The 72,089-nt window shown below is 45.8% G+C and overlaps 1 protein-coding gene across 2 annotated transcripts; it reads right to left on the bottom strand.

Moving 5' to 3' along the window:
• Positions 1 to 40,391: 40,391 nt before the first annotated feature.
• On the bottom strand, positions 40,392 to 68,955 carry PMP22 (peripheral myelin protein 22). 2 transcript variants are annotated; one of them, XM_007174101.2, is made up of 5 exons: positions 68,791 to 68,955; positions 64,574 to 64,685; positions 63,252 to 63,351; positions 49,080 to 49,220; positions 40,392 to 41,700 (listed from the first exon to the last, which is right to left on the bottom strand). In XM_007174101.2, exons 2-5 carry the CDS (start codon positions 64,649 to 64,651, stop codon positions 41,537 to 41,539), a joined length of 483 nt encoding a protein of 160 aa, XP_007174163.1. In that variant the 5' UTR covers positions 64,652 to 64,685; positions 68,791 to 68,955; the 3' UTR covers positions 40,392 to 41,536. The 2 variants fall into 2 exon arrangements, with proteins under 2 accessions (XP_007174163.1, XP_007174162.1); XM_007174100.2 differs by lacking the exon at positions 68,791 to 68,955 and adding an exon at positions 66,221 to 66,393.
• Positions 68,956 to 72,089: the final 3,134 nt, after the last annotated feature.

Raw genomic sequence — 72,089 nt, 5'->3', positions numbered from 1 at the left:
CATCCTCTACGTCTGCGTCTTTATTCCTGGGTGTGACTCCATCAAAAAAAAAACAAAAAAACAGGCCATTGTAAAATCAAACAAGCATCCACTCGTGCCCTTCATTACATAAAGTGTTATATATACATATAAACTTTGAACATTACACTCGCACACAAATGAGGAGTTGTCTATCTTTTCTACCGTCTGGAATCATTCAGATTAATATACGCATTATCGGTTCCGCTATATTGATCTCGGCTGCAAGATCGTTTGAACGGCGTTTCTTTTCAATGGTAGCTCTGTAATCACCATTTCTGTCTATTCTGTGATTGTTCCAGTTTTCTAATGCTTCTTGGGTCCATTTCAGAACTTTATATTTTAAGAGGAGACTTTCTGTGTTCTCAAGATTTTATAATAAATTGCCATTGTTGTACATAATCATTTCTAATATTTTTAAACTCTTCCATCTTTGTATCTGTTTTCTTGTTACTAATGTGGTATAATGTGGCCTTCTTTCTTCTCTTTTAATCAGAATCAGCAGGGAAATATCTATTCTATCAGTCTTTTCAGATACCAACGTTTGGTTTCATTTATCTTTTCAACTCTTTCTCTGTTTTCTAGTGAATCCACATAAGCTTTTATCTTAATACCCACCTCCTGCTTTCATTTGGTTTACTTTGTTTTTCTTTTTCTCATGTCTGAGGTATATAATTTGTTCATTTGGTTTTGGTCTTTTCTCAAAATTAAAGATAACATCATATACAGCTATACAATTTTCTAGAAACGTAAGTTGGATCCGGTAAGTTTTGGGAATGAAATATTTTCTTTGTTATTACATTTGAGAAAATTTGTGTTTTTTTTAGTTATGATTTCTTATTTGGTTAAGGGGTTACTTATAAGTGTTCCTGAATTTATTAAAAAAATCATTTTGGGTCCACTTTTCATTGTTGATTCTTAGTTTTATTGGATTATGATGAAAGAATGTGGTCTGTTAACTTTCTACTTTTGGTAAATTACTAAACTTTCTTTTGGTCAAGTGTATCACTATAAGTTTTCCACAGATATAAAAAAAAATCACATTTTCTCCTCAAAGACAGTCATGTTCTCCTATCAATCTGTGTGTGTGTGTGTGTGTGTGTGTGTGTGTGTGTGTACACATGCACGGGTGTGTGTGTGTGTACCAAATAGCCAAATTTTGATTGTACGTTAATTTATAGATTGTGTTATTCAAATACCATGGATACCTGCTTATAGCTTGCTATTTGATTTGCCAAATTTTAAAATTTCCCACTATAATTGCATTTTTTATAAATCTCTCCTTGTATCTTCAATTGTTCAGACATTATAATGTTTAATAAGTGGTGCTAACATGATCTGATCTCCACCTAGACAAAAACAAAGCCAGACTCATTCCAAATGTAGTCATTCACTGCACAAAAATTAAACATTTAAATGTAAAAATTAAAAACCACTAGAAGAAAAGTCAGGAGAATATATAGCTCTAGAGAATATAACTTTCCAAAGAAGGCTAAGAAGTCCAGAACCCATAAAGACATTTTTGGCTACATAAAATGTCTAAACCTTTACATTAAAAACAAAACAAAACAACAACAAAAAACACTATACACAAAGGGAAAAGGCAGATGAAGACTAATGTAATGGCAAAGGTTCCCAGGAAACTCCCCTTGGGGCCTGGGCCCATCCTGCAGAGCTCACACCACAGTGTGGCTTTCCCTCTTTGGTTACTGAATTGTCTCAAATTAGTTGAAGCCTATAGGCCTTAACTATAGAACAGCCTTGTGCATCTTAATTAGCAAGAGCTTAAATTTATGTATCCACACCGTGTTTGAAATTAAAGCAGGGGTTGACCTATACCAGAGTCATTTCAAGGAACTGGTGGGTTACCTGTGCCTGGGTGGTCCAGCCCCTGAACACCTAGTGGTCTCAACATAATCACATACCACTTACCCCACAGAGGTGAGGGTCCTGGGGCCCATTGTCAAGAACAGGCATAGACAATCCCATACACACTGAGTTCCCACTTATGACTTTTGTACCAGCTGAGAACTGCTGACAGAACCGATGAGGGAAAAAAACCCATTGCTTGGGATATGCAAAAATCCGAGTCCTTCTCCTCTGTTGGCATGGTGAGAAGTCGGAAACTTTACTCCTGTTGAGTTAGGGATCTTCCGCTTTCTGCCCCAGTGGGATGGGAAGAAATAAGACATCATTGAAACCTGCTACTTTTGCGCTCATACTTCTGAGTCTAGTTTCTCTGTGTAAGAGTCACTCACAGGAAAAATAGGATCTGCCTTTAGACATTGGAACTAGACAGCGCATCTCCAATCAAACTAACAAACTAGTAAAACATGTTGACAACTCAAATGACAGACCAAGTGTTAATATCCCCAAGATCAAAAGAGCACCTATAAATCGAAAAGGAGGAGATAATCAAGTATATAGAAAGATGTGCAAAGACCATGACAAGCAAGCCAGAGGGGAGGAAATACAAATGGCCAGGAAGTATATAAAAGATGCTCAACTATTATCTATAGAATGGGTAAACAACAAGTTCCTGCTGTACAGCACAGAAAACTATATTCAATATCTAGTAATAAATCATAATGAAAAAGAATATATATATGTGTATATATGTATGTATGTATGTATAACTGAATCACTTTTCTGTACAGCAGAAATTAACACAACATTATAAATCAACAATACTTCAATAAAATAAATTAAAAAAATAAAAGATACTCAAGGTCACTCATTATCAAGGAAATATAAATAAAACAATGACCTGATACCATTTTTCCCCTCAAAATTGACAAAAACTAAATAAGCCATAGTATCCAGAGCTGGAGAAAATGTGAATAAATGGTGCTCTCATACACTGGTATGAGTGTAAGTGACTAGAATAGCTTTGCAAAATATTCTGGCAATACCTATGGAAAGTTAGGATATGTAGACGTTTGTCTCCACGAGATCACCTCAGGAAATGTAATCTATAAAAATAAAAGCACCAGTGAGCTGAGAGGTACAATGTCATTCGTTGTAGCAGCATCTTCTATGAACATTCTGGAAACAACCTGTGTCATTAATTAGGGGAATGCTTAATTCAAACTTGATTCCGTTGTATTGAGGAATATTATTCAGACATTGGAAAGAGGGAACCAGATCCGTATCCCACATGGTTTTCCAAGAATAGTTATTTAATAATACTAATTAAGGAAAAAAAGAAACTACTCAAATACAAAAGAGAAAGAAAAAACAAATCTATAACATTAAGGAAAAGAATATAAATATTGTTATATATTGCATATAACAATATACAAGAAGAAGAAATTTATGAGAATAGTATATACACATATGCGTACACATACATACAGTAGTATATATACATACATACTCTTTGAAAAGCTGATTTCTACAAAAGCATAAATCGCACAGATTCACTCTTTTCAGTGGAGGAAAACCTGAATAGACCATTATATATGCAAGTATCTTTTACGAAGTTATTTGATACTATCCCCAAAGTGTGCTGGGTCAGATGGAATAGAGGCAGAATTTTCACAAACTTTGAAAAACAGACTATACCTCTGCTATGTAAATTGTCGTGGAGCAGAGGGGAGAAATCTCATTTGGGGAAGCTAGCATGACTGATACAAAAATCTGGCAAAAACACAAAATATGAAAACTAGGTAACCTGCCTAGATGCCAATAAGGCAAAATTATAAAAGCCTCGCGGCTACAAAATTTGGTTAAGTGACATAAAATCAAAACATGCATAAATCCTAACTTTGTGTATGAAGGTAATCCTGTAAATATTTTAATTCATAAATAACTGCATAAAGTTAATGTAATGCCAGTTAAAAAAAATCCAAGAATGTGGGGGGGGGGTTGTTTGTTTATTTGGTTGTGGTTGATGTGTGATTGGTTTTTTCATAGGGAAGGGGGAGAGAGGGAGGGATCGTCACTAAAATTCTGAAGTTCATCAGAAGAATAAACATATAGAAGAGATACACATGAAAAAAAAACCTTAAAGAATAGTAGTGAAGGAGAATTACTTCACCAGAAAGCAAACTATATTTAAAATTATTGAGACCAATGTGGTATTGGTACAAAAATAGACAGACAGATAAAGAAGAAAATCCAGAATAGCACAAGATAAACAAATTAAATGACACATGTAAGTTTTCCATGCAGAATAGAAAAAAATAAATTTTTCAAAAATGCGATTTAAAAACTTGGTTAACGATTTGGAAAAAGATTTTGTTCAACCCAGACCTCGAAGTTAATTCACTGGTAACCAAAGAGATGCAAAGAAAAACAAGGTATTATACTTTCTTTGCCAATCAGATGAGGAAGGATACAGATATTGTGGTCAAAAGGATTCTCCCTCTGTTGGTGGGATTAGAAATGGGCAAAATTTTCTGCTGTGCCTCTTCATCATACGTTTCAACGTTTAAGAACTGACACAGTAATCCCTCTTTGATGAACTTATTAAGGAATAGATAAGTGTGTGCAACCTGTAACATCGTGTAAAAACTAGAGAAAATAGATTTTCCCACTGAAATAAAAACTTATGAAATGAACCCAAGAAGACTGAGAAAACCAGAACAGACCCTGTACCAGAGAGCAAATTGGACCAGCCACCACCACCGGAGTTACTACTGTAAGAAAGGAACTGGTTTCCGATAATTTACAGCTCAGTTTAATATATCCTTAAGGAACAGATAATGCCTGTGAATATTTGAACCATTCCAGACTAAAGAAAAGAGAGAAAGTCCCTCCATGAATCGTGTGGATGTTACCAAACTCAGGTTCCTGTGCCCAACGCACAGTGAGGCCAAACAAACCAAGACATCTGAGTTTGGAGCAGAGGAAGGTTTATTGCAGGGGCCGCAAGGAGCACAGGTGGCTTCTGTTCAAAAACGCCGAACTCCCCAAAGGGTTTCAGCAAAGCATTTAATTAATTAATTTATTTATTATTGTGCCGCACGGCTTGTGGGATCTTAGTTCCCTGACCAGGGATTGAACCCGGGCCCCCGGCAGTGAAAGCCCAGAACCCTAACCACTGGACTGCCAGGGAATTCCTATCAGCAAAGCGTTTTTAAAGGCCAGGTGAGGGAAGAGCATCCCAATGTATGTGATCAGCTCGTGCACAATTCTCTGACTGACTGATGGTGATCAATCCTTAGGCACCAGAAGGTCTGGGGGCTACGTGCTCATGATTATCAAGTAGTCAATTTCTTACAGTTGGTGGAGGTTGTAGCATCTGAAAAACTCAGGAAATATGCATCAGATACTATGATCTGGGTACTTCAGAGAGGCCCTAAAGCAAAGGATATGAGGAGGGGTCTGGCCTGGGAAAGTCCAGAGGGTCCTGCTTGGTTACATGGAGATGGGCAAGAGGAGAATTCCCACAATGCAGCCAACATGGATCTCTCTCTCCACCCCGGAGAGGGAAGTTCCCTCTACCACTCAATGCCTCCACCCACCCCAGGGCACGGGGCTTTGGGAACCCTTTGTTGCCTGAGATTAATAAGGCTTCAAAGGAACTTCCACGCTCTTGGAGTGAAGTAGAGGCCACAGACCAAGAATGAAATGCAAATTATCTCGCCTTATTATCCTGCCATATTAGGTATGCATAAATTTCTAAAGAATTTTTCAACAAATATTTTCAGAAGTAATCGCTAGTTTCTTGTGTTTTTGTTTTGTTTTGTTTTGTTACTAATTGTACTTTCTTCCTTATAGTGTTCCATATCGTTTGAAGCTCTGAACAATAAACATGTTCTTTTATAATTAAAAAAAGAGCTCTTTTCATGTCAAAAAATTATGGGAATTTATAGATAGGTCAATTGAGGGGGCAATTGACATCTTTACGGTATTAAGTCTTCCTGCGTAGGATGATGGGTAGGAATTAACTCTGTCTATTTGAAGCTCTGCTTAGGGTATTTCAGGTAAGTTTTGTAGTTTTTTCGTGTACTGATAGGTATTTCATATATTTTGTTGATTTGGGACTTTTTTGTTGTTGTTGTTCTTTGTACATTGCAGCATGTGAGATCTTAAGTTACCTGACCAGGGATTGAACCTATGCTCCCTGCATTGGAAGCATAGAGTCTTAACCACTGGACCATCAGGGAAGTCCCTGATTTTGTTAATTAGGTCTTTTTTTTTTCTATTTTAACTTCAAAGTAACTGTTGCCGGTATACAGGAAGGGATTCAGTTCAATGTATTTCTATGAACTGGCTGTCAGAAGGAAAGTTGACATCCTGGTTTTGTAATCAACATTGGTGCAAATGCCTTTGGTGTCTTGCCCTGAAGGGGCGTTTGTGGTTTATTTCAGAAAGCTGTTCTTTTTATTGGTTAGGAAGTATCCCGTAGTTGCCTTTTTACAGAGTTTTTTTTTTCAGGAATCTTTCAAAAATATTTTAGTATATATAAGGATTTTCTTATGGTGGTTCCTCCCAAACTACTAATACAATCATTATTATTAATCTATTTCTAAAACTGAATCATCCCTGGGTTTTGGGGTTGGAACAAAATAACCCAACCCTTCAAGGAACAGTATTCTTTTACCATAATAATTCTATTGCTAATATTTTTCTTTGCTTTCATATATATTTATAAATGACACGTGTGTAGCTCTCTGTTTTTATATGCTACATTTCTCAGGCTTTCTTAGCTACACTCTGCTAACTTCATAGAATGAACTGGAAAGTTTTCCACTGTTTTCCATGCTTTTAAGTGCTTAAGTGGTATAGAAGCTGTTTCTAAAAGAGCTGATAGGGGTTAGGGATGAACAAGATTGGCCACGAGTTGGTAATTGTTGAAGCCAGATACTACTCTGTCTACTTTTGTATATGTTTGAATTCCTCATAACAAACAGTTAAAATAATTTTTTAAAAAAAGAGCTGATAGGCCTTGTGTCTCAATATTGCCCAAACATTTTACAATGAACATTGTAGATTATTTTTATAATCTAATAGAATGAATACTTTATTATACAAAATATGTTGAAGAATACCTAGACAAGATGAAATGTAACGATAAATTAAATAAAAACTGGGTTGTAGAAATCGTCTGTGTGGAATAATCCCAAATCACTATAAACAGGCACTGAAATAAGCTGGAAAGAAATATCACAAGGTTAACAGAGGTTATTTCTGGATGACAGAATGACCAGTGATATTTATTTTCTCCTTTGAGTTGTCCTGCATTTTGCCGCTCTTTCCACCATTCACATGTAACATGTCTGCAATTAGGAATAAACCGATGAGTGATTTGTTAAAGACGCTGTCCCCTTGAAAGTAAGAGCTGAGGACACGATCGTGCTCATTGTCTCAGAAACCAGCATCTACTGCAGGATGATCAAGTTCTGTCCAGAAAGACTCAACCATGTCTTTTCTCTCTGTCCATTAACAGTGTCCCACAGGAAACTGAAAAGTGGAGAGGAGCAAGGGGTGAAGGTATCACGGGCATTCTGGGCAGTCCTGGGAGGAGAAGGGTCAGCCCAGTTCCCCTGAGGATGGTCACCAGCCAGGGAAGGGTTCCAGCATCTATGATGAACTCATTTTGCAGACATTTCTAAGAAAAAGTCAACAATTTAAAAGATGGTGTCTCATTATTATACGACAGCCATACCATGATGCGCATTGTATGGTGGCGGTCCCTAGATGCAGAAGTGAAATATGATTTTTCGAAGAGGCATTGAGAGCAGATTTCCTCAGGTCGGGACTTATTCTGGTCCAGCTACCCTCACACACATCAGTTTCATGTCCAGTCCAGCCAAGAAGTCCCTCTGCCTTCTCTCTGCACAGAATCACGGGGCGTCACAGCTCAGCTCCATGATGGGAGGGGTGCTTCCCATCCCTCCTACCCCAGCCGCCCCAGCAGAGACAGCAGCCCTGGGCTCCTGAGATAACGCAGAGGAGAGGAACTGCCCATCCATCTCTTTCAGGTTGTTTCTCCCTGATCTCCAAACATCATTAACCCGGTGAAAAATTCCATAAAACCAGCTGCGTGGCTTCATGTCAACACAAAAGTAAACTCATCGTCCTGAGAGCAGAGATGCCCTGGAGTGTTTGTCCATTACACACACCCTCCCGCTGGGCCCACCTCTGCTTTCATGTAAATGGAACCATCTGGACCATGTGATGCCCAGGCGCTGAGCAATCTTAACGCAGGAACATGCAGATTAGACACACGGGTCTTCCCACAGCTGTCCGGCCACGGCAGCCTGCTGTGAGAGGAACAAATGTTCCTTTCCCATCATCTTTCTTTCTTTCTTTTTCTTTCTTTCTTTGTGGCAGTAGAGGTGTCTGACAAACTCCTAAACTCAGTTCAGGAGTCATTTCCTTTCCAAGGCTGCCCCTGATTCTGTCCCAGGTGTCCTACCCTTCTGTACCTATCTCCCTGCTAGCAGTTTGTACCAACAGCCAATCATCAGTTTACCTCCCCAAATGATAGTAAGCTCTTGAAAGATTAATAATTACAACAAAGGGTAGCATTTATTGCACTAATCGCTGCACTAAGCACTTAATATTTATCACATTTATTACAATAGTTATATGAGTTATAACACATCATTTATATCATCATATACCTTGGACTTAATATATCATCATACATACATTATACTTAAAATATGTATATCATTTCTCGAAATAATCTGCAGGTCGATTCTATCACTGTTCCCATTATACAGATGCATAAACTGAGGTTTAAAGACATGAATTAACTTGCCCACGGTCCCTAGCTACTGGGAGGTGAGCTGTAGACTGCACAGCCCAAGCACTGTCTATGGCTGGATGCTGACAGTAGCTGATACACAGTTACTCACCTCTACAGCCCCAGGACCTCGCAGCCTGCCTAAGAGAAGATAACCACCAGGATACAGTCATTGACCGCATACCTGACACATTTAACAGCAGAGTCAGACAAAGACCACCTGGATGAGGGAACAGAAAAGCTTCAGGAAACTTCAGGGTCAATGTTACCGCCTGGTTACTTCTCTGACCACCCTCTTTTTTTTTTTATTTGAAGTATAGTTGATTTACAATGTTGTGTTAATTTCTACTGTACAGCAAAGAGATTAGGTTATACATATATAAACATTCTTTTTTTTGAATTTTTGAATTTTATTTTATTTATTTTCTATACAGCAGGTTCTTATTAGTTATCCATTTTATACATATTAATGTATATATGTCAATCCCAATCTCCCAATTCATCCCACCACCACCACCCACCCCCTGCCACTTTCCCCCCTTCGTGTCCATACGTTTGTTCTCTACATCTGTGTCTCTATTTCTGCCCTGCAAACCAGTTCATCTGTACCATTTTTCTAGGTTCCACATATATGCGTTAATATACAATATTTGTTCTTCTCTTTCTGACTTACTTCACTCTGTATGAGTCTCTAGATCCATCCACGTCTCTACAAATGACCCGATTTCATTCCTTTTTATGGCTGAGTAATATTCCATTGTATATATGTACCACAACTTCTTTATCCATTCATCTGTCGATGGGCATTTAGGTTGCTTCCATGACCTGGCTATTGTAAAAACTGCTGCGATGAACATTGGGGTGCATGTGTCTTTTTGAATTATGATTTTCTCTGGGTATATGCCCAGTAGTGGGATTGCTGGGTCATATGGTAATTCTATTTTTAGTTTTTTAAGGAACCTCCATACTGTTCTCCATAGTGGCTGTATCAATTTACATTCCCACCAACAATGCAAAAGGGTTCCCTTTTCTCCACACCCTCTCCAGCATTTGTTGTTTGTAGATTTTCTGATGATGCCCATTCTAACTGGTGTGAGGTGCTACCTCATTGTAGTTTTGATTTGCATTTCTCTAATGATTAGTGATATTGAGCATCTTTTCATGTGCTTCTTGGCCATCTGTATGTCTTCTTTGGAGAAATGTCTATTTAGGTCTTCTGCCCATTTTTGGACTGGGTTGTTTGTTTTTTTAATATTGAGCTGCATGAGCTGTTTATATATTTTGGAGATTAATCCTTTGTCTGTTGATTCGTTTGCAAATACTTTCTCCCATTCTGAGGGTTGTCTTTTCATCTTGTTTGTAGTTTCCTTTGCTTTGCAAAAGCTTTTAAGTTGCATTAGGTCCCATTTGTTTATTTTTGTTTTTATTTCCATTACTCTGGGAGGTGGATCAAAAAAAATCTTGCTGTGATTTATGTCAAAGAGTGTTCTTCCTATGTTTTCCTCTAAGAGTTTTATAGTGCCTGGTCTTACATTTAGGTCTCTAATCCACTTTGAGTTTATTTTTGTGTGTGGTGTTAGGGAGTGTTCTAATTTCATTCTTTTACATGTAGCTCTCCAGTTTTCCCAGCACCACTTATTGAAGAGACTGTCTTTTCTCCATTGTATATCCTTACCTCCTTTGTCATAGATTAGTTGACCAAAGGTGCGTGGGTTTATCTCTGGGCTTTCTATCCTGTTCCATTGATCTATATTTCTGTTTTTGTGACAATACCATATTGTCTTGATTACTATAGCTTTGTAGTATAGTCTGAAGTCAGGGAGTCTGATTCCTCCAGCTCCATTTTTTTCCCTCAAGACTGCTTTGGCTTTTGTGTCTCCATACAAATTTTAAGATTTTTTGTTCTAGTTCTGTAAAAAATGCCATTGGTAGTTTGCTAGGGATTGCATTGACTCTGTAGATTGCTTTGGGTAGTATAGTCATTTTCACAATATTGATTATTCCAATCCAAGAACATGGTATATCTCTCCATCTGTTTGTGTCATCTTTGATTTCTTTCATCAGTGTCTTATAGTTTTCTGAGTACAGGTCTTTTACCTCCTTAGGTAGGTTCATTCCTAGGTATTTTATCCTTTTTATTGCAATGGTGAACGAGATTGTTTCCTTAATTTCTCTTGCTGAACTTTCGTTGTTAGTATATAGGAATGCAAGAGATTTCTGTGTGTTAATTTTGTATCCTGCAACTTTACCAAATTCATTGATTCGCTCTAGTAGTTTTCTGGTAGCATTTTTAGGATTCTCTATGTATAGTATCATGTCATCTACAAACAGTGACAGTTTTACTTCTTCTTTTCCAATTTGTATTCCTTTTATTTCTTTTTCTTCTCTGATTGCCATGGCTAGGACTTCCAAAACTATGTTGAATAATAGTGGCAAGAGTGGACATCCTTGTCTTGTTCCTGATCTTAGAGGAAATGCTTTCAGTTTTTCACCATTGAGAATGATGTTTGCTGTGGGTTTGTCCTATATGGCCTTTATTATGTTGAGGTACATTCCCTCTATGCCCACTTTCTGGAGAGTTTTTACCATAAATGGGTGTTGAATTTTGTCAAAAGCTTTTTCTGTGTCTATTGAGATGATAATATGGTTTTTATTCTTCAATTTGTTGATATGGTGTATCACATTGATTGATTTGCATATAATCCTTGCATCCCTGGGATAAATCCCACTTGATCATAGTGTATGGTCCTTTTAATGTGTTGTTGGATTCTGTTTGCTAGTATTTTGTTGAGGATTTTTGCATCTATATTCATCAGTGATATTGGTCTGTAATTTTCTTTTTTTGTAGTATCTTTGTCTGGTTTGGGTATCAGGGTGATCGTGGCCTCATAGAATGAGTTTGGGAGTGTTCCTTCCTCTGCAATTTTTTGGAAGAGTTTGAGAAGGATGGGTGTTAGCTCTTCTCTAAATGTTTGATAGAATTCACCTGTGAAGCCATCTGCTCCTGGACTTTTGTTTGTTGGAAGATTTTTAATCACAGTTTCAATTTCGTTACTTGTGATTGGTCTGTTGATATTTTCTATTTCTTCCTTGTTCAGTCTTGGAAGGTTATACCTTTCCAAGAATTTGTCCATTTCTTCCAGGTTGTCCATTTTATTGGCATAGAGTTGCTTGTAGTAGTCTATTATGATGCTTTGTATTTCTTTGGTGCCCGTTGTAACTTCTCCTTTTTCATTTCTGACTTTATTGATTTGAGTCCTCTCCCTCTTTTTCTTGATGAGTCTGGCTAAAGGTTTATCAATTTTGTTTATCTTCTCAAAGAACCACCTTTTAGTTTTATTGATCTTTGCTATTGTTTTCTTTGTTTCTATTTCATTTATTTCTGCTCTGATCTTTATGATTTCTTTCCTTTTACTAACTTTGGGTTTTGTTTGTTCCTCTTTCTCTAGTTCCTTTAGGTGTAAGGTTAGATTGTTTATTTGAGATTTTTCTTGTTTCTTGAGGTAGGCTTGTATTGCTATAAACTTCCCTCTTAGAACTGCTTTTGCTGCATCCCATAGGTTTTGGATCATCGTGTTTTTGTTGTAAGTTGTCTCTAGGTATTTTTTTATTTCCTCTTTGATTTCTTCAGTGATCTCTTGGTTATTCAGTAGTGTATGGTTTAGCCTCCATGTGTTTGTGTTTTTTATGTTTTTTTCCCTGTAATTGATTTCTAATCTCATAGTGTTGTAGTCAGAAAAGATACTTGATATGATTTCAATTTTCTTAAATTTACCGAGGCTTGATTTGTGACCCAAGATGTGATCTATCCTGGAGAATGTTCCATGTGCACTTGAGAAGAAAGTGTAATCTGCTGTTTTTGGATGGAATGTCCTATAAATAAAATTAAATCTATCTGGTCTATTGTGTCATTTAAAGCTTGCGTTTCCTTATTAATTTTCTGTCTAGATGATCTGTCCATTGGTGTAAGTGAGGTGTAAAAGTCCCACACTATTATTGTGTTACTGTCGATTTCCTCTTTTATAGCTGTTAGCAGTTGCCTTATGTATTGAGGTGCTCCTATGTTGGGTGCATATATATTTATAATTGTTATATCTTCTTCTGGGATTGATCCCTTGATCTTTATGTAGTGTCCTTCCTTGTCCCTGTAACATTCTTTATTTTAAAGTCTCTTTTATCTGATATGAGTATTGCTACTCCAGCTTACTTTTGATTTTCATTTACATGGAATATATTTTTCCATCCCCCACTTTCAGTCTGTATGTGTCCCTAGGTCTGAAGTGGGTCTCTTGTAGACAGCATATATATTGGTCTTGTTTTTGTATCCATTCAGTGAGGCTGTGTCTTTTGGTTGGAGCATTTAATCCACTTTTGTTTAAGGTAATTATCAATATGCATATTCCTATTACCATTTTCTTAATTGTTATGGGTTTGTTTTTGTAGGTCCTTTTCTTCTCTGTGTTTCCCACTTAGAGAAGTTCCTTTAGCATTTGTTGCAGAGCTGGTTTGGTGGTGCTGAATTCTCTTAGCTTTTACTTGACTGTAAAGCTTTTGATTTCTCCATCAAATCTGAATGAGATTCTTGCCAGGTAGAGTAATCTTGGTTGTAGTTTCTTCCCTTTCATCACTTTAAATATATCATGCCACTCCCTTCTGACTTGTAGAGTTTCTGCTGAGAAATCAGCTGTTAACCTTATGGGAGTTCCCTTGTATGTTATTCGTTGTTTTTCCCTTGCTGCTTTCAATAATTTTTCTTTGTCTTTAATTTTTGTCAGTTTGATTACTATGTGTCTCAGCATGTTTCTCCTTGGGTTTATCCTGCCTGGGAATCTCTGTGCTTCCTGGACTTGGGTGGCTATTTCCTTTCCCATGTTAGGGAAGTTTTTGACTATAATCTCTTCAAATATTTTCTCTGGTCCTTTCTCTCTCTCTTCTGCTTCTGGGACCCCTATAATGGGAATGTTGTTGCATTTAATGTTGTCCCAGAGGTCTGTTAGGCTGTCTTCATTTCTTTTCATTGTTTTTTCTTTATTCTGTTCTGCGGCAGTGAATTCCACCATCCTGTCTTCCAGGTCACTTATCCATTCTTCTGCCTCAGTTATTCTGCTATTGATTCCTTCTAGTGTACTTTTCATTTCAGTTATTGTATTGTTCATCTCTGTTTGTTTGTTCTTTAATTCTTCTAGGTCTTTGTTAAACATTTCTTGCATCTTCTCAATCTTTGCCTCCATTCTTTTTCCGAGGTCCTGGATCATCTTCACTATCATTATTCTGAATTCCTTTTCTGGAAGGTTGCCTATCTCCACTTCATTTAGTTGTTTTTCTGGGGTTTTATCTTGTTCCTTCATCTGGTACACAGCCCTCTGCCTTTTCATCTTGTCTATCTTTCTGTGAATGTGGTTTTCCTTCCACAGGCTGCAGAATTGTAGTTCTTCTTGCATCTGCTGTCTGCCCTCTGGTGGATTAAGCTATCCAAGAGGCTTGTGCAAGTTTCCTGATGGGAGGGACTGGTGGTGGGTAGAGCTGGGTGTTGCTCTGGTGGGCAGAGCTCAGTAAAACTTTAATCCGCTTGTCTGCTGATGGGTGGGGCTGGGTTCCCTCCCTGTTGGTTGTTTGGCCTGAGACAACCCAGAACCGGAGCCTACCAGGCTCTTTGGTGGGGCTAATGGCAGACTCTGGGAGGGCTCACGGCAAGGAGTACTTCCCAGAACTTCTGCTGCCAGTGTCCTTGTCTCCACGGTGAGCCATAGCCACCCCCCGCCTCTGCAGAAGACCCTCCAACACTAGCAGGTAGGTCTGGCTCAGTCTCCTGTGGGATCACTGGTCCTTCCCCTGGGTCCTGATGTGCACACTACTTTGCGTGTGCCCTCCAAGAGTGGAGTCTCTGTTTTCCCCAGTCCTGTCGAAGTCCTGCAGTCAAATCCTGCTAGGCTTCAAAGTCTCATTCTCTGGGAATTCCTCCTCCCATTGCCAGTCCCCCAGGTTGGGAAGCCTGATGTGGGGCTCAGAACCTTCACTCCAGTGGGTGGACTTCTGTGGTATAAGTGTTCTCTAGTTTGTGAGTCACCCACCCAGCAGTTATGGGATTTGATTTTATTGTGATTGCGTCCCTCCTACCATCTCATTGTGGCTTCTCCTTTGTCTTAGATGTGGGGTATCTTTTTTGGTGAGCTCCAGTGTCTTCCTGTCGATGATTGTCCAGCAGTTAGCTGTGATTCCGGTGCTCTCGCAAGAGGGAGTGAGCGCACGTCCTTCTACTCTGTCATCTTGAACCAATCTCTAAACATTCTTTTTGATATTCTTTTCCATTATAGTTAATCACAGGATATTGAATATAGTTCCCTGTGCTATTCAGTAGGACCTTATTGTTTATCCATTCTATATATAACAGTTTGCATCTGCTAATCCCAAACTCCCACTCCATCCCTCCCCCACCCCTCCTCCTTCTTGGCAACCACAAGTCTGTTGTCTATGTCTGTGAGTCTGTTTCTGTTTTGTAAATAAATTCATTTGTGTCATATTTTAGATTCCACATATAAGTGATATCATATGGTATTTATCTTTCTCTGTCTGACTTACTTCACTTAGTGTGATAATCTCTAGTTGTATCCAGATTGCTGCAAATGGCATTATTTCATTCTTTTTATGGTTGAGTAGTACTCCATTGTGTATATGTACCACATCTTCTTTATCCATTCATCTGTCGATGGACATTTAGGTTTTTGCCATGTCTTAGCTATTGTGAATAGTGCTGCTGTGAACATTGGATCTGACCACCCTCTCCTTCATGGCTTTCCCAGCAGCCCCTAGAGCACTTGCTGCACTGTGCGATCACATTTATCTGAGTGTTCATCTGTCCAGTTGCCTGTCTGCCCCTCTTGACTATAAAGTCCTCGAGGAGATCTGCACCCCTGGTGCCTGGTGTCCTCTCTCCTTCAATAAAAAATGAGGGAATGAATGAATGAAATGCATCCACTTCCTTCCAAATGCAGCTCCTCCTCACTTCTCTGTATTTTTTAAACTAATGATGCCAAAAGCTTTCCCCATCACTCTGGCTGGACGGCATCCCCTCACCAAACACCATCAAAGTCTTTCCTCTTACTGTGTTGTGTCTCTCTCCTGCGGGGCAGTTCGACACCACCGTTGAGGAATGAACTCTAACTGCTTTTCGCAGGGCGGGGGTCCTCCAGGAAAGAGGGAGCCTCCTTCAAATTCTCTCCTCCCGGGGGTGGGAGGGGGGGTACCTGGCCTCCTGGAGGTCTGGCTTGATTCAGCTTTAGGAAAATAAAGAAATGTGACCCCGCATGTATGCTCCAGTATCCGAAAGCAATCATCGTTTACAATCTTCTTGTCCTTTCCTTCCACCAGGATCCTGGTTTAGACCCTGGCCTCACGTTCACGACTGTGTAAACAACCTCCTTGTCATACATCAGAGGATCTCCCATGGAAAGGGAGTTGGAAATCAGATCGATACCACACGCCCCCTCCTGTCTCCATCTGAGCCCCAGAGCTGTAAAGTGACTTGGGCGATACCAGAGCCTCACGCACACCCTGGGCTCCCGGGCTCTCAGAGCCCTTCAGGGGTCTTTTATTCTCAAACTCACCCTCTCATCTCTTAAGACCACTTTACAGCCTGTCTCTTTTCGATGTTAAGAAGCAGAACTAGGCTCGTTCAGGAACAGAGGAAATTGCACATTTTTTAAAACATCAGATTGATTGTGAACTGTGCAGAGCTAAACGCTTCCATTTCCTATAAATCTGTTTCCACTCAGTCCAGCCAGGCCGGGCCTCCCGGGCGCAGTCGGTGGCCGCGCGTGCCACCCAGTGGACACGGTCTGGTACTACACCCGTGGGGGAAAAAGACCCTGGCCGACATCTGACTGCAATTTCCTTAAGGCTATTTCCACCGATGAATTTCGTCCCACGTTCTTCTCTGTGTCAGTGAGCTGAGCAGATCAGCTAGACTTGAGCGGTATTGCCACTGGGATATGATGGAATTTCAGGAGAAAATAGGGAAATCCTGCTAACACTCATGACTGTTCATTTCCCTTTAAAATGTGGAGCAGGGGAGGGTCTTTAGAAAAGGCAATTGAGAATTTGCTCATTATTAGCTAATGGTACTTACAACCTACTATGTAGTGATGATCTCCTTACACCTGCCTCTAAGTCCCAGACTCCAAGACCTTCATGCACTGTCCACCATGTCTCCTAGCCAGATTTTTGTAATACAACCGGCATTCCTGATTCTCAGTTGGATAAACAGAGAAAAAAGAGTTCAAGAAGCCCCTCAGTGACTCACAGAATCTCAGAGGTTCACAGTAATATACACAGGCCTACTTGATGGTCTACAGTGGCTGTAGCACCTTCTAGAAATTCAAGAAATTTAATTTGTAGGTGTTATGAAAATACAGAAAATGAAAATACACTTTAAATGACTGTCCTCACCCTTCTCAAGTTGTGAGCTAATAATTATGAAAAAATGAACCGTAAGTCAGACACAGGACACCTATGAATAAATTTAAAAGTCTCCCCCAAATCGCACCAGTTAGCGTATATCTACCCATACTCTTCGTTGTGGGGATTATATCTACCCCACAACTACCGAGCCTGCACTCTAGTGCCCATGAGCCATGACTACTGAAGCCCGTGCGCCACAACTACTGAAGCCCACACACCTAGAGCCTGTGCTCCACAACAAGAGAAGCCACCGCAGTGAGAAGCCCACGCACCGCAACAAAGAGTAGCCCCTGCTCGCCACAACCAGAGAAAGCCCGCGCGCAGCAACAAAGAACCGATGCAGCCAAAAATAAATAAATAAATAAAAATTATTTTTAAAAATCGATCATGGCAGAGCAAATTATCTTTAAAAAAAAAAAGTTTTTTGTGTTAGTCAGAAATGGCCATTTGCTCACATAAGTGGCTGTAATAATCCATCAGTGAGGACACTTTCTTCCAAAAGTATGAAAAATGGCTGAAAAAATAAGATAATTTGTTATTTCAAACAACAGGACTTGAAGGCAAGACTTGTTCAAAGTAGGTTCAACATTGTCCTCAAAGACCAGGTCTTGTTATTTTTCTACCCCAGCTAGACTCATGGTCACAAAAAAGCACAGGTATCGCTTGTAGACACAAAATCCTACAGAAAGGGCGGGGCCTTTGTGCCTGCGTCTCTTTTACTACAAGAGACCCCCCTCCCCAGCAGGCTTCTCCCCGGGCCCCACCAGCCAGTCTTAGCTGCAAGGGAGGTGGGAAAAGACTCAGCAAGCTTCATGCTCAGCTCTATTCTGGGTGGGGGTCCTGCCGGGAGGAATAGGGGGATGGGCGGTTAAATGACCATTTGGTTCTAGTTTTAGTTTTTTCTCTTTTCTTCTTTTATCCCCAAGTGCTCAGCATGACACCATGAGTCCCTTCCCCATAGCATACAAGGAGCACCTCACTCTCTATCCCACCCTACCCCCTCCCTCTCTACACAAGCACAGACACACACACACACACACACACACACACACACACACAGCTTCACTGCGTTCATTCAGCCAGCAAACATATGCTGTGTCTATGATGGGCCAGACACTTAGCTAGATGCTAGAGACACAGGTGAACAAGGTGGGCATGGTCTCTACCCCCTGGGAACGTCTGCTCCGGGCAGGGAGCTCCCCAGGCCGTAAGGGAAGGGACCGGCAGGTACGATGGACGCTGAGGGGCCAGCGCGGTGGGAAGCGGAGGCCTAGGGCACCGAGAGGCTAGGTGGGCTGTGGGGTTCCCTGGGCCTCCCCCTCCGCCGACGCTGGCCTGTGGCACGCCACCCTCACCCCAGAAGGCCGTGAGCTCTGCGGCTGTGAGCACCCGGGCAGTGCAGACGAGGGCCAGGAACCTGTGGGTGACCTTCAGGGCAGCGGGAGGGACGGCAAATCAACAGATAAACGTGGAGGGTGGCAGAGATGAGCGGGAAATGAGGGGTGGGGAGGAGGGGAGGGAGTACAGAGGGGCGGGACTTTCTAAGAAGAACAGTGTTTCCCATCAGCGTTTCCATCAGGTTAACGTTAATTCTGCGTTGACACTGGGTTTTGGCCACGAGGAAGAGAGAAGCGCAGGAAGCAGCCCTGGGCTCTGATGGAGCGGCCTGTCCGTCATCACCTGGACCAGAAGACAGAGGGCCTGGTCTTGGTCTCCCGTCCCTGCAGCCAGAGCTCTTTTCCCTCGGGATCTGCAGGGAAGAGGACCCACCTGTTGCCATGATGCCCCCTCAATCACAGACACCATACAAGGAGCACGTGAGGTGTTCCAAGGACACCCGTGGCCTGGAAGGATGACTTTAGGAGCAATAAACAAGGAGGCCCTTGGCCCTAAGCACATCCTACCTCAACTTGCAGTTGGAGTGACAGCGTTCATTACTTAATAAGAAGCAAGAACTAAAGATGCCCCAGTCTGAACAAGGTCCCATGGGAGAAGCTGGGGTGCTGGGCCTGGACACCTGGCTGGGGGAAGGGCCTAGGGCGGGGAATGGGTAGTCCCCAAGGGTGAGCTTTCGGGTACAGAAAAGTACAAACCTCAGCCATCAGTCAAAGCAATGCTGTCCTCAGCCAGGAAGGCTTTGCTGAGACAGAGGTTCAGGTCTGTTCCAGGACCATAGGGCTGGAACTGGGAACCGAGGGGAGGAAGGAGGGCTTGAGTCGTATTTAAATGGGATGCTTGCAAGGCAGTGGAAATAGCCTTTTCCTCTCGCCTTTTTGGGTCTCGGCTGGGTCTCTGTAACAACACACACATTGACAAGAGAAAAGCATCCACGTGCATTTACTATGAGCTGTACGGGACACAGGAGCTTTCAGAAGTGAAGACCCCAAGGGGCGGGACAGCCTGAGCGATTTTGTGCCAGTTCTGATGCAAAGTGGAGGGTCCTGGGAAGACGTGATGGGACCAAGGGTATGAGCTACGAGGGATGAACTGGGGGGCGGGGAGGGGGCGGTTAGCAAGGCTGTTCCTTCAGATTCCTCAGCTCCATCCATCTTCCCAGACGAGGATCCTCCTCTCCTCCGGGTACCAGGAGGGCACCTCACGCATGCTTCAGGGGAAGGTCAGAAAGCCCTTCCTGTACCTGCCGTTTCTCAAATGCCTTTGGTCAAAAATACTCCATACGCCCAGGGGCCATGTTTTGGGGTCGCATGTCCTGAACCTCGTCATGTTTATCCACTGCGAACTATGAGAAACAGGTGCCAGGAACAATTCAGCATCCATTGCCCGTCGTTGTCTTGGCTTCACTGAGGTTTTACCTTGGGTAAATGATTTCACTTCCCTGCAGCTCAGTATTTTCTTCTTTAAGATGGGACTACATAGATAATCTACAAGGACCTCTACTGTAGAGCACAGGGAACTCTACTCAATATTCTGTAATAACCTATGTGGGAAAAAAACATGAAAAAGAATGGATATATGTATATGTGTAAGTGAATCACTTTGCTGTACACCCGACACTAACACAACGTTGTAAATCAACTGTACTCTAATATAAAATAAAAATTAAATTAAAAATAAATAAAATAAAATAAAATGGGGCTACAGATATTCACCTCGTGAGGTCATGTACAAGCCCCTGCCTGGGTTACACGTGGTGTGTGCTTTGAAGGAACCCTTGCAGGTGTCAACTTAAAAAAAAATGCACAACGTGAGAGTTGTGAGTTCAGTTTTATTTGGGGCAAAACGAGGACTGCAGCCCGGGAGACAGCATTTCAGAGAGCTCTGAGAAACTGCTCCAGAGAGGCAGCGGGGAAGGTCAGGATAGGTGTGATTTTGGTGAAGGGGGAGTACACGCAGTCGAGCACATATTTTTTTGCAGCAGGTTTCTGCTAGTCACAAGGAGCAAACGTCACCATGAAGGATTTTAGTGCTTTTCTAGATATGAGGAGATACAAGAATTGGGCTCATAAAATCAGCTCCTGAAAATATCTAAATACCTGAAGACCTGTTCCATCAGTTTTCCCCAGAGCCAAGAGGGCTTCAATTCTGCTCTCCACCCTGAACTCCTTTCGGGAGGTGGTGAAAGTCAGCAGCTGCAGAGCACATGATTTAATCCTCATAGAGGTAGATGGCAAGTGCCAATGGCAGGTGCCGATTTGTAGCTGACACAGGTATGGAGGTTGGGGGGCAGTGGAATGTGGTCACTGCTGCTCTGAGAGATGTTGGACTTTCTAGCCCGAATACCTCCTTTTTTTGGCTTTTGTCTCCAGCTCTGGACCTTTCAGAGGTTTGTCCTGGGTTTGAAATCTCTCAGCTGGTTCTCTGCTAAGGATGACCCCAAGTGATTCTTTATGATTCCTTGTCATTACTGGTCTCACGCAGGTCAGCGTTCTCCACACCTCACTGAGCAGTTTCTCCTGTCTCTTCCTTAAGGGAGAAATAAGGTTTTCAAATGCACCTGAACATGTAAAGGGACAGATCGGACCTCTAGGGGATCCCCTAATTGGCAGCTCAGCCCAGGTCCCTCCCCTGTCACTCCCAGGGGACTGCAGCCCATCTGCCCCTGCATCTTCCAGAAGCTGCTTCGGCGGCTGAGTTGGCTTCCGCACGCCCTGTACTGCTCTGAACGTACCTGTAGACAGAATGTCTATCTCAGAATGGAGATCATCAATGTTCCCCTCTGAGAGGCCTCCCAAACTTTCCCGATGAATGAATTCTATTGTGTGTGCATCTATATACTATACATGAACATAGAGGGCTGCCTAGTGTTTGATGAATGAATTATGTATTATATTATCGCTTTATAAAATTGCATAATACACAAGTATATAATAGAAATGGTTAACAATGAACTATAGGTCTCCCCATAAGTCTGAGAGTTCCTTCAGGATAAAGGGTGTCTTTTCCATGTCTCTGTGCCTTATAATTAAGACTAAATAAATGTTAATTACAGGAATGAATCTATTACAAACTTGCTGTGGAAATAGACGTCTATTGTTACAAATTTTTTAAATTTAAAAACATTTTTATAAAGTAATAAAGCCATTTGTTGTCTATAATTGAGTCTTGGTTGGGTGACGTGGGATTTAGCATAAGTGACTCCATTTTGGGCCTGTTGTTTTTAACAGAATAGACAAAAATACAATCACTTATATAGGAAGAGGTGAAACATATAAATAATGTACAGTTAATATTTGCTTTGAAATTTAAAATTCATTGGTATGGAGGATGTGTTTCACTATGCAAATGACTGATGTAACTTTGCACTTGGGGACCAAAACATTGAGGCACTGGATCAACTTGGCTCTCGAGAGAGAGCTTTCAGCGATTGTATATTTCGTACAGGTCCTCGGAGCTCCTTTCTATCTGCTAGGTTGGATGCTGCCTGATTCGTGAACTGCTGAATAAAGTCAGTGAGATCTTCAAAACTAACCCAGTTGAATTTTGTTTTTTAACATTTCCCTCCTCCTGGGTTTGAGTTGGTTAAGAAGGAAGATGGGGAAAGGGGTGAAGGACCTGACAACCAGAGTGGGCTTTTAAAGTGATCCTTCCTTGGCGTCATTTTCTGGCTGAAGCTGAATTGTGTGTCTAATGTTAATAGAAGTGAAACAGGAAAGAAAATGCACTGGAACCATTATTATTATTAGTGGTATTGTTGTTGTTGTTGTTATTATTATTATTACAATCTGCTTCCTACTATCCTTCCAATAAGTAGATATTTGTAATCCCACTCGTGCTACCTACAATGGCCATCCTCTTAGGGACGTTACTGCTCACAAAATCTTCAGAGAGTGAAATAGCAGGATGCCCAGCTCCTTCTGTGTGAGCATGATGAACTGAATCAATATTTGAATTTTAGAAGTTGGCCGTTTTCAGGGCTCCGTGTTCAAGGCATCTGATGAGAATGACTGTAAAATACACAAAAAGTCTATGACAATTTCCTCAAGTCTGATCTCGGCACCCAGACGAAATGCTCATGACAGATCCACGTTATTTGGTAAAACGCTTGAAAACCAAGAGCTTATCGAGAACGATCCTTCAACCAGCAGTAGTTCTCTCGATTTGTGAGCACATCCACGTTTGGGTCTTTGAAGGAGAAAAGACAGTAAGAAATGAGGTCAAGCTGGGATTTTCAAGCTAAGTTAGCAGCTCAGAATGAAGGCGTATGAATCTCTGCCTTTCTGTTGTGTGGAAAATCTGCCAGGGGCTAAACTTTGTTGTTAGATGGGCCTCAATAAGCAAGACAGGTTAGCTGGGGAGGGGAGGGAAGAAAAATGTGGCTTCCTGTGGTTTTCTGAGGGTCACGTCAGTCTTAGGAATTAGGGATACTGGGGGCAGCTAAACATATGCAAATAAAATGCAACTTTTCGGAGGGAATTTATTGAGTTCCTTCATTAGCACTGAGGCCAAGGGCGGTCAAGAGCTAATGCAAAGTAGATCTGAGGGTTTCCTTTTGTTTGGTTCAAGGTCCTCCTGGCGGTGGAAGTAATGGGGTGAAAAGGCAGACAGCACTGTCCTTGAAAGGGAGCAGGACCTGTGAGCAATCTCAAGTCCTTTTGGCTTGAATACCAGCCTTTGTCTCCAAAGGACCATGGCTGGGCTCCCCGAGAGTCCCAGTAATGAAGCAGTTGATTAAGACCTCATTAAAAGTTCATTGACATTCATCACGACCCGAGCCATCACTGCAGCCCAGTGAGACGGAGCAAGCGAAGACTGGGACCAGCCAGAAGCATAAACCCTGGGTCTGAATGCCCTCTCTGCCACCCCATGGCTCTGTGTTCTTGGGTAAACATTTTAATCTTCTGGGATGCCACTTTTCTCAGCTCTAAGTGACTCCAGTTCAACGCTGCCGTGAGCAAGTACTTTGAAAGCTTTAGTCGTTTTGTGCATCTGCACTCTTACCATCACCCCTTTCCTGTCTTCATCTGGTCGTGGGAGCCCCTTTAGGAACAGCCAAGACATTTATTTCTTGCATCGCAGCTTCCTGAGGCAGGAAGACCTCTGAGAAATACAATCAGGTTATCAGAAAACAAGAGTCTCTGGTCTCTGGCAGGTGCTGACACAATCCACTCGGTCCCCAGGAAGGAGAAAGTGCAAGCAGCTTAAAGCTTCTCTGCCCAAAGGTGTCAGGTGTGCTCTTTTGCCCAAATTCAAGCTCCTGGCCTCAGATCCAGGAACTAAGCACAACGGCAAATCGCAAAGTGTGTTCTAGGGACCACTTGTTCTAACAGATGTCTGGCCTTCCACCAGGGGGCTGGGGCAGGGAATTCTGCCTGCTTTCCCCAAAGGAGCCCTGGAATCTGCAAGGCCACCTTCTTTTTTTTTTATTTTTAGTGAAATATAGTTGATTTACAATGTTGTGTTAGTTTCAGGTGAAGAGCAAAGTGATTCACTTATACATATATATATATGTAAATATATATATATTCTTTTTTCACATTCTCTTCCATTATAGATTATTACAAGATATTGGGTATAGTTCCCTGTTCTATACGGTATGTCCTTGTTGGTTATCTATTTTATATATAGTAGTGTGTATCTGTTAATCCCAAACTTTTAATCTATCCCTCCCCCTACCCCAAGGCCACCTTCTAGACCGTATGGCTGCATGTCAACTTCAACCGCTGGACTCAACACGGTCATGTTTTGTTGTGTTTTGTTTGGACTTAGATCTGTTAAAAAATAAAATTTAACTGAGTAAATTTTAAAGATCTTATTGGCTTTACTCAATGATTCATAAATTGGTCATCATCCAATCTAGCAGAGAGAAAGGAGCTCCGAGGAACTGTACAAAGTCAAAGACTTTTACAGGCAGAAGGAGGGGGAACAGGAAGTTATACTCGGCAAAAAGCAGATTGGTTATTGCAAGGTCACTTCCCTTTAGGGGATGCAAGGGTCCACCAGGCAGGTGACCTCACTGGTGCTGATCAGATTCCATTTCTGGGAGAGACTGAAACTGTAATTAAGTCTTGGTTTTGTGACACGGGGCTAGGCATCAGTGACTCCACTTTGGGCCGGAAGTGGCCTCTTCTGCTCTGGGGCCCTCCTTCAGCTTCTCTGATGATACTGGAAAAATTTCCATCCCTGACCATCACCTTCAACCTCAAGTACCCTCTCACTCTTCCTTTCTTACCGATGGTTGAGATCTCTCCTTGTCCCGGCAGGGGAGAGAGTCTTACTTCAGCTCCAATTCTTCTCATGCTCTGAGAGATGATATATACTTCATGTCTGATTCCTCCGCTTAGAGCCAAGTTTCTGAAAAATCAAAGCTTTATTCTCTCTACTCACAGAAGAGCGGTGGCTTTTAATTCTGTATTTGGGCTACAGATTTCTAAAGGTCTGCTTCAGAGCTCAAAAGGCAATGAATTTTTTTTGTTGCTCTTTCTGATTCTTCCCTGCCCAGAGGGCGATTTATAGAGAGTCCCACTGGCTATACGACTGCTTGGTGGTGATGACAGAGCAGTGTCTACAGAAAGAAGGATTAGAGGTAAATGGTGTTGGCATTTTTTTTTTTTTACTTTTTTTTTACTTTTTTAACTGAGATATAATCGACACATAGCATTGTGTAAGTTTGATGCATTTATATTTTGTAACATGAATACTACAGCAACATTAGCTAACACCCTTATCATGTCATATAACTACCATTTCTTTTTTGTGTTGAGAACAGTTAAGATCTAGTCTCTTAGCCACTTTGAAGTTTATAATGCAGTATTTTTGACTATCATCGCTATGTTGTGCATTAAATCTCCAAAACTTATTTATCTACCAGTTGCAATTTGTACCCTTAAATAACGTCTCCCCAAATCCTCCATCCCCAGCCCCTGGGGACCATCAATCCAGTCTCTTGTTACAAGTTCAGTTTTTTTTTTTTTAAGTTTCCACATATAAGTGAGATCATATAGTATTTGTTTAAAGACTTATCTCACTGAGCATAATGCCTTCAAGGTCCATCCATGTTGTTGCAAATGGCAGGATTTCCTTCTTTCTCATGGTTGAATACTATTCCATTTCATGTATACAGACCACATCTTATATATGCATTCATCAGTTGACAGCCACTTAGGTTGTTTCCATGTCTTCACTGTTTTGACTGATGCTGCAGTGAACATGGGCCTGCAGATATCTCTTCAAGATAATGATTTCATTTCCTTCAGATATACACTCAGAAGTGGGAATGCTGGATCATATGGTAGTTCAATTTTTTAAGGAACCTCCATACTGTTTTCTCTCATGGCTGCACGAACTTCCATTCCCATCAACAGTGTAGGAGGATTCCCTTTTCTCCACACCCTTGATGTTAGCACTTTTTAAAGGCCACTAAATTAACACTGTTCATTCTCCTGCAAAGTGCAGAATGAATAAAAAGATAGAGGAATCAGATGGAGATAAATATTAGCTTGATTACTGATAAAAACTGGATTGGATGACATGGTCTAGATGCACAGCTAAATGGTCTTGCTAATTTTTTGCCCCTGAATTCAGTAAATTTCCCCCCTGGTCACTGGCCCAGCTTAAAGCCCAGAGGTTTTTCCTGTAATGCTACTCCATGGAGAAGCAGAGGAGGCTTACATTCCATGGAGAAGCTCATTCCAAAAGACACCCAGCAGGCCCAGTGTCCTCTTCAACACTCATCAATTAAGTAAGTCATTTCTCCTCCCTTGGGAAGGACAGAATAAGGAAGGAAAGAGTGGGGATTTTCCTTGAAACATGAAGAATCAAAAACAAAGCGTTCTAAAAATATACATATATGAAATTAGAATAACAGCCAACCCAACTCTAAAGCATTATTTGCTAATAGTATCATTATAAAGTTCTGAATTCAATTTGCTCGTATTTCATCTCAATATTTTTGCATCTCTATTTAGAGGCTAGGTTGTTCTCCACTTGTGTTCTTTGTGCAATGCTTCTCAGGTTGCCCTCAAGGTATTGCAGTACCATGGTGTGTGATAGGACTTCCGTTGGCCCCTCTAGGGCCACCTCCACCTTCCTCCACCTGCTCTCTGCCCTAGGAGGCTGACCCCCAGGGACCACATCAATGGACTCCATTGACCTATGGCTTCCAGTTGGGTTTGACCAATGAGGAACCAGGAAGGAAATTGGAGGGTGGGAGAAGAAGGGGGTGAGGGCATCTATTCTCCCAAGCCTTCCCTGCAAGTTCACGGGAAGCAGACTGGGTCCAAGGAGCAAATATCACAACTGCTGCCAGGCCCTCCTAGGAGGTTCTGATAAGACCCTCTCCCCGCCCCTTCAAGCCAAGGGTGGTGAACAGGACTGCACTACCATCTGGCACTTCTGCATCCTTCCCGCACCTTAACTGAGCTCTCTTCAAATTAGTCAATGTGAGTGTGATATCTGTTTCCTGCTGGAAAGCTGATTGATACGTGTGGTTAGGCTAACTTAGTAAAACGAACTGGAAAGGCTTCTATTTTTATCTATGCTCTGGAACACATTAAATAGTGCAAGAATTTTCTAGTCTTTGAAGGTCAAAAAGCTGCTTTTTAGTGCCCTCTTGGCCTCGTATTTTTGGGATGGGATAGTCCTTTAACAAATGCTTAAAAATTTTCTCACGGTGATTGCTTTATTTAGGTCTCTTCCTTGTGTCAAGTTTTGAATTTCCTACAAAAGCATCCATTTCCGTAACAATTTGAAATGTATTCACATGGAATTGTTTCCAGAATCATCTTTTTACTGTTCTAATCCACTTAGAATCTATGGTCACCTTCCCCATCTCACTTCTACTGTTGTGTATTTGTTTTCCCTTATTTTGGTTAAGTTTATCTGGTTGTGTGTGTGTGTGTGTGTGTGTGTGTGTGTGATTTGCCCCAGGTCACACTGGGCATCAAAAGTAGAATCCATGTTTTCTGGTATCAAGCCAAAATACTTTGCCTGCAAATGACAGTTTTTCCTGAGCCTCTGCCTGTCAGTCTTTCTGGGCAAAGAATCAAAATGAGCCCCGGATCAACCAGGGTCAATCCCAAGGTGAAAATTTCAGGAATCGAACGGAGAAGCAAGTGAGTTCTTTCACCGCTCTGTGTCCTTAAAGCCAATTCATACCTTGATAGAGCCTGTGACGTAGGTGTTTACTCTCAGCCAGATCACCAGGCAGAGAAGAGAGAGGGCAGGAGGACTCCCCACTCTGATCTTCTGGGTGATAATACTTTTAATTTTCATCAGCGCAAGACACTGTCCCAAACCAGAAGGGGTTTGCCTAATGCATCATGGTCCCTGGCCACACAATGGGACCCCTGACAAGCTGAACACTGAGTGAGAGAAATGGACATCATGAACGCTCATGAATTGCAAATGCTTCTTCATTAAAGGATGGTCTCCTACTTGGGACCATCTGCTTGATGTAACAGGGCCCAGGTCCTCAGGCTAGAAACATCTGCCACTTTAATCATTTTACCTCTTAATTAAAGCGCAACCAAAAGGAGGCCAAACATCGCTATGACCCTGAACATGTCAGACCTTAGCCATACAGCGTGGAGAACACATCTGCCTGGATAAAGCATGAACGAGAGCACGTAGGTGTGTGGTTCACCCAATGTATGTGCTGCCCACTGAGACAAAACAAATTTGGGCAAATGAACCCCCTTTCCCCATTAACTTTGTATATCATTTCAAAGACACTTTGTCTTCAAATTTAATTGATCTTCCACCAGTAGGGCCACCTGACCAGTTGTCTGTGAGCTGCGCTGCTCTGCCCTGCGGCACCTCTGTCAAGTAGTTAATGATCTATAAATAAACACGTTAATACACAGGGGAGATGCTATTTAAAGGAACCCCATGCTAATCCTTTTGCACCACAAAGAATTCTTTTATAATGCAAATAGTCACCCTTTAATTGATCTATCTTGTAAGTTCAGATTTTCATATGCATTTTCCATGCGTCATCAAAGAAACAATGCGTGGAAACACTCCAGTTCATGCCCAGTAAAGCACTTAATAAGTGGTAGGTGACACCATTATTTCTCACTTTGGGATGTACCCATATTGTTTTGAGCTTAGGTCAAATTGTAAGCACGCCACTGAGATTCTGGGTATACATCTGTCTACCCCACCTCATTAGTCTGTAGTCTCTCTAAGATTCTAGACATTTATATTTCTTTTATTTTGTTTCTCATACAGCTGTCTTGTGCTGAGATCTGTACCCCAAGTAGTGAAATGTTGATATCACTTGATACCAGCAAAAAAGTCATATATGCATCTTTTAATACTAAAAATCCTTTTAAAATGCTAAAAAAACTATATGTATAGTTTTTGGATATATACTCAAAAACACTATAAAAGATACCTGAAAGAATTGAAAGCATAATCTCAAAAAGATATTTGTACACCATGTTCATAGCAGCATTATTCACAATAGCTAAAATGTGGAAGCAACACAAGTATCCATCAATGGATGAATGGATAAGCAACAAATGGCCTACACATGCAACAGAATATTATTCAGTCTTCAAAAGGAAGGAAATTCGACACATGTGACAACATGGGTGAACCTTGAGGACATCATGCTGAGTGAAATAAGCCAGTCACAAAGGGACAAACACTGGCAGGATTCCACTTGTCTGAAGTATCTATCATGATCAGATTCATAAAGACAGGAAGAACAGTGGTGTTCAGGGGCTTGAGGGAGGAGGAATAGGGAGCTAGTGTTTACTAGATAGAAAGTTTCACTTTTCCAAGATGAAAAGAGCTGTGGGGATGGATGGTGGTGATGATTGCACAACCTTATGAGCATATTTAATACCACTGAACTGAATACTTAAAAATGATCAAGATGGCAAATTTTATGCATATTTTACCATAATAAAAAAATTGGAGAAAAAAAAATTCTAAAAGATCATTGTTTAGACAAATACAATAACAGTGTAATGTGAGATTGATAATATAATGTAAAATTAAAATATACAGCAATAATAGCACAAAATGCAAAAGACATAGAAAAGCCACAAGAACTTGAAACAGAACAAACTAGGGTGGTAAAACTATCTGGTTTCAAGACATTACAAAGCCACAGGAATCAAGACAGTGTGTTTTAGCATCAAGATAGACACATAGATCATAGAAACAGAATCTAGAAATAGACCCAGACTTGCTGAAAAACTGATTTTTGACACTAAGGAAATTTTGTGGAGAAAAGATTCTTTTCAACACATGGTGGCAGGACAACCAGATATCCACAAAAAAGAAGAAGAAGAAGAAAAGAATGAAAGATAGACAAAGGGAACTTTGATCCACATCTCACACTACACTCAAAAATTAACTCAAAACGGACTATAGACCTAGATGTAAAGCCCAAAACTATAAAACTCTATAAGAAAATACAGGAGAAAATGATTTTGACTTTAGGTTTGGCAAAGGTTTCTCAGCTGCAAACACCAAAAAACATAATCCATACAATTAAAAAATTTGTAAACTGGGCTTTGCCAAAATTAAAAACTTCTGCTCTTTGAAATACACTTTAGGAGAATGGAAAGATAAGTCACAACTATTTACAAATCCTGTATTCAACCAAGGGCTTGTATCCAGAATAAATAAAGATATATCAAAACCCAGTAATAAGAAAGCAAACAACCCCATTCAAAAATGAGAAAAACATGTGAACAGGGAGTTTAGCAAAAATGTGCAGATTGAAAATAAGCACAACAAAAAATGTTCATAAGTCATTTGAGGGTGTGAGTTAAAACCACAATGAGATACTACTACACACTGATTAGCATGTGTAAAGGAAAAACTCAGTTCTCTACCCCCCATGTAGGGAAAAACCTAGTTCTTCCCTACTGTGTATTTCTTCCCTGGGCATCTCCTGTACAATGTACACAAACACTTTGCTTCTGACACTTCTGGTCACCAAATGAATGAAGGTTTCCCCGCTCACCAAGCAATTCTCTGTGACACCAGCTGGGTGTCCTATAATTTAACTCAATTGTGACATCACCTACCCAGAGATAGTGTCAGATCCCATGGGTTATGGGCTCAGGCCCACAAGACTCACACACACACGCGCACACACACACACGCACACACACTCTTAACCTGGACTTCTGACCAACCAGCTAGAGGTGGGAGTTGCCAACGACACCCTCCTTGGGTTCAATTAATTTGCTAAAGTGGCTCACAGAACTCAGGAAAACAGTGTATTTATGTTTACTGGTTTTTTATACAGGATATGATAAAGGATACAGATGAACATCCACGGGGAAGAGGTGCATAGGGCAGGGTACGTAGGAAGCACTGCAGAGCTCACGTCCCACTCTGCCAGCATCTCCACGTGTTCATCAACCCGGAAGCTCCCCCGAACCCTGTAATTTGGGGATTTTATGGGGTCTTCCTCACATAGGCATGAGCGATCATTAACTCCTTTTTCAGCCCCTTTTCCTTCTAAAGAGAACCAGGAAGGTGGGGCTGAAAATTCCAAGCTTCTAATCATGGCTTGGTCTTTCTGGTGACCAGCCCTCATCCAGGAGTCACCCAGAGTCACCTCGTTAGAACAAAAGACACTTGTCACCCAGGAAATTCCAAGGGTTTCAGGAGCTCTGTGTCAGAAACAGAAGTCAAAGACCAGTATGGAATGGGAGGTGCTCCCATTATTCTTAACACTTAGGAGGTTACAAGGGTTTTAGGAGCTCTGTGCCAGGAGCCAGGGGCAGAGACCAACATATATTTTCTATTATCTCCCGGAATTGCTAAAATTGGAGACTGACCTCCACCTGCCTTGCGGGTGGGGGTATAAAATGGTGCAACCACTTTGCAAAACAGTATTGCCGTTTCTTACAAAGATAAACTTACCCTGGCCATAGAAGTCAGTCATTTTATTCCTAGGAATTTGCCCAAGAGCAAAGGAAATATGTATTCATTCAGACTAGCACACAGATGTTCATAGCAGCTTTATTTATAATGGTCTCCAAACAGAAACAACCTTAATATCCATTAACAAGTGAATGGATAAACAAAGTGTGGTAGCCAAACACTTGGAACACTTGTCCACAATTAAGAGGAATGAACTACGGATGCATTTTAAAAATATATTTTCAAATATGTTCCAAAATGTACAATGAAATGGATAAAATAAATTTCAAAAATATATTATATTTAACCCAGTATATCTAAAGTATTATCATTTCAACGTATAATAAACATACAAAAACACTGTACATAAATTCAATGTAAATTTTTTTTTTTTTTTTTTTTTTTTGGCTGCATTAGGTCTTCGTTGCTGGACTCAGCCTTTCTCTAGTTGCGGCGGACAGGGGCTAATCTTCCCAGACCACGGATCGAACCCGTGTCCCCTGCATTGGCAGGCAGATTCTTAACCACTGCGCCACCAGGGAAGCCCTCAATGTAAATTATTACTGAAGTTAAAAATTCAGTTCCTCATCACACTGGCCACGTTTCAAGTGTTCAGTAGACACACGTGGCTGGTGGTTACTGGGCAGGAGAGTGCAGATCGAGACCACTTGAGAACACACTCACTTCCTCCGTGGTCAGTATTTATGCAAAAAACAAAGGTCAGTTTAATCCTTCAAACACTTGCAACCCACCTACAACAAGTGAAGGACACATTCAGATTTAGCAGCAAAAAGGGGAGGTAATCATCTCTTCTCTCCTCCCCGTGTCTTAACACTTCATGTTTAGAAAGTGATTGCCAGTGGCCTTTGGGAACAGCTGGATGTGTCCCAGGGGTCCCAGTCCTTTGGACCACTTGTCCCTCACCACTGGAAGCCACTAGAGCTCCTGGAAAACAGTCATTTACTTTTGCAAACTCAGGTCTCCCCGGCTCCATCAGTCCGAAGTAAGGAGCACCTTGCCGTGAGAGGGGCCTTCCCACCCCTCCTTCTGGGAGAGCTGTCTGCAAAAATAACCCCCGACTCAACAACCCTTCCTCTTGCAAACCCTGTTTTATTCTCTCCACGACAGACCTCTAGAACTTCCTTCCACCCAAAGGGCGGATTATGTAAGAGATTACAGGAGAAAAGAGCAAAATCAATGAAAAAAAAAAAGGAGGTTTTACAACAGCAAATTTTTCTTTTGTCAAATCAGAAATGAGATTGACTCTCAGGAGGAGTCCAATAAACAGAGACCTATTTATTCTATTCTTCAATTTCCTTTGATACCAGATAATAAAAATATGCACAGGACAGAGAGTGGGGAAAAAATTATATAGTGTATTAAGCATAACAATTGCCTAATTATGAGTCCTGCAGTTGTCAGCAAGCTTCAAGGGTGAAGCAGAATTAGAGGATTTCAGTGCAAGAATTTAGGACACCAAAGGCAAACTGGGTCTAATAAAAACCACAAAAACGAGGGGACCTTCAAGATGGTGGAGCAGTAAGATGTGGAGATCACCTTCCTCCCCACAAATACATCAAAATACATCGACATGTGGAACAGCTCCTACAGAACACCTACTGAACGCTGGCAGAAGACCTCAGACTTCCCTAAAGGCAAGAAACTCCCCACGTACCTGGGTAGGGCAAAAGAAAAAAGAAAAATCAGAGACAAAAGGATAGGGACAGGACCTGCACCAGTGGGAGGGAGCTGTGAAGGAGGAAAAGTTTCCACACACTAGGAGCCCCTTCACTGGGAGTGGCAGGACATATTTAAAGTGATGAAAGGGAAAAACCTACCCAGCAAGGACCTCATTCAGATTCGATGGAGAAATTAAAACCTTTACAGACAAGCAAAAGTTAAGAGAATTCAGCACCACCAAACCAGCTTTACAACAAATGCTAAAGGAACTTCTCTAGGCAGGAAACACAAGAGAAGGAAAAGACCTACAAAAACAAACCCAAAACAATTAAGATAATGGTAATAAGAACATACATATTGATAATTACCTTAAATGTAAATGGATTAAGTGCTCCAACCAAAAGACATAGACTGGCTGAATGGATACAAAAACAAGACCCGTACATATGCTGTCTACAAGAGACCCACTTCAGACCTAGGGACACATACAGACTGAAAGTGAAGGGATAGAAAAAGATATTCCATGTAAATAGAAATCAAAAGAAAGCTGGAGTAGCAATACTCATATCAGAAAAAATAGACTTTAAAATAAAGAATGTTACAAGAGACAAGGAAGGACACTACATAATGATCAAGGGATCAATCCCAGAAGAAGATATGACAATTGTAAATATTTATGCACCCAACATAGGAACACCTCAGTACATAAGGCAAATGCTAACAGCCATAAAAGGGGAAATCAACAGTAACACAATAATAGTGGGGGACCTTAACCACCCACTTTCACCAATGGACAGATCATCCAATATGAAAATAAATAAGGAAACACAGGCTTTAAATGACACATTAGATAAGATGGACTTAATTGGTATTTATAGGACATTCCATCCAAAAGCAACAGAATACACTTTCTTCTCAACCTAAGTGTCCATCGACAGATGAATGGATAAAGAAGATGTGGCACATATATACACTGGAATATTACTCAGCCATAATAGAAACAGTCCTTTGGTTCATTTCTGCCAAAAAAATTCTTGTGCTTAGTATACAAATAGAGCTGGAGTGGTGTGGAGGTATAGCTCAGTGGTAGAGCATTTGACTGCAAATAGAGCTGGAGGTGGAAAAATTATGCAAATGAATTCTATTGAAAATCTTTAGTTTGTTAGTTTTAACAGAGGTAAAAGGAACATTCTATTACCCAAGCAGGGGCTCCCTCTGTGGAAATCTACTTTGAAACCCATACATTGTAACTGACTCCTTGAATTACCTACTTGGGAGTGGCATGAGAAAAGTACCCATAATTTATAAACTTTCAAGACTGACATCCCCTGTCTACGTGGGTAATGAAAGCCTTTCCAGTACTTTTGAAGCTGAGTCACTGATTTAGTAAGGTAAAAGAATATTCATCTCCTTTAGGATGAATAGTGCGAATATAGAGAATAGTTTTCTTGTGGTTCTTCTTAATTTGGCAAAGCAATAACATTATCCTGGGAAATACCTAATGGAAACCAAAGGAGCACAAAAAGTAAAGGGAATGCTTTTTCACTCAATTAGGAAATGTTTCGTGTCTGCAATCCTTCAGAGATGTGGACTCACCCGTATATTTCTCAGAGATTTAGGTCCTGATAAACAGTGTAGGAGCCTCCAGGTGGTCCCATACGTCTCCAAATCTTAAACCTCCATGCCTGCCCCATATGGATCGGCCCATTGAAGATTTTATATTCTAAATCCGAGTGCAGTAATAAAGCTTGGGCATTTTAAAATCTTATTTTTACCTTCTTCTTGGCTCCATCTGGAATTCCAAAAAGAAAAGGATCAATATCAATCCCAGAGAAGATCCACTGGAAATTCTCAACGTGTAGAGTTCAGTTTTAGAGTCCACTGATTAGATTGTGAATGTTAGAGTCTAAACATCACGATCAATTATGTCAAATCAATAGGTCAATCGATTGTGAATTGTCTTACAATTCTCAGCAGTCATTGCACAGAAGTGCACGTGACTTGAAAACTGCCAATGTATAGAAAATCAGTGTCCCCATACAGTCCCCCAACAAAACAAGCTGATGGTTTCTCTGTACTAATACGGATGGAATTCATTCCACACTTCCATCCTCAACACACACACACATCCCTCAAAATCAATCTCATTTACAAATATAAACACCAAAAAAGCCTTAATAAAATACTAGCAAAAATAACCCAACAATATGTCAAAAGAATGCTGCTTTCCAAAAACTGGACTTTATTCCATTAACAAAATCAATGAGTCAATATTAAGAAAACTATTGAGAGGATTCACCTTTCTTTTTTAAAAGTATAAAAAAATAGTCTTCTTGATAAAGATTGAAAAAATTTGGTAACATTTAATATAAATTCTTGGTTAAAATTCTTATTAAGTTGAGAATCAGAAATATGTACTTACTGAAATAAATTATTGCTAAATAATTATAAGCACTAGCATTCCTAATAAATTCAGAAAAAAAATGGAATGATGTCTACTATCACAGCTATTATTTGGCATGTTCTAGAAGTTTTAGAAAATTAATAAAATTTTAAGAATTAAGAACTGTAAATACGGAAAAGGAAGAAAAGGCACATTATCCCTCTTTTTTTCTGTTTTTGCTATGCTGTGATTATCTATGTGAAAAGCCAAGATAATCAACCAGAGAAATATTGAAAATAATGAGGCAATTCAGTAAAAGAAACAAGTATAAAACTTGAGAAAAATCAATGTTTCCAACATGCCCACAATAACTAGCAATAAAACACCATAGAATAAAAGAAATTCACAAAAGCCATAAAGCATGTAAATGCCTAGAAACAGAGTTAATGTAAAAGTATAGGACCTATATAATGAAAACAAAAAATGGTACTAAAGTGTAAACAAAGAGTGGAATCATTAGAGTTTATCCAGAATGTGTGCCTGCCTGGGAAATTATCAATGTTTCCCCCAATTGACATTTATACATTTAAATGAACTCTTTCAAAATAAATACTGAATTTTTGTTTTCAAAATAAAAGGGTCTCCTTGTAGAACAGCTCATAGCAGCTTATAGAATAGATAACTTCTTCTGGCCAAGAACTACTAGAAAATCTGGATTCTATTTTTTTCATCTGTTTGACAGCATCAAGAGATACCAAGACCTCCAGGACTCAGGCAGCAGATGTGAGAAGAAAACCCCAATGTCCTTTCCTAAATTTCTGCTTAAAAAATTTGCCAATTAATAAGCAACAGACCAAGAGATTGAAAAGCTGTCCTGAAAGCAGTTGCAAAGGGCAGGAAGGCTAACAGCGTTCTTAGCACCTTGAAAAGTTGGGGAGACAAAATTGAAGTTCAGAGTCGCTAAGACATAAAGGGTTCAAGGTCCTGGAGAGAAGATAATTGCATAGAAACCAGCCTGACACCTCCCTGCATTTGCCATTTCATAAACGGTACCCTCCTGAGTGCAAAGCACAAAGCAGCTGCTAGGAGGGCAGTTTCGAACCAAAACTGCATTGCTACAAATTCCTAAAATTGCAGTATTTCTCAGAAGAGCTCAAGGACGGAAAATAAATGTCATCAAAACAATCCTCTGGGAAAACCCAAGATTCTGTGAGTGAAGAGCTATGTTAACTGTTCATCTCCAATATCCTGTTTTGCTTTATATCGCTCAGAAGGAATAAGAATCTCATCCCTTTAAAATATACATCTGAAAGCACAAAAAATAAAAGGTGATTACTTTCCAAACAGAAAGAACAGACCTAATGAGAATATTAGGAAGGGCTAGAGCAAAACAGCTGTCCCTTTTCTTTTCTTTTTTAGGAGCTTTATTGAGATATAATTCTCCTACTATACAATTGACCCATTTAAAATATACAATTCATTGGTTTTTAGTATATTCGCATCTGTGAAAAGTGGTGCAACCATAACCACAGTCAATATTAGAGCATTTCGTCACTCAGAAGGAAACATCATACTTTTTTTTTTCTTTAAATTAATAGCTACTCTATTTATTTATTTTATTTTAGTGTTGGGTCTTCGTTTCGTGCGAGGGCTTTCTCTAGTTGCGGCGAGCGGGGGCCACTCTTCATCGCGGTGCGCGGGCCTCTCACTATCACGGCCCCTCCCGTTGCGGGGCACAGGCTCCAGACGCGCAGGCTCAGCAGTTGTGGCTCATGGGCCCAGTTGCTCCACGGCATGTGGGATCTTCCCAGACCAGGGCTCGAACCCGTGTTCCCTGCATTAGCAGGCAGATTCTCAACCACTGCGCCACCAGGGAAGCCCAACATCATACTTTCTAGCTATTACAGCCCTACATCCTCAACCGCCCTTTCCCAGCTCTAAACAAATCTGTCTCTATCCATTTCCCAGTTCTGGATTTTCATAGAAATTCAATCGTGTAATATGCAGTCTTTTATGACTGGATTCTTTCACTTAACCTAAGATTTCCTAGGTTCATCCATGTTCTAGCATGTGGCAGTACCTCATTACTTTTTATGGAGAAAGCATGTGGATAGACCACATTTTGTGAATTCATTCATCAGCTGATGAACTTTGGGGTTGTTTCCATCTTTTGACTGTTATAAATAATGCTGCCATAAACACCCACATACAAGTTCTTGCTCAGACACGTTTGTTCATGTCTCTTGCATAAATACCTAGAAGAGGAATTGCTGGGTCATAGGGTCATAGGGTTAGTATGCTTAACCCTTTGAGGAACTGACAATCTTCTCCAAAGCTGTTGCACCATTTCCATTCCCACCAGCAGTGTATCTGGGTTCCAATTTCTCCACCTCCTCATCAACATGTGTTATTATCAGACTTTTTTTTTTTTTTTTTTTTTAAATGGAAGTGACTTTTTTTTTTTTTTTTTTTAATTTTATAGCTACTTTATTTATTTATTTATTTATTTTTGGCTGTGTTGGGTCTTCAGTTCGTGCGAGGGCTTTCTCTGGTTACGGCAAGTGGGGGCCACTCTTCATCGCGGTGCGAGGACCGCTCTTCATCGCGGTGCGCGGGCCTTTCACTATCGCGGCCCCTCCCGTTGCAGGGCACAGGCTCCAGACGCGCAGGCTCAGTAGCTGTGGCTCACGGGCCCAGCTGCTCCGTGGCATGTGGGATCTTCCCAGACCAGGGCTCGAACCCGTGTCCCCTGCATTAGCAGGCAGACTCTCAACCACTGCGCCACCAGGGAAGCCCTATCAGACTTTTTGATTTGAGCTTACCTAGTGGGTATGAACTAGTATCTCACTGTGGTTTGTGTTTGCATTTCCCTGATGACCAAAGATGTTGAACATTTTTTCAGTTGCTTACTGGCCATTTGCATATATACCTTGGACAAAAATCTATTCACGTCCTTTGCCCACATCCTAACTGGATTATTTGTCTTTTTATTATTGAGTGTAAGAGTTCTTTATATATATATTCTGAATACAAGTCCTTTTCCAGGTATATGATCTGCAAGTATTTTCACACTTAGAATAAACTACGGCAGACGGGTTCCCAGATCAGAAGGACTGGCCCGCGGATGGGAGATCCACCACAGCCACGTGTATACTTTTTAAAAATATGCATGCCCTTTGTCTTGGTAATATCCTTACCAGGAATTTAGCACTTGGATGTACTCTTAAAATGCACCAATATTCATGTGTAAGAATGTTCACTGAAACATTTTGGGTAATAATAAAAACCAGGACACAATCAAAGTACTTATCATTAAGGGATTGGTAAATAAATGTGCAGCTACACAGTGAAATATTATGCAGATTTTGAAAGATTGAAACAGAGCTCACTAAAAATAGAATAAGGTATATGTCCCTATAGAAAGATCTCCAATTTACATCCTTAAGTGAAAAGAACAGCATGATGTAGAATAATGTGAGTACTTTTCTTCATTTTGTGTAAATTTTACAAACACTTGAATGGATGTATCTGTGGGGGCATTGCATTCTTTCCTGGCAGAAATCATAAACTATGTCTTCTGGTTACTTTTGGCAAGAGACTATGGAAAAGAGGAGGAAAAGAGGCTTTCGCATGTCACAATCCTGGATGTATATTACTTTTATAATGCCAAAAGTGTTACCTAAATGGTGAGATTTGGGCCATTTCTGTTCTTCTTTGTTCTTAATTATTAATTTTTAGTTAAATGTTATAAAAGAAACCTTATGAAATAAACATGTGTATTTTCAAAGTTCAAGCACGTAAGGTGAAATTCCCAGTTTTTTCAATCACCTTGTGGCCATCTGTGCCACTTTACCCAATCTATCCGAGTCAAAACAGAGAAAGCGGGTCTCGGCTGGAAACCTTGGAAGGGAGAAGCCCTTCCATCACGGATGTCCAAAGACGCCAGAGCATGAGGTGCCTGAAGGTGGACTCATTCTAGATCCTTCCACCTCAGAGTGTGATCGGGGCCGGCAGCACCGGCATCGCTCAAGCTCTAAGTTGGAAATGCAGACCCTCAGCCCCTACCCAGACCTACTGCACCAGAATCTGCATTTCACAAGACTCCCAGTCAATTCATTAGCGAGTTAAACTCTGAGAAGCGCTGGACACACTCAGAGGTTGTCACCGTCAGCTAAACGCTGTAATCACTGGCAGGGTTCTTGAAACCTATCAAGGCAGGATGGGTCCCACCATAGACACAAGGAATCTGCATCTCCGGGTGAGCCCTGCACGGGAGAGTCTAATGTGTAGGTAGTGAGATTCCCCAGAACAGCCAATATCTCCTTGTAATACACCTCTATCATGACATTTGGGATAAACACTCATTTATAGAGTGCCTTCTACCTGCCCGTCCCTATGCTAAACATGTACACATATAGATCCCCATGAAGGTCTGGCCTCAGGTCACCATCATGCAGACGGTCCATCGCATCACATCTGTCCCCCAAAGGTTAGGGACCCGCGCTGCTCACGCCAACATCCCATATATTAAGTGAGTGTGTACCATGCTCTGGACCCCACGCGGGTCACCAGAGACCAGAACACGAGAAAGAGGGTTCAGCTAAATAACCCTCAGGCTCCTCCGGCCCACTTTCAGGGTCTGTTTCAGCTGCAACGCCCAGCCTCTCCAGTTAGCAGACGTTTGCACAGGCTTCTGGAAGGCATAAGATGCCCCCGGAGTCTGGACAAAGGTGATGATTTTGGTCCCTTAGCACCAAACTGCAACCCAGATCATCTGCCCAGCAGCGGCTCTGTGACCCTCTTCCCTCCGCTCCAACACGCACCTCGCACCCTCACCCACAAAAACCCACAAGAGCTCAGTGAGTTACTCTGATGTTTATTTTAATGCATCTTAGTCCACACAGTTGGTATAAAATCAGAAAAAGCTAAGCAAAAAATATAAAAAAAAAAAAAAAAGGTCTGGAGTCTTAGCATCAGAAGGGCCCCATATATACATCTACAGTTGGTGGCCAGTACGAGTCATTGCCAGACAGTCCTTGGAGGCAGAGGACAGTCTAGACCCTGCTGCATCCCGGGGACCCACTGTCCCAGGGGGTCTAGAAGCTTGTCCTGATGCTCCGACCATAAGGAAAACGTGGGAGTGAGAAAGGCGGTGGTTTGTTATTTATTGTAGTAATAACAGCAGCCTAGCTAGGTACAAACGTGGTTATAAACCATTTATCTTACACAGAATTATTCAGGTCTCCATTCGACTTCATGCTGTAAAATTGTTAATTGGATTTCCAGTGAGGCGTTTAGATGATTAGTGATCGTAAGGAATGGTAAATACATAGCACCACTTCGTAGGTTTGTTGTCACCAATTTCTCACCTAGATGCGTGACCGGGACACCCCCCTTCAAGGGCAAGTATTCCAAAGCCACAAGCCATGATTCTCCAAGGGCTCCAGTTTGGGGGTTCTGTCCGAGTGCAGGTAAGGCTGCACACAGAGGCGTGGGCAGTGCATGTCTGTGTGTCACACACTGGGTCACCCACAGTAAAAGGGCTTTGGGCCATTTGGGGTTTCTATCCACACTTTGGTTTTCTAAATGAGGTGGAGTGGGAGGGAGGTATCTTCTTTCAGACGAAAGGGAAGGGGCAAGATGGACTTATTTTATTTCTGGGCAAAACAAACAAAAACAAACAAACAAACAAACTGAGCTTGATTATACGGTTAGGATGTCAAGTTCCTTAGCTACTTTAAGGTTCAACCCAAGGCTGATGGTCAACACATAAAGCAAACAATACTATGTACATATATGTAAAAAGTGTTATAAATAGGTTTTATAAACCGTCGATATTATATACATCTTCAATCAACACTAACCACCCCCCCCCCCGCACCTGCTTTCTGTTTGGTTTGGTTTGAGTTTGGGTTTTTTGGCTAGCTCCTTTTTTTTCCTGGCTTCTGGTTTACTTCCTCCCTCCCTGCGTGCACTCAGACCCTCGGACGTCCTGTCCCGGTGCCTCATTCACGTTTCCGCAAGATCACATAGATGACGCCGCTGAGAAGGGCCAGTGGGAAGGCCACCCAAGCCAGGATGTAGGCAAAGCCGTAGGAGTTCTCCGAGTTGGGATGCCATTCCGGGTGCCTGACCGTGTAGATGGATGCCGCGCTCATCACACACAGACCTGGGAAGGAGAGGGACCAGCTGGGGGCAGGAGGGGTCATGGAGCGGGGACCCTGCACCACCCCCATACCAGACTCCATGGGACCCGGAGCACCTGCCCCACCCACCGTGCTCTCCTCCCAGACTCGACCCCACCTCACACAAACACACACACACACACACACCAGGGCACCCTTCTCTCTTTCTTAGGGAGAAGGATATGGGCTGCAGGAAGAGAGGGCACATCCAACTCAGGCAGGAATCTGCCACCAGATCCAGAACTGACAGGAGGGGCTCAAAGGTACAGGAACCCAGGAAACGATCTGCTCTCTGTGTCCAATCTACGTGACCCAGACCATGGCTTCCAAGGTCTCCCCTCCTCTTTCCTCCTCATTTCCTTTAACCGTCACCCATTGCCAGTTGACACGAGGGGTCCAGCGAGAATTCGGGTGGCAAGAGAAGCCCACCTATATCTTTGCAAGGATGGCTGGGTGTGGGAGCCCCTGGAAGCCTGTAAACCACTCCACAGATGGGCTGTGGCATTCTCTGAAATCAGGGACAGTGACACCTCGCCGTTATCTGAGCGGCACTCACGCCGAGCACAGGGGCAGAACTCCATGCCGACCTCCTTAGCAGGATCGCTACATCAGAGACCAAGCAAGCAATGCCCATGGGCACCACTAAGGCAGACAGAAGAACACATGGAGAGGAAAGGGGGGAGGACACAGGGAGGAAGGACACTGAAGAGAGAGGAGGTGGTCACGGGCAAGCTGCAGGGTGCCTGGTCCCTTTCAACTGTTCTTGGTCCCCCAAGGTTGGTCTAAAGCCCAAACAAAGCTGAAAGGGTATCAGATCCGCAGGCAGGTCAGGCAACCCCTTCCTTATCTACCACACAACCTTTGGTGGAGGGACAAGAAAATCCTCCACCTGAGGCGTCACAAAGCAGGCAAGTTCAAGCGTGGCGGTCCATGCCCACGGTGACGGTCAGCAGTGACATGAGCACCCCAGCCCAGAGCAGCACAAAGCCTGCTCTGTCCCCTCCTGAACACAGGGGCTTTCACAGGCTCTGACTGACTCTATTGTAAGTCCAGCAAGCATGTGGGATGCCTGTGGGTCCAGAGTCCCCCAAGGCCCGGACCACCTACATCTAACCTCACTGCTATTTGGGTTATTTAACTGGACACTGCGACTCTGTTTGAACAAAGTGCAGAAGTGGGACTGTGTAACATTCACTGCCCCGATAAGATTGTCCTTCTGCAAGTCAGAGAGAGAAAACGCCCACTCCATTGGCCCCCGTTGAGAGAGTCACACAACAGTCTTGGGACCACAGGGGCATCAGCTCCAGGACCTGCCACCTACAGATAGCCCGGGAGACGGGAAGACATCTGTTTCCGCGGGGAAGTCATAGCTGGCCAATGGTCACAGGAGGGAAACTGCAGTTTCGATCTGCTGGACCTCAAGGTCTATAGCTCACCTCTCCAAAGTGCTAATTCTTGCCTGCCTCTTAGGCTATATCTGACCTACCTAATGAAGGCAGAGCCTCAAAGGCGAGGCAAGAGCAAGGGAGAGAGTGAGATGTAAACAGAGCATCTGAAGGGCAAGACGGTGCCCATCATCTTCCAAATGGGGCGTGTGTCTAGCCAGCATCGGCATGAGAAATGCAGTGATAGCTGTGTGGACCAGCTGTGTCCAGATTTCCCCAGCAAAGAGAAAACAGCAAAGAAAAAACACTTTGTCTATGACCTGGAGGGAGCGAGAGAGACAGGACACACAAGTGCAGTGACTAACTCAATGGCTTAATGATATGACATTCGCCCTGGGAGAATCTCAGAAGTAAAGGAATTTATGCTTCGCTTCAAGAAGACATATGCTTGTACACTTGCAAAGTCAACAAGAGGATAAACACTTTATAATTATTGTGGTCGGGAGACTGATGTTTTAGGGAATGTATCATTACAAGGCTGTCTGTATGCAAAGCAACAGACGTGCCCCGGAATACAGAGCAGGTGGTGCCGTACAAGAGTCCCGAAAAGTCAAACATTTCTCCCAATAAAGGGATTGTGACGCGCATTCTTGGCCACCAGTAGGTGGAGATGCGTCTTTGAAGGTCTCCGTGGAGAAGGTAAGTGAGGCCACCAACTACACACAGGTGTGCTGCCCTCCCCAGAGATGAGCAGGGAGGGGCCTGCATCTGGGAGCGAAGGTCAGCTGTACGTGGAAAGGCACTGACCCTGTCCAGACGACACAGAAATGCTGGCCACTCAAGACTTCCCAAGAGTTCCCCCCCGCCTCAGCACGGCTGGGTCTGCATCACTAGAAATGCTCCCCGAAGACCAGGCCTCGAGCCCCCTTTAATGGTGACAGCAACCACAGGTGAACAATCAGAGCCCAGCATCTTTAGAAGGGAGCAACCGAGAGACCGAAGGCAGAGGAAGGAAGGGAGGGGGCTCTCTAGGCTTCCTCATCTCCATTCTGTTCGGTTCAGTCAACAGTTCACCTGGCATGTGCAGGTGCCATTCTGGATGCTGAGTGCGCCGAGATCCACACGACGTGGTCCCCACCTTCAAGGTGAGTGTCATCCAGAGACAGACACGTCAGTAGAGACTTCCAATAGAGTAGGATGTGATTCCAAGGAAAGGAGAGAGAAACACACCAGATGCCCTGAGAGCACGGATCGATCAGGGCCTGGGGAATCCTGAAAGGGGACACGGGGCTTGACCGGGGTCTAAAGGATGTGGAAGAGGTGACCAGGTGCAGAAAGGTGTGAAGGAAATCCCAGATAGAAGGGAGACCATGAGCGCGGCAAGGAGGACGGAGGGCCCCGTGGACACCACCAGCGGGTCCCACTCAGAGTCTCCGTGATGGAGGCTGGAAGAGAGGGCCATCAGGGCACTTGATGAGGTCGTGGAGGGAAGCACAGCTTTTGTGGAGGAGAAACAGGATCAGAGGTGTGTCCAGAAAGACCGCCCCAGATTTAGAGGTGGGGACAAGATGGGGGGCAGGAAGGTGCATGCGTTGGCTTTTGCCCAGCGATGGTGTTTGCAAGTAAGAGAAAAGAAATGAGCACAACATCTAGGTGTGATGCCACACAATGGAGGAGCCGGTGGTGGACTGGGGTGGGGGTGGGCGGCTCTGGCATGACTGCCTGGTGGGTTAACTTAGGGAACTGAGGGAAATGGTCTTGGAAGCTGAGGAAGTACAGTTTCAAGGAGAGAGATGGTAACAGTATCGAAAGCAGGGGAGGGAGTCAGCAAATGGACATAAGTGTACATCCGCGACCTCTGCCAAAGCAGCTCAGTTAGAGCCCGGAGCGAAGCCAGGAGCCTGGGTGGGGTTGGCTAGGAAGTGAGCACTGGGGGAGACCACCGAGATGGGCAGCGGAAGTGCCTCCCTGGAGCTGGTTTCATGAGCGAGGCCCCTGTCTCTCCCCAGCTCACCCTTCAGGCAACAAGGTGGGGCAGGAAGAGGCTGGAAGGTCCATTACCCGGAAAGCACTGGGCTCTCTGTCCCACCCACACCGAGCCTCCTCTGTGCCGCCAGCCCCCTTTCCATTCTCAGCCTCCGTGTGATTCCTGCAGCCTTGCAAATCACCCACAGCATTACTAGATGCCCATCTGGGATGATTCGCCCAGAACTGGTGTTTCTTAACGTGGTCTCCGACTTAAGCTGTCTTTGAACCACTCAGAACAGGGAGGGCACTGGGCTTTTATTCCTCCCCCAGATTTTCATTCTAAATGCTCTCTACCCATCTCAATGTGTATGAAAGAAAAGGAACAAAACAAACAGAAAAAGTAAAAGTCCCTTTTAAAAGGAGTCTCCTCCTACCATCCTTGCTGTTCCTCGTAATCACAATAAACACAGATCGCAAAAACTACACAGGTGGCCTGAGTTTAATTCTGCCAAGGGAATGCATTACCCAGTCACCCAACAAGTGGGACATTCAGGGCGTTCTATGAGGTGTGTGTGGAGCTCGCCGCTGGGTGTGACTCGTGAAATAAATCAAAACATAGTCTGTATCTCCGTGAATTTCTTGATGCTTTCCCATCCAGTGTAACTCAACCCAACAGAGCCAGGGCCAGGGTAAGCACTGCCTGGGAACAGCTGGCTGCAGGTCCTGAAAATAAGAATGACTCCAAAATCCAGATATAGGATCAGGACGGCCCTTCTCTAAGAAGAGGGTTTAGAGGAATTGATGGCTCGTGGATAGGATGAGCTCCGTAAATCATCCTAGAAGAACTTACCATGGGATTAGGGCAGGTTAATGGCTGCAACAGTGGCGCCCAACTCTGGATGGAAATCAGAGTCACCAGGGAGCAGCCCTGCCCAAGAACTCTTAAATGAGACTCTCTGGGGATGAAGCCTGAGCACTAGCATTTTTTAAAAGCACCCCCTTTTTTAAAAAAGGTGATTCTGGTGTGCAGCTAAGATTGATGAGCACCCAGCTAGATGACGGAGCCTCTCAAAAGGTCTTCAAGAAGCAGCCAACCTAAGAAGTATGTAATCAAGGAAAGACAGTTCTCAAAGGTGAGACTCGCAGCTTATTATAAGTGGAGAAGAGATGATGCAGTGAGACAGGCAGCCCCACACACCTTTCACCTGCCTTTCCTGCATGCTCACGCGTGTGTTTAAAAAGTCCACAGCTGGGTCCTCCAGAAGGAAGCTACGCAGAGACAATCCAGCCCTGACAGCCCCTGGGACACTCAGCATATTTTGGAGGCTTCCACACAGCAGGCTTCAGTGTTTGAAGAAGCATCTGCCCTGCGTGGATCCCAGCTACGGTGGCCAACCCACTTGTAGATCGCACATCCCATGATGGTAGGGCTCCTTCCTTCCTCCCTCCCTCCCTCCCTCCTTTCTACTCTTCTTTTTGTTTTCTGATTGTTTTTGCTTTTCTGACTTGTTCCTTGACATTAAGGGGTAATTTCTCAGGCTATCACCAGTCCTCATCCCCAACAACCCTTCCCTAACTGTCTCTCTAGTTACGGAATCCTTCATAGGCCGTGAGATGGGAAACACACATGAGCAGGGTTGTCAGACACTGAAGTCTGGGAATCTCTAAGGGAAGTCCCCACTCTCTTAAATCCCAAGTTTAGTGGGAAGACCCTACAGCAAGTTCAAACACAACATTCTAGAGAGCTGAGGTTTCTAGAAGACTAGCTCTCTCAGGTCCTTTGGACCTGAGGGAACAAGCACAGAACATTCTTAGGACGTACAAAGTACAACCGCTATTCTGGATCAACACTTCAACCTCCAGACAACTTCCTATTCACAGATGGACCGCTAAACTGACAAACTGATAACTGAAAACTAGGTCTCATGAGAGATTAGAAGCTAGATTTGAAGGGGATAACGCAAGAACAAACCATGTGCTTCTGTATTCGGAGGTTTTCATGGCAGAGTTCTAGAAGGCTTGGACTGAGTTTGGAGAAGAATCCAAACAGTGAAACAAGGAAGAATGAGTAAACAAACTTTGGAAGATTAGCAAAATCTCAGTACCTAAGAGCGTTTGGGTTGAACGAAGTACTTATCTCTGGACTTTGGTTTTTGACCGAAAATGACCTTACTAAAAAGACAATGTTAGAGAATTTTAAGCTAAAATATCTCAGTTGGAAAAATGAAGATGAGGCACTCCCTGCCCTGAGATGCCCCTTCAAAAGTAAGTTCGCTCTGTCCAATGTTTTCAGTCTGACTAGTTCTGATGGTGTAGACTCATTCATCACAGATGTTTGGGAACTTGGGAATCATAAATGGGGTTGATTTGAACTCATCTTCCACGGTCAATCAGGTTCAATGAAAGATCATATCAAAAGCAGAGTTTCTGCCTTGGATGTTGCATTCCTTAAAAACTCGGGTGGATTCTGAATCTCTAAATATATTCAGTCCACGTGGGATGGGAAGAAATGGGGGCAACCAGTGTCCTTGCATGAGCTGCGTGTTCATTTAGCCTCTCCCAATCTCAGTTTATTTATCAGTAAAATAACGAGTGTGTATAGATCAAATATAAGTATTTTATATCGCTTTTTCTTGAGGATATAATCACTGATACCATGGAGAGGATCACCATTGATATCAAACTGCAAACAGGGAGCCTAAAAGGAAATCCCAGAATATATTCTAGTTTTCTGTGTTACTTCTGGAAATGGGGTGAATAATGATCACTGCTCCTAACGTACCCAGAAATGATATCTCACTGAAGAATTAGTAATTTAGCAAAGCTGGCAACACTCCCAGAAGCTTGGCTGATATAATAAAACCTTGATAAAATCAAGTAGCAAAGCACTGTTTGGTTTTGAAATTCCAAACTGTGCACATTGACATGTTGTATTTAGGTATTTGATGAGAAATGGTTCTCTAGTTTACTTACTTTTTCCAGTAAAGCATAAGTCTCTGGCTTCTAGAAAAGGGTCATCGACTTTCAACGTCAGGCTGTGTCTTGCCATGCAAACCTATGTAAGCCATGAGCTCTGCCTGCCCATCCATCCGTCTATCCATCCATCCATCCAGGACTTGTGTGCTGTTTTCAACCCTCCAATGACTGCTCATGAGTCACGGTGGTGATTCAGCAACTAAACAAGAGATGCTACACCCCTGCCCACTCAGGGGCCAGAAGTGAGAACATTTCTCAGTCCCCAGACGTACTCTGGTACATACAGATTTTATGAGTTATTATCCTGGACCGTAGAATCCACCACATCTGCTTCCTATGTCTCTCCAGTGTTCTGCTGACTCAGTCAACTGGCCATCAATGGACAGAAGGATAGAAGGAAACACAGTGAGACAATGGCCAGAATCCAGAGACAAGAGCTAGAAGGCATCATCACGTCTAGGACCCTGCACATGGTGCGTGTGGACAACCTGGAACCGATGGCGTGTTACACATGCCGAAAGGAAGACCGCAGTAAGTCGGAGCCTGGTGGACCCCAGGGGCCAGAGTAAAGGAGCATAAGAATTTGCCAGGTGGCCCCATCACTGCTTAGAGGTAGGCGACAGGTGCCTGAGAGCAACCTCGGCGGCAGATCGGGGCCCTTTCCATGCTGAAGCAGGGATGGTCCCGGGGCATAAAGTGAGCTACAGAAATCCACCCTCAAGACTGTCCTGTGCTCTACCGACATCCTCAGCATTTACCTCTGATGATATGTCCGAACTGTAGCTCCGTCCCAGGTTAGGAACCCTCCTTCCAGAACCCCTAGTCCCGTTTCCTATGCACCGCGTTCCATGGAGAAGTGGAGAGTTCCCAGATTCACACACACACACACACACACACACACCTGTGCTGTATGAAATCCACCCGCGGCGAGGACTCCCGCACGCCAGTCATTCTGGAACCACGCCCTTCTGACTGATCATCCTGCAGTCTGGGGGTGCCCAGCCCCCTCATGGGCTCGGTCAGCTCCGACTTACCAGCGAGGATCTGGAAGACTCCGGTGATGTAAAACCGGCCCCCCTTGGTGAGGGTGAACAGCTGGCAGAAGAACAGGAACAGGGACAGAACGCTGAAGATGATGGACAGGATCATGGTGGCCTGGACAGACTGCAGCCATTCTGAGGGAGGAGACACTGGGTTAGGAAAAGCCAGGGCTTGGGGCGCGGGGAGGCGGGGCTCTGCCGCGGGGGGCGGGGCCGGGGCACCAGGACGGCTGAAAGCCACGCCCCCCGGCCCCGCCCCGGGCAGCAGCAGCGTCCCTCCTGTGAACAGAACTCAGACTATTCACTTTCCCGCTCTGAAAAGTCATTCTTTATTTCCTGCTTCCTTTCGGAGGGAAAAAAAATGTATTAATACGTGTTTAATCGTAGACGTTTTAAGAAAAGGCTCTAGGACACTACCTAGTCCCACCGCAAGGGGTTAAACTCCAGTTAAAATACATTGAATTCCCTTCCAGTCTTTTAGCCAAATGTGTTACTGACACAGATGTGCGTGTGTTCAAGGGGCTCTGAGCCCCGCCCTCTGCCTCCTCTCTCCCTGCCCTCGGGGGTTCGAAGGGCTTCTCGGGGCCCCTGGATTCTGAGAATAGTTCCAAACCACTGTTCAAAATATCAGCATCCCCCAAGGAGACAGAGAGACCGTGGGGATGGCTGGGAAGAAGAAAATGCTATTGGAGCCAAGACTAAATCTGTAGGAAGTCGTAAGCAAATGCTGATGGGAAGAGCATGCTTTATTTAGCTACGAACTCCCGCTCTCCCTCAGCCACGCTGTGTCTTTTCCTGGCTGATCTCGGAGCCGTGGGTGCTCAGTCCGACCATCAGACAGGACCACGGATGACACTTCCTCATCTTTGCTGGACCCCCAGCCTTAGATCAGATCTCCAGGCATCCAACTGAAATGCAGGCAAGGAAGGGAACTCTGTAGTTCACCGTCTACTGCAGATGAAGGTCATCTCAGGAAGGAACGGACAAGAGGCAACAGCCTGGGTTTAACACCAGAGAGGGGAACTTGCAGTGTGCCCCCGGGAGACCTCCAGGGGCCTCGCCAACCTGTCGCCTGCGTCCTTCCTTCCAAGCACCTGAGAATCTCTGGGGTGGGCGCTGCTCTAAACAAGAAAGATCAATTAGAGAAGACCCAGGTTTGATCCTCTCCACTCAGTAATGGATTAATGGGCACTGGCTTAGAAAAACACACACCAGTGCTTAACACAGTAGAAAAAGCTGTGAAATCTGGATGGTTTATCATCAATAACTCGCGAAGATGTTCCCTTTTTTTTGTTTCTTTTTGGCCACACCATGCAGCATGCGGGATCTTAGTTCCCCACTCAGGGATCGAACCCAGGCCCCTGCAGTGGAAGCACAGAGTCTTAACCACTGGGCTGCCAGGGAAGTCCAATAACTCACAAAGGTGAACCTGGTTTGAGCTGCGAGTAGCTCAAGGCAGAATTTTAAGGGTGCTGGTTAGGGTAACCGTGACTAGAGTTTCACAGACACAGACATTTTTCCAGACTGAGCCTGGAAGCATTTTAGAGTTGGAAGAAGCCTGAGGGATCAACTAACCCACCTCTTTGTACTGACCGAGATTTCCAGAGATGTTTGGATGAGCCCCATTGGCATAGCCAAAGCTGGGAGGCCCTTGATTCTAGTCTAGTGTTCTTTCCACCCTGACGGACTATATGCTTCCTTTATCTTTGCAATTTCTTTGTCAATTAAGGTTAGAAAAGGATGTCTGATGGGCTGTGAGCCATCCCAACTTCATTTTTTTTTTTTAAATAATTCTTTATTTTATTTATTTATTTTTGGCTGTCTTGGGTCTTCGTTTCTGTGCGAGGGCTTTCTCCAGTTGCGGCAAGCGGGGGCCACTCTTCATCGCGGTGTGCGGGCCTCTCACTATCGCGGCCTTTCTTGTTGCGGAGCACAGGCTCCAGACGCGCAGGCTCAGTAGTTGTGGCTCACGGGCCTAGTTGCTCCGCGGCATGTGGGATCTTCCCAGACCAGGGCTCGAACCCGTGTCCCCTGCATTGGCAGGCAGATTCTCAACCACTGCGCCACCAGGGAAGCCCCCAACTTCATTTTTATATCTCTAATTGAACCACTATGCCCAGCGTAGCAGTTCTTCTGGAGGAGTGGTCTGCAGCAAAGCCAATGCTGCCATAATATCATTTTTTGTAATAAAGCAATTATCCAGCGCTCTGGTAGGCGAAGCTGGAAACATAAAGAAATCTGAGCCCCAAATCTAGAACTAAAACAGTGATTTTATTTTGCTGAGGAATGGCCTTCAAGGCACACCCTCAGAAGGGGCACAGCTGGTGCAGGTGTCATCCTAGACTTCCTTCTCTGATTCTGAGATCTTTTCCTAAGTCTTTACCTATCATTAACAACAGGAACTTCTGCCAGACCTCATATTTAGAGAAAACTCAAAATCATACATGTTAAATCTACATCAGTAGGAGAAGTCCCTTAGATTTAATAATGTAATGAAATTCTTCTCGAAACTCTTTCACCAGGAACTTGAATTTTAGTGCCAACCTCATTACAATTGAGTTAGCTTTCCGTAAGTTGTTCCTCAAATCAGATCACAATCAGGAAATCAAGGAAGTTTTTATTCAATGGGTCTTGGCTGAACGCCTACTGTTTTGAGCCAAGCTCTCTGGTTTGTCCTGGGGATACAAAGTTGAAGAAGAAAGTTTTCAACCTTAAGCACAATAAGTAATACACATACACGATGAGAGCAAGTCCAACTATATCAATCACAGCATGTGTGAATGGGCTCAGGTCACTCATTATAAGATGTGGAATTCCATCTTGAATTACGTAATTCGTATCTATAGTCTGATACAAGAGATATACCTAACACCAACAACTGTTGAAAATCAAAAGATTTTTAAAAGAGACACCAGGCAAATATTAACAAAAACATACAGTAATAATAGCATCAGGAGGATGGAATTCAAACTGAAAAAGATGAAAATGGCCAAAGAGGGATTATTTCATAGTGAGGAAAGATCCAGTTTACCATGAAGAAATAAAAGTCATAAATCTCTATGCATATAATAGCATGGCCTGGAAAAAATATAAAGCAAAAAATAACTGAAATGAGAAGAAATTGATAAAGCTAACAGTCATAGTGGAAGACTTAAGCATAGCTCTCTCAGAATAGATAAATCAAGTTAGATCAAAAATACGGTAAGATATAGATTATTTGTATTACAGCATTAACCAATTCAGTTTAATAGCTATGTAGAAAATTTATGTCCCTATAACAAAGACTACAAATTATTTTCAAACGCACATGGGACAGTCTTGCAAACTATGCAGCAGGCAACAACCAAAAAATCTCAATAAATCTCAAAAAAAAGCAGACATGATGTAAACACAACTAAAGGCAAACAGAAAGTAGAAATTCAAAACAAACCAGCCAAAGTAAATTTGGAAATTTCAAAACAGTATTCCAGATAATCCCTTGGATAAAGAAATCAAGATGAGAAGTAAAAATTTCTTCAGCAAGGAATGATATTGACAGTACGTGTGTTAAACCTACAGGCTGTTGGTCCCAGCCGTGCTCAGGCCACGCACCCCATTAGAACAGGCCTGGGTACCCCCGGCTTAACTGGCTACTTGCATATTTTTGCCCCCGAATCCCTCTCCTGTAACAAGTGGGATTAACTATCTCAGAGGATTGTTGTAACGATCAAATAAAAGTGTTGATATAAAAGCTCTGGGGCTTCCCTGGTGGCGCAGTGGTTGAGAATCTGCCTGCTAATGCAGGGGACACGGGTTCGAGCCCTGGTCTGGGAGGATCCCACATGCCGCGGAGCGGCTGGGCCCGTGAGCCACAGCTGCTGAGCCTGCGCGTCTGGAGCCTGTGCCCCGCAACGGGAGGGGCCGCGATAGTGAAAGGCCCGCGCACCGCGATGAAGAGCGGTCCCCGCACCGCGATGAAGAGTGGCCCCCACTTGCCGTAACCGGAGAAAGCCCTCGCACGAACCGAAGACCCAACACAGCCTAAAATAAATAAATAAATAAATCAAGTAGCTATAAAATTTAAAAAAAAAAAAAAAAAAGCTCTGTACAGTACAAATAACCCCATTCAAAGGCTGAGCTGAGGGGCAGGGTAAATAAGCACCTACAGACTGTTTCAGGGGTGGTTCCTGGGTCATCTCCATCTGGGCCGCACCAAGTAAATGTATAACGGGGACAACCGTGTCCACATAAGCCATATTATTATAAGGTGCCAACAGGAACACCAAAAAGTGTTTTAATACAACTCTGCTATCGATTCATACGTAATCTTCAGCACAGAGGTTGGCAAATTATCTGTGATGAGTCAGATTGTAAATAGTTTAGGCTTCGAAGGCCATATGGTCTCCGTGGCAACTACTCAAGTTTGCCACCTTAGCAGAAAATCAGCCTTAGTCAATATGTAAATGAGTGGGTGTGGCCTGTTCACCTAATAAAATCTTTTTTACAAATTCAGGCCGGGGACCCAACTGGACCTGCAGGCTATCATTTGCCAACCTCTGCTACAGACAAGCACATCCGATGTACAGAAAACAATTGTTAGAGTGGAGAGACCTGGACGGAAGAGAAAGCCCTGTCGACTGCAGTCCTGTTTCATACAGATCAACCTTAATGTGAGGCCACCGTGCCAAGTGGTGAGTCTGAACTTCTACCCAAGCTCCAAGGCAGTGATACTCTTTTCTCCCAAATCACAAGTTCAGGGTCATTAGCAGAGCCCATGATCAGCACCCACTGTCATTCTCCAGGCCTTGCTCAGTGCCTGAGAACTATTCGTGGAATCCCCGGGGGCAGCGTTGTAACCTCCAACGTTGGTGCCAAGCACAGGAATTAAAAGCCTGTCGCAGACCTGCTGTTCTGATGCGCGTGTCAGGTAATAGGGCTGCTGACAGCTCTCTGACGTGGGCCAGGCCGTGGCTGTCAGCCCACCCGCTCCCCCCGCAGAAGGGAAAGCTGGAGATGCCCAATGACCCAAGGTCAGATCCCTGCCCCAGCGGCAGCTAAGCAATGAAGGAAATACATCTGCCCCCTCAGCTGTATTCTTAGCCCAGGGCCAACGATCTGGTGAGGGAAGAGCTCAGAAGGGATGCGAGCCTCTTGAGTGCACCAGCCCCTCTGCGTTCTTGTGCATCTTTCACTCCCAGCCTCGAGCCACGCCCCTGGCAGCCCCTCCCCACCTTGCACTCCACTCAGGCAGTTCATAAAAGCTCTCTGACTCCATCGAGAGAACAGGTTTTCCGGAAAGTGAACGGAAGGACAGTGGCAGTTGAGTCAGAGCATAAACTGGTGGAAGCCAAGCCAGGAGGAAAGAGGCCATGGGGGTGAGTCACCACTGCAGGAGTAAGTGCCACCCATTTGCATAATGCTGTGCTGCTTTCCAAAGCACGTGACCCACCAGGCCTCGATTCCCCACCCTCAAACCTCGCTACCCACTGCCATCCCACAAACCGCCACTTTCCTTCCTCCTCAGGATGAATGTCATCCCAGAGACGGCTGACTTGCCGAGCGGCCTGCCTCCTATCCAGGTGGCCTTGGCTGTTAAGATTCGCCCAGGTGGGAGCCTATACAGGGCCCCGCGTGGTCCTCGCCCAGGGCTCCAGCTCCTTCCCATTCAGTCCAGTGGGAGCTTTGAAATCGGGCCCAGGGCTCGGGCTAACTTTGCCCGTGACCCACGCAGGATGCTTGCCAGAGGGGCAAGCTACACAGGGGCTTTCAGCTCCCTCTGGCCAGGAGCTCACGCGGATGAGGAAGACCACAGGGGAGGCTCTTTCAACTCACAATCACGAGGGCATTTCAACTCCAGCAGAACCTCTGGCTGATGACTAGTGAATAGAAGTTCAAGGCGCTCTGGCTGCACCTGACACCATCACTCAGTTAACTGCCCTCCTAACCAAGAGGCTTCCTGATGGGCACAGGAACTAGTTTTCCAGAGTCTAATTTATATGTGTGGTTTGATACCACAAGTCTTATTCTCACTAGTCTTTAGACTTGAACAGGGAATATAATACAGCCATTGAGGTTCTGAGGTTACTGAAAATATTCAGCTGTTTCAGGCTTCCTCTATTCCCTGGTTGGAAAACTCCAGTAACAGGAGGGTCAGGTTAGGCTGTGTTTCCCATAGACTTGTTGCTAATTAAACAGAAAAACAGAAGAAGTGGGTCCATGGTCAAGTATATTAACCTCCCTCCTCAGACACTGAAATGTACAATGACGTACTCAAGGCTCTGAGAAGTCTTACCATTAAAAAAAATAGCCTGGGTAACTTTTAAATGGTGTTCTCCAAATTGACTTATTGGAGAACCTTTTTTGTTGGTGTTGTTAAGAACAGGCCACCTGGACATGCGGGGTTTGGCCACGCACAATGACAGTGGAAAGGAGAAAGGCATTTTAACTGCCCGATCACAAGCTGTGCAGATGGAAATGTACAGGGAAGGAGGGTATGCCTGGGGGGAGGGGGCTCAAGACCTTTGGCTTTAAAAGGTATCCTCCATATAAAAATAATCAGAGGTCCCCTCTCCTTTTTAATCCTAAAATATAAAAAGGAAGCCAAGCATCATGGAAATTAAGAGCCCCCAGCCCACCAGTCATAGTAAAGCACCCACTCTTCTCTCCTCCCCATGCCTACTGAAGTTCTACCCAATTTCCAAGGCCCACCTCAAAGGTTCCCCTCCCCGCACCCGCTGTCACAATTATATCCTGAAGAGGAAGAGGCTCCAGGGCACATGGGATGCGATGGGTGCCTACTCAAGGTCCCACCTCCACACTCACCCTATTAGGCCACCAGGGCACCTGCCCCAGGTAACCAGCTTGGAAGAGGCAGACCCAGTGCAGAAAAGCAGGGACTCCTGGTACCCGTCCACTGGGGTGCTGAGAAGTTGAAAAGCATGTTTGAAATCTAACAAATTCAATGATCCTGCTGCCCTCCTTTAGGTTTGGCATCCACAGAACATAGGGAGGAAGGAGGAAGACTGGGACGGCAAAGGGAGAGAGTTTCCCCTTCTCTGCTCACCCACCTGCCAAGCCAAACCACGAGCCATCTGCAGAGAAGCGGCAAGAGGCCAATGTTTACCATCCAGAGGCAACATGTTAGCCAGCTGGGACAGCAGAGGACCGTCACCAGCACCAGAAAAGCCACTGCAAGAAGAAGACATCACCCAGAGAAAGGAAGACCCCGGGGAGATAAAACCGCAGCCTCCAAATATTTCAAGAGTCAGTCTGGGGACACGATGGGGGTTTAAACTCCTTGAGGACAAGCCTGCAACCTGTAAAACCCAGGTCCAGCCCACCAGGCATGAATGAAGACAACCAGAAACGACTGGAAATTCAGGGGACAGTCGTGGCCTCAGCTATGTAATTTGTTAATGACAGCATCCCATGGCATTTCCCCCGCATCACCGGCCCCTCCTCCCCAACCTCTCTGCCAACCCCTTCCTGTACCCATCAGCTGCCGGAGTGTCACGAGACTCACTCTGGACCCCTCTGCTCCTTCTGCCTCTCCTCTCATCAACTCCCCAGCACCACGACATTAAATACCCTCCGCAGACACGGAGGACTCCAAATCTGAATTTCCAGCCCAGACCTCTGCCCTGAGCCACAGATTCCCAAATCCGAGTGCTTTGCTGACATTCTACGTTCTCAGTGTAACGGCCAGAATGAGCTTTCAAAACACAAATCAAGTCACGCCACTCTTCTGCTCCAAACCCTTCAGTGGGGCTGGGCCGTCCTTCTCAGCATCATGGCCCGAGCCGTCGGCCCGTCCTCTCCTGCCTGTAGCCAGCACACTCAGCAACGCCAGCCTGGCACTGGTGGACACACCAAACTCTTCCCGCCTCAGGACCCTGGCCCTTTCCATCACCTCCTGGAATTCTCTTCCTGCTGTTCTTCATACAGCTGGTCTCTCCCATCTTTTAAGCCTCCGTCCACGTGACTCTGGCAGGAAGAGGCCTGCCGTGACCAGCTGCTTCCTCCCCAGTGGTGACTTGCTATTCCATCGCTCTCTCTGTCTCCTGCAGAGCGCTGCCCACTGCCCACAATGACTCATTCATTGTCTATCCTCCGTCTCCCCTGCGTAACTGTGAGCTCCATCCGCCAGGGCAGGGACTGGTCTTTCTTGTTGAGCTCTGTCTGCCCAGCACCTAGGATGCGCTCCATATATTTGAAGAAGAATGGATGAATGGACCACGCTGGCAGCTCTTTGAAAACGAAAGAGGTTCTCTTGAAAGGTAGTGAGCTCCCCATCACTGGTAGCATGTGCATGTGGTGGGCACGTTGCAGAGAGACTGAAGCTAGTGGGATGGGAAGGGGGATGAACCTGATGACCTCCCAGGTCCCCGCCAACGTCAGAGCCTACGTGTGTGCTGATGAGCACATACTCAGAAGTCTTCGTGCCAGACTTCCTCTCCTCAGGCACCAAAGACTGACATCCACACCCTCAGGCCACCCCACGGCCAATCCCTGCTCCTGAACTACAAGGGATGCTTTCTCGACTCTGGTAAAATCCTGGGAATGCAATTTAAATTTTTTAAAAAGCAAAGCCTGAGCTTCAAGGGCCATATGGTACAGACACAGGTCTGAGCACGCCTTCTGAATTAACTCATGGGTGCTGGCCTCTGATGAGAGACGCCAAGGGTTGAAACTGCATCACTGTGACACCACGTCCCACTCCCTGCACCTCCCTCGCCTGCGAGGACCTTCTCATCCCACGAGGGCCTGTAAAATCAAGAGCTTGCGGGTTGGCCCAGGGAGTCACAGAGATTTTAAATTGCACAACATGAACCCATAAGTGCAGAGGGCCTCCTGTGTTTTCTAAATTCTGACCAAAAGCTGAGCCACAGATGAGGAAATGGTATGATGTCCTTGCAGAAATGACAATGCCACCAAGTGGATAAATGAGATAAATCTGGGATCACAGAAGACACAGCCACAGGAGAGCACCGAGGGCTCAAGTCGGGGGCTCCTGAGACTGGCAAGACTTATTTTTTTCTAATTTTCAATCCGAAGCATTGGTCTAATCCTGCCCACAACCTAACGGCCACGAGGTCGCTGCTGCTGGAAATAGATGGGTGCATTTCTACTTTGGAAGATTTCTGATGTATTCTGCCTTATAAACGCACAAGACTGTTACTCCATCTTGGAATAAAACAGCTGAGAAACGCATATAAGACAGAGCAGGTCTAAATGAAATCATAGAAATTAGAAACCCATCCATGTGCACCAAACTCCTTTCTGGGATCTAGAAGGCCCTGCAGGCTGGCCTGCTGCTTCATCTCCTGTGCTCTCTGTTCCTCAACTCTGCCAGGTTCCTTCCCGCCCCAGAGATCTTGTCCTCGGCAGGTCCCGCTGTCTAAAACCTGCCCCAGATGTCCCTGTGGCCGACTCCTTCCTGGTCATCCTCAAGCGGCCATTTCTCCAAGAGGACACCCTTCCTCACCCCCGTCCCTCCTGACACATCACCCTGCTTTATTCTCTTTGTTCTTCCTATCACTGCCCCTGATTATTCATGTTTATGGACTGTTCCGCCCAGTAAAATGGAACCTCTTGTCCACTCTTGCAGCCTTGGTGTCTGCGGTGGAATCTTCTACGGGGCAGGTGTTCAGTGAATAGTCCTGCATGAAAGAACAGAGGGAGGGGGGAAAGGAGGGCAGGGGGAGTCCTGAGGTGGGAAGTTCAGGATCAAGGAAGTGAGAGAAGGCTGAAATTCCAAGATGAAGGGGAGGAGAGACGGGAGGTGAGGCTTAATGGGAAACAGGAGCAGGTCGTTCAGGTATGGACCTTAGCAAAGATGCTCATCTGAGGATGGAGAGCAGTAAAGGACCTCTGAGAGGTTTTAAATTGAGAGTAATATGATGAGGCTTGTATTTTTAAACTTCATCCTTGATTCAATATGCAAAACGAGTTACAAGTAAGGAAGGAAGGTCAGGAGTTAGGAGGCTGCAGCAATGGCCCCGACAGTAACTGCAGGCATGGTGACAGGCGTGGGGATGAAGAGTGACCAGTGGGACCTAGGATGATTCTGGGAAGGGAGAGAAGGAAACACATCCTGGCAGACTCTGAGCATGAATCTCACTGGATGGTGAAGCGGCATCCACTAAAACACTAGAAACCATCAAAGAGGGAGGTTGGGTGAAGGGGAGCAAAGGCTGGCTGGCTTGGAGATGCCTCTGGACATCCCAGCCAAACTGTCAGGTAGGTAGCTGTGTATGCTCGTCTGGAGGTCAGAAGAGAGGTCCGGACAGAAAGGAAACAAGGATTCAAGAGACATCATGAAACAGTAAGACTTGTTAATGACTTGGGAGGTGGAAGGAAAGAGGGGGAAGTCGAAGGAATATCCAGTTTCCAATATGGGTCACTGTCTGGCTGATGGGGCCCAGGACACAGCAGAGATGGGCTATTTGGAGAATCCTAAAGTAATTGGGCTCTGCTCTGAAACTGCATAGGACACAGCAGAGCTCTTGTAAAAGAGTATGATTGGTATGGAGGAGGGTAGTCAAAGCCCTGAAGAGAAGAGTTTCAAGCCAGGCTTACTGGGAGGTGCTTGCTATTAAATTTCTATGAATCGAGAAGCCATGCTTCCCATGAAGCCAAATGACTCCATTCTCAGCCTCCCTTGTCACTAGGTGTGGTTCTGTGATGAACTTCCAGGAAGAGATAAAAGCAGAAGTGTGTGGTCTATCTGGAGACATTTCATTAAAAGAGAGGGGGACACATTCTTCTCCTCCTCCTTTCTCTACCCTTGCTTGAAGGGTAGCAAAATGGCTGGTGCTCTAGCAGCCTTTTTGGTCCATGAGGATGAGGACCAAATCTGAGAGATGGCAAAGAAATAAGCTAGAAAGTGCCTGGGGCTCTGACAATTTCATGGAACAACCATACCTATCTCAGGCTGCCTACTTCCACACTTCTTTTGAAAGAGAGAGAAATAAACTATCTTATTTAGGCCACTACCATTTAAAGATGTACTGCTTTATGCAGTCAATCTTAATCCCAATCGGAACACTAGCCAACTGGTCTAGTGTGTCCTTCCATTGCCTTCCCTTTGCTTTAGGTCATCATTGCCTCAATAGGGAATCGCCTCCTCCTTGCCTGTATTTACTTAAATCCTGCCCATCCTTTGGAGGATGGATCAAATCCCCCCTCCCACATGAGACCTGCCTTCCACTTCCTCCCCTGAACTCTGGCGCTGCCCGCCTGCCCCCACTCCTTGGGTGATTCATCCCCCTGCACAGAGCTCAGGACTGTCAAGGCCAACGTCCATATTCTCCAAGCCCTTATATTCCTCAGGCCGAAAGGCATTCAAAACAAGGTCATGATAGATATTCCCCCACTAAGCCTCCTTCACCTCTACCTGCAGCCAGGATCAGGATGGGGCCAGAGGGTGTGTAAATACATTTAGAAAATGGAAAAGCAGACAGAGTTGAGGGCATTTAGTAAGGAATCTAAAACTACTCTAATATCAAGAAAGAGTTTGAGGGAAAAAATCTAATCTGTTTCCTTCCAACTGTATAACATAGACGTTTGACTGCCGTGCAGTTAATGTGGCAATAAGCACCATCCATGTAAGAAAAAAAAGCGAATGACGCCCTGCAGAGGTGCACTGCCCCAGCCCCGCACATGCAAAAACAAGCCCCCTCAGCAAACATAGCAAGTCATGTAAACCAACGCGTTTTCACATAACATGCTTGCAACGTATTCTTCACAAATTGGCATCAGTAACAAATTACTTTCAATCACTCAAATAAAAAGTATGTTTGAAACATTCTAAGAGCAAATACGGACCAAGGTGACTGGTTTCCAACTAGCAGAGTTCATCTGTAAAGGCAGTCTAATTTTTTTAATTCTGTATTTCTTTCACCTCTTGTTTGGCACAGAAATGGTTAAACCCAATCGAAAAGGCAAAGGAGGCCCAGAGGCTTCACCCCCATCAGAGCTGAGGTTGTAACGCAAGCTGAGCCATCAGAAGATGAGAACAGAGATACCGACCACTGGGGAAGCTTAAATGGAAAGTTCTGACTTAGAATCAGCCCAAGTGCAGACAAACCCAGCTTGTCCAGAGTTCCTCGGAACGCCCTTCGTGGGAGAGCCGAGAAGGCAGATGTGGAGGGGAAGCACGATCTGGGACCCCCCCAGGGAAGCAACCGCGCGGATTTGGATAAAGACCCGCGATGCACACCCCAAAGCCACTGTCACCGAACCCGGGAAGATGAGCTTGGACACAGAGAGCCAGCTGAGCGATAGGAATAACGCCGGTGCCTCTTTGAGAGCTGCCGCGAGGGCGGAGCAGCCACTCCTGACCGCAGAAGATGCAGAAGGCAGGTCAGCAGCAGGCAAACATCACTGTTCTGCAGGGAGGACAATTTAGATCACTGCGCCTCTGCCGACTCATCCCTCTTGAAACCCAGCCGGGTTGGAGTATGCCTGCCAAAACTGCCCCTTCCGGGACTAAGAGTCGAGAATCCCCTGCCAACCCCACGTGGCCAAATGCCAGTTGGGCAATGTCCAGGTGGACACCTCGGGGTGGGGGGGGCGGTCTCAGGGAAAGCCGGCCCTTGTGGGCGGAGTCACCACTCGTGGCCACCAGGTGTCAGTAGCGAGCAGGGAGCCTCCCGTCCTGAGCTTCAGCGAACTTCAGCCAAACCCTGCCCCGGAGCCCGGATGCTGTGGCTTTGGGGCCAAGCAGTGCCGTGGCCACGTGCGCAGACACTCCTGAGCGTTTCAGTTATTTGATTGCCAACTCACCACGCAACCTCTCGGGTGGCTGGAATTCAATATCCTTCACAGACTCAGAGAAACGTTTAAGGACTGCTCCCTTCAACCAAGACTGGGGGTCTTTCTTTTCTTCCCCCCAGGAAAGTGGAAACATAAAGCAGGGTCTTCTAGACCTTGCCTATCCGCCCCATATAAACTACAGTAGCTCGAGCAGTCTCTCTTTGTACTGAGGCTGGAGATATTTCGTTGGTGATGCTTCAGGGATAGCTTGAGTACTGCTGGGTGCAGAGCCCCGAGGAGAAGAGTCCAGCAAAGACACTGGACTGTGCAAATCCAGAACGAAGGGCCACTGCCCTCCCTGCTTTGTTGAGCTGCCTCTGAACTGGTTTCTCTCACGGAGCGTAGCATCTTCAACAGAAACACTTGATCTAGGGGCTGCTGCAGCCTCATGAAGACGTGTACTTTGCTGGTCTTTAAACCCAAGATGTCAGGAAAGCTCCATCACATCTATAGGTACTTCCCTCTCCAGGCTAAGGACATGTCCTTTGGAGCACGAGACCGTGCAGAGCCTGGCCCACTGCGTCCTCAACGCCAGGCACTGTGGCCCCTGCCAGGGTCCACGCTGCCACCAGACACCTCCCAGTCACCAACAAGAATGCATCCTATCTATCTCTGCCCCTCCACATCCAAAGACACCAGGTCCCCGCTGAGCCCTCCTTCCCTCCGGGTGCTGGAAGTATCTGGTGTGTGCTTCCATGGCCAATTAACCCCTTAACCTGAACCCAAGAAAGCCTGGTTTCCAATATCTCACAGAAAAGATGCTAAGGACAGAGCAGAAATACCCCCGGGCTCAGCTTGGGGTTGTGCAAATAGCGTCCATGCCCCATCTTGCAACGAGGAATCATTCAACAGCTATGATACTAAATGGCACTCCTGAGGCCCAGGAGGCAGAGAGGAAATCCTGTAACTGGAGACCAGAAGCTGGCCCATCTCTCCTTAGGACAGCCCCTCCATCACTGCACCAGGAAGACACAGGACATTCCTGGATATTCCACCACCAAACCAAAGACGCTAATTGGATTGAAACTCCCAGTGCGGTCTGCCTACGCTTTTGCATCATCACTGCTTATGTGTGTCCGCATTTCTTGGCTCACAAGAAGCCTTACACAAGTGATGGGAAGCAGGGGGTGTGGTGCCCCAGGGCTTCTCTGTAGGTAGAGAGAATGCACAAAGACTCCCCCGGATCTCAGTGTAGCCAGTGAAGCCACTGCCCCGCCCCTTTTGCCTTGGGACGTCTTGGCCACGTCCCACCCCACCCTGGCAACAACTCTCTAGCTTGTGTCTTCCAAGAACAAGTGCTTCCAGGTCTGGACAGAGAAACATGCCGCGGACAGATCAGGACGAACTTGTGGAGCAAAAAACCATTCTCACCGTTTGCTGAGGATGTGAAACAGTGTTGGACGTTGCTCGACGAAGAGGTGCTACAGTTTTGCCAGAGGTCGGTCGCGTGTCCATTGCCCACCATCCATTGCTGGAAAGAACCAGACATGGTGAATCAGGGGAGTCCGTGAGGAGGGACGGAAAGGGGAAGGGAGAAGGCCAAGGGCAGGCAAAGAGCAACCTCATCAAGCCGTCTATGGGGCCTGCCCCTGCCCTGCCCCAGAGCCCGGGGTCGTGCTTGAGAAAGCGGAGAGGTGGTGGTCTGGCCCAGACATCCAGAGGGGAGGGCTGGGGCTTTGCTAATGAAAAGCACTCTGTAAGTGGAAAAGTACCACACACACATAAGTTGCTCTGTGCCGAGGTGTGTGCTGTAGTAGAAGGAGCCGTGAAGTCAACCCAGGACACCTACATCCAAGCCGTCTCGCCCCACCCCCGATCTCCCGGGTATCATTCCCAAAGCCGCAGCCACTCTGAGCCCATTTCCTTACTTGCAATTCCTATCAACCGGACAAGATCGCCATAAGGCACACTTAAGATGTTGGGAGGATGCTGGTAAATGATGAACCAACTCACCAATCCCCAACATAATTATTTCTCAACCTTAGAACCAGGCCAGAACATCACGCCTGGGACTTGCTGTATATACAGAAGTTAAGGCCACGGTCGCATAACTGCCCGAGTCTGGGCTCAGCTTCAAGAAAATAAGTTTAAAAGCTAATGAGCCTGATGTCTGATGGTTTTGCAACACACGTTATCCCAGTGACCTGTCTGTACTGGAGGAGGCTTTTCTAAGAAGGTGCCACGTCCACAGCGCAAAGCAGACCTGGGGCTGTGAACTCTCAGGGAAAAGCCAATTTGAACTTTCCAATTTCAAGTCCTCAAGGCTGTTTTATGAACTAAACCGCCCATCTGATGGATGCCATTTGGAGAAAAAACTAACCTCCCTAAATACTCCACTTCCTTCCTCAACGACCCTGCATTAAGGAAAATGCTACGCAAGCTTATCAAATGAAGGGCGGGGTGGGGGAACCCCTGGATCTGTACCTAAATTCTTTGGCTTAAAGAGAGGCCTGCGCGGCTTAACGTAGCCCCGCGCTCGCTTCCTTCCTCCCCCTGAATCTGCTCTGGTTTTCGCAAAACTACTTTTGGAAAGGCGCGGATTGCCAGAAACTGCAAAAAGCCCTGGGATGTCTGAGACGCTTTGTCTGCAAACTGGAGGGGGCACGGTTGGAACGGCCATCCGGAGGCCGGGCTCGGGGTGAGCCCCGGGAGCCCCGGGCGCCCCGCCCGCCCGCCGCCCGCCGGAGACTCACGCTGACGATCGTGGAGACGAACAGCAGCACGAGCACCGCGACGTGGAGGACGATAATACCCAGCAGCAGAAGCAGCATTCTGGCGGTGAGTTCTGCTCAGCGGAGTCTCTGCCTGGCCGGAGAGAGAGCCGAACTGGACGTGAGGCCGAGCGAACCGGCCTGCGCGAGCGAGCGAGCGAGGCAGGAAAGGAAGGAGGGAGGAAAGGAGGGAGGGACGCGGAGGGAGGGTCCTGCGCTCGGAAGGCCCGGGCCTGGCGCCGCGCCCGGCCGCCCACCCCGCCCGGCGACCGCCGAGAGAGGGCAGCAGCCGACCGCGGCATCCCCGCCCCGCAGTCCGTCGAGCCCGCCTGCGACCGAACTTCTTTTGCTTTTGGAACAAAACAAGTGGTACGCACGACGCACGTCGAAGTCACCCCGGGAGGCGAGGTTTTTCCAGAGCGCCAAGCAGAGGCCGCAGCGCGCCTCCGCCCACCTGGGGGCTCCGGGGGCAGCCCAACGAGGAGAAGGGGGGCGGAGGGCGAGAGCTCGCGTTCCGCCGTGGGGTGGAGCCGGGGGTGAGAGGAAGGGGCCCAGATTTCTGCGAGAGGCCCGGGGACGCCAGCGGCGAGCTGGGAGGGAGAGCGCGCGGCGGGAAGCCGGGTTCCCAGACCCCAGGACGCTCCGCATTCCGTTAGACTCCCAGGTTTCCACCCAGTTCCTCCCGCGCAGGGGAGCCGGCCCGGCCCCAGCACAGCTTGGCATCGACACCAGCGGCCCCGGAGAGAAAGCGCAGAGCGGGGTAGAGCGGAGAGGAAAGGACGGCCGGAGAGAACTGCTGGGGCCGGCGCCTCCTGCCCACCGCGCGCGCTTCCCCAGGCAGCCCTGCGGGCCGGGCCGTTGCGCTCCCGGGACCGGGGCCCAGGAGCCTGGATGGAGGGGAGCCAGTGTCCGGTGGGAAGGAGAGGCGGAGGGAACGGGTTGGGTCCCAGGAGAAGCGCAGCCGGACGGAGCCGGCAGGACATCTTCTCTCCGCCACGGTGTGGTCCTAGCCCCACATTTTGCAGACTTTAGGGACTGAGACTCGCCGACCTGTGGGAGGATTTGCACGTCTGCGAAGATGAGCTACGTTTGGGGGGCTACTTCAGGACAGAATCTTGGGCCAGAGACATCGTTTCAGTAACTCGGTTTTTAAAATACCCAATCGCAAACCTCTCCGTCCCTCCCCTTAAGCAACACTTTCAGCGAAACTCTGGAATGTGCAGGAGGAAATAAGCACGATTTTCTGATGTCTCCCAGAAGGTTTAAATTAAATCCAGCGACTCCTAATGCCGAGGGCGGGGGCTGGGGGGGGGCACGGGGGTCCTGTACCCCGGAGATGTCCACCGCAGGGACCGCTTTGCCAATGAGTCCAGCGAGGCGAAAAGTGCTCCGCCCCTGCCCCATACCCGGACACCAGCACCCGCGTCCCCGGCGGCTTATAGACCACCAGGCACCCCGCAATGGATCCCTACAAGCCCCGTAGTTAGGACGCGAGACAGGCGGTGGTCTACCCGCGATCGGGGACCGCGCCAGCCCGGGGTCCCCTGCTCCGCGCGTTCTGTCACCGTCTACGGAAGATGCCCACGTTTCTCCTCCATCTCCTCCACTTTCCCTGCCAAAAGCACTTACAGCCCAAAGGGATAGCTGTCCCCGATCCTCGGAGATCCTCAGAGTGGCCTCGGGCACAAACTGCGTGCGTCCGCTCGGAGGCTGGCGTCCGGAAAGACAGCTGCTCTGCGGGGCTGCGTGCGCCGAGCGAGGGGCCGGAGGGAGGCTCCCGGCGTTCCCCTTTAACGGGAACAACGCCCTGTCTGCGTCGCTGCAGTAGGGTGTGTCCCTGGGTCAGCGTGTGCAGGGGGGCGGGACTCGGGGAGGGGAGAGGGCAGTGAGGAGGGAGGCAGGGCAGGAGTCAGTTCCTCGGCCTTCACTGCGCCCCAGGAGAAAGTCGATGACTGCAAAACAGCGGTGACTTGTCCTCGAAACTAGGAGGCAGCGAGCTTTCTCACCTCCGCTTCCCTGGCTCCGCGGAGTTCACGGAGACCAAGAGTTGACCGATATACTGGCCCCTCTGCCCACGTGGGAAAGCCCGCCAGAGGTCGCCTCCGTGGGTGACCAGCGCGGGGCTCTGGGGCGCACGCAGTCGGACCGCGCCCGCGCGGAGAGCCAGCCTGGACGACCCTCCCACGGGTAGGGGGAGATGGCACTTAAGCGCTGGCAGGCCTCCCTCCCCTCGGGTCCCGGCGTCCCTGGCCTGCCCTGCAGTCCTAGCGGGGCGCACCCGCGCCAAGCCCGCCCGCGCCATCAGGTCTGCGCCCAGGCCGTGCGCCGGGTGCCTCGGATTCCCGGGACCGATCTAGCGGGCCTGCCTGGGTGAGGGTTGGGGGAGGAGGGAGAGGCCTGCCCACTGCAAGACAGCGCGCCCTGGGGTCGCTGGGGAGATCCAGACCACACCCCGGAACGCTCCAGGCGAGTTTGCCTGGCTTGGCGCCCGGCCTCGGCTCGCGTCCCTGGCCACAGGGTGGGGAGTTGGCCATTTGAGGTGGGGGAAGAGCAGCCAGGGAAATCAGCTGATTCATAGCCGCCTGAACGGGGTCCGCCCAGCGTCACGGGGAGAGAGGATAGCCCTTCCGGGCGCACGATAGGCGCGCCCCAATAAGACGCTCTGGGGGTCCAGCCTTGAGGCAGGAACCCGGAGCCGGAAGGTGGGTGCAGCAGGTCATACACAAGACACCTCCACCTGCCAGCGTTTGTGTCACAAAACATCGTCGCTCTGAATGAGTCAAATACTCCCACGCTACTTATTTTACTATATGAAAGCAGCTGCTTATTGTTGCTAATTGTACATTCTTCAAGTAAAAATAATTTGAAAAAAATCTTCCAACAATGGGCTTTCAAAAATCCTTAGATTAAAAAGAAGACTCCTTGTAAATTTTTCGCTCAGTGCCCATGACACCTCTGTGAGAGGTGGTGTGGTCCAATGGTTAGGCACGTTGACACTGGGCTCAGATGAACCCGATTACCCTGCTTACTCAGGGTTGTGGATTTGGGCACTTAGCTGAAGTTTGGGGTGCTTCGGTTCTCTCATCTGGAAACAGGACTGAGAATGGCCATTTTAAAGGGTTATGGTGTTGATTAAAAGTGTGTGAAGCAATTAGCATAGCGTCTGGAAAAAAGTAAAGGATCAGTACCCAGTAAATTGTCACTATTATTATTATTATTATTATTATTATTATTTCACATTTAATCCTCACAACAACCTTTTAAGGAAAGCCTGACCCCCTAAACTAAAATTGCTTATCAATCCCATAGATTGAAAGCACATATGTAGGTAGAAGGACTACCTTCTACCTACAAATGGGAGTGACCTCTCGCCTGCTGGGTCATGGTCTAGGCCGGGTTTGCCCTGGGAATTATTGCCCCCCTTCATATGCCATTCAGACATTTTTATTTATTTAACCAATATTCACATGATCACCATGTACCCGGGACTATTCTACGCACTTTATAAATATTAGCATGTTTAACTCAGGAGTTTCTTTCCCTTCCTTTCTCTTTTTCCAGCTAAACTTTTAAATGAAGTATATGCATCTAGAAAAGTGCACACGTGGTCAGGTAGAGCTCATTTCTTCCTTTCTTTTGAACCCAATGTTTTAATCAATAACCAGGTCATACCACACTGTGGGACACCTGAACACACCCGTCCCTGGCGGTCACCTCACTGCCCCTCGCCTGCGTCCTGCCTACTCAGCCCCGAGGGGTGGAAGACAGGATACCACCCAGTGTGGCTGGTGTCACCAGCTCGGCCACACCCAGAGCCCGGCCAGGGCTCCGCTACAGGTGGAGGGGAGGTTAGGTTTCTCCCTCACCTGCTTACCAATCCAAGGCCACCTGCCAGCTGTGCGTGCAGAGCTGTTTCCCATCAGGGAAGGCATATCTGGTCCCCTTTCTCCCTTCCACTCTGGGTACACTGAGGTTTCTAGATGCTCCCAGAGGGTCCTTCTCACCTCCCCAGCCAGAGTATATATCCAGCTCTTAACCAAGGATTTTAGAAATCCTCTGACTCTCTGGTGAATTCCAACACACGTGCCATCTCCCCTGCCACCCTTTCCATTTGTGGTTGGCAGGGCGTGGGGCTGGGCAGCTCTCTGTAAAGCATAAGCACACACCATCCAGAGGCATAGTTTGCCAAGACAACTCACCAGGCCAAACAGTGTAACCCCTTCCTCCACACGGCTCTCTTTGCAGTCAAACGTGAAGGATGCCCAGGCAAGTCCCCCCCCCTGGGGACAGGGCAGTGGAGAGACTGGCAGCTGGCAGACCTAGCCCCGCTGCTTCCAGCCAGGATCCTCGAGATGTGCCCTGGTGGTGCTCCCTGTAACTGAAGCCAGACCGGGCGTCCATCCAGTTTATTCAGGGGCTGGTCCAATGCTGGGATATGTCAGGGTGGCCTGAGAGCCTCTCAGCCTCTACTATTTAAAGAGACAGTGCCCAGCTTTGCGTATTTGAGTAAACACAATGATCCCTAGAGGCCCTGGGGGGCGTGGAGAGCCGGGACTCAGCCAGGAGAGGAGCTTTGGGTGTGCCCATTCTCACTGCAAGGGGCAGCCCGTGTGAGAACAAAGAGGTCCCCCAGGCCTCAGTCCCATCCCCCTCCCCTCCCAGGGGAGTCTGCAAAGATGAAATACACTGTGTGTATAACACGTGCGTGCAGGTAGGTTTCATCCTTGATCAACAACATCATTTTAAGGGGCTCAGACATTGCACAGGTCATCTCTTCACAGCTTCTCTGCAGGGAACCAAATCACGTCCGCAGTCCCAGCCCCCAACGGCAGAGGGGCCCTGCTACCTGCCCTGTCTGTCTAGACCCCTCTGTGCCCTACCACATGGGCAGGTACTGGAACCCAGCTCCAAGAAATGGGTTCCTTCAGCTCTGTCTTCCTTGGGCCTTTAATCGAGTCGTGATTAAATGTTGACCTTCATGAGATAATTCAAATAAGCAAAGCTCTGTTGAGAACATTCTAACCTGTCAGGCAGGACAGACTGGAAGAACAATTGAAAAGCCGCGGAGAGGTAGACAAATGAAAGCAGGTGCTCCTCGGGCTCTTTGCAGCTTGTCCCCCTTCAAGCTCGGAAAGCGTCCTCCATCTCTAGCAAGTCCTCCTGGGTGGAAGCTTCAAGGCAAGGGGACTTGGTTTCATTGAATGAGTTTCCTGGAGTTCTGGCAGTTTCTCCCCCTCTTATGTCGAGGGTCCCCCATCCGGAGCGCCCATGCATGCGGGGACGTCCCTCTCTGCCACAGATGCTTTGCGTTCTGTTGGCCTCCACAGTCAGGAGGTGGCCTGCTGGCCTTCCCCGCTATCCTATCCCCAGCCAGCATCTTTCCAGGCCCAGGGAAACAATTTAGCCTCTTTTCGTATCTCAGATCTCAGCCTCGGCTGTTCCTTAGAATCACCCGAGAGCTTGGGAATATCCTTGCCCGGGCCCAGAGCCGTGGACGCGGTGGCCTGGGAGGGGGCTCAGGTGTGGGTCATTTCTAACGAGCCCTGGATGTTCCAGCATCCAGCCAGATTGTCATATGGTGTCAGGCGGTCCCGGGCTTCCTTCCAGCTGCCTTCTCTTGGGGAACCCAAATCGAGGTAAGTCCTAGTGCGGGCTGCAGCGTTACACAAGCTGTGGTCAGAGTCTTGCCAGGCACAGCAGGGGCGTGTGTGTGTATTTGGTGTGTGTGTGTGTGTGTGTGCGTGCGTGCGTGTGACACAGACAGACGAGGAGATTCCCACAATCCTCCGCTGACACGGTGGTGATGGGGACCGATGAGCATGATTTCCCGGCCTCCCCAGACAGCCCCCTTCCTGGGTGCCCCCATGATGCGACGCTGAAGCCTGCATGACAGAGGCCGCTGCCCCTCAGGCCAGGACTAAGCCTGGAGCCGTCTGAGAAGATCTCCTGCTCCAAGCCCTAAGGATTCAGAGGAAGAAGGCTCGGGTAGGGTGGGGTGTGGGGAATGGATCTTGCTTCTGGCTGGATTGGGCCAATCTCATCAGCCCTCCATCCTCGCATGAGCTCTGCATCCGGGACCTGCTCTCCCAGCCCTGTGCCTCCTTCCACGTGGCCCCCTGCAGCCAAGCCCTGAGGACCCGCTGGCTTTGGCTGTGACCTGTTTGACATGCTTCTGGAGGCTTCGAGGCATGGCAGCCGGTCACTGCTATGCTCTGCTGGCCCCTTCGTGGGTCGCAACACGCTGTCCCACCAACCTGGGCCAGGGTCTCTGCCTCCCCACAGTCAGCCGAGGAAAACGCCTGCCGAGACCTCTCTCCCCACTTCTAGAGGCCCCTCTTCAGCCAGATGGGACCCCACTCCAGGCATCTGTGCTGAGCAATGTATCCTGAGGACCATGGAGAGTATCCACTGGGCTACTTGCCATGATAATAAATAGAATCGTCACCAGATCACATTTATTATTATTATTATTAATTATTATTATCTCCTCCCATCTTCTAGCTAGGGAAAATGAGAATTGGGCAAACTCCCTGAGGAAAGAAAGTGAAGTCACATGAGACTAGCTCGTCCCAACACCAGGCTGCACAGTGCTACCTCAGCTCACTAGAGGTAAGTCATCCACAAGTCACTGACCAAGGTAATAACAGCAAGAATAGCTCACCTTTACTTGGTGCTTCCTGCGTGTGAGGCATCATTCTGAACATTTTGTGTGAATCAGATCATTTTATCCTTACAACAGCCTTTGGAAACAGGCACCCCATCAGCCTCTTTTTTACAACAGGGAAACCAAGACACAGTAAGACACTGAGTGACTTTCTCAAGACACCCCGTGAAGAAACGGCAGAGGCCAGATTCAAACCAGGCACCTGGCTGCAGAGCCCATGCTCGGTACCCAGGGCTGTTTGGAGCCTCTTATGGGTGTCCGACGTTCAGAGCACATCTGTACCTTTTTCATGGTGCTTCCATAGATGTTATATAATCGAATTCCCTTTTCTCACCAAAGAAACTGACACGTTTTATCCATTTACACATCCGGGTTTCTTTTCTCATTAGAAAAGGAAGAGAGGGCTTCCCTGGTGGCGCAGTGGTTGAGAATCTGCCTGCCAATGCAGGGGACGCGGGTTCGAGCCCCGGTCCGGGAAGATCCCACGTGCCGCGGAGCCCCTGGGCCCGTGAGCCACAGCTACTGAGCCTGCGCGTCTGGAGCCTGTGCTCCGCAGCAAGAGAAGCCGCGATAGTGAGAGGCCCGCGCACCGCGATGAAGAGTGGCCCCCGCTTGCCGCAACTAGAGAAAGCCCTCACACAGAAACGAAGACCCAACACAGCCATAAATAAATAAATAAATAAATACTTTAAAAAAAAAAAAAAGGAAGAGAATGTCCTAAAGCCTCCACCACCTGCCCCAGTCCTGTGCGCCCCCCTTTCCAGCGCCCTGACTTACCCTGCCTTGGAGGTGTCAGTTTCACTGTCCCGTGCGGCCAGCACCGGGTGGAACCAG

The sequence above is a fragment of the Balaenoptera acutorostrata genome, chromosome 20 (genome assembly GCF_949987535.1).
Source record: "Balaenoptera acutorostrata chromosome 20, mBalAcu1.1, whole genome shotgun sequence".
Taxonomy (NCBI): Eukaryota; Metazoa; Chordata; class Mammalia; order Artiodactyla; family Balaenopteridae; genus Balaenoptera; species Balaenoptera acutorostrata.
This window is presented reverse-complemented; position numbering and strand designations above follow the sequence as displayed.

What these genes read in the sequence shown, in the direction of transcription:
- PMP22 (XM_007174101.2), bottom strand. Translation starts at nt 64,651, where the DNA reads ATGCTGCTTCTGCTGCTGGGTATTATCGTCCTCCACGTCGCGGTGCTC. An exon ending in TCGTCTCCACGATCGTCAGC is followed by an intron (nt 63,352 to 64,573) that starts GTGAGTCTCCGG and finishes GGTTCTTTCCAG; the next exon opens with CAATGGATGGTGGGCAATGG. An exon ending in TTTCACATCCTCAGCAAACG is followed by an intron (nt 49,221 to 63,251) that starts GTGAGAATGGTT and finishes CTCCTCCCTCAG; the next exon opens with AATGGCTGCAGTCTGTCCAG.